The 60,948-nt window shown below is 39.0% G+C and overlaps 1 protein-coding gene across 1 annotated transcript; it reads left to right on the forward strand.

The window, feature by feature from the left end:
- Positions 1-28,088: 28,088 nt before the first annotated feature.
- LOC150078553 (uncharacterized) lies at positions 28,089-59,344 on the forward strand. The gene is made up of 3 exons (XM_090384608.1): positions 28,089-28,608; positions 51,183-51,248; positions 58,764-59,344. Exons 1-3 carry the CDS (start codon positions 28,089-28,091, stop codon positions 59,342-59,344), a joined length of 1,167 nt encoding a protein of 388 aa, XP_090240734.1.
- Positions 59,345-60,948: the final 1,604 nt, after the last annotated feature.

Below are 60,948 nucleotides of genomic sequence, written 5' to 3' on the forward strand. Positions count from 1 at the left end.
TTATTTCGATGATTGTGGAAGAAGATGGCGTGTTATATGCGGAAGAAGGACTTTTTCCAGTAGCTTTAGGAGCGTGGATGCAGTGGAAATCGGTCTATAGTGCTTCGGCTGGCTTGGTAGTTGAACTTTAGGAAGTGGGGCAAGACTGTATTTGCTCCAGGATGCCGGAAACACTCTATGAGAGAGGATGGAGTTGAACAAGTAGAGCTGTTTTCCATTCAAATCGATCGACAGCAGCTTCGTCAAGCCATCAACTCGCTGCGTCCGTCATGCACCGCTGGCATCGATAATGTTGGTAGGCCACCCTCTAACTATCCCCAGATCGATCCTATAAGCAAATCTGGGCACCTCTCCCTGGAGACATATCATTATGACAAAAAATGTCCTCACGCTTGCACGGCTTATAACGGGGCGAATTGATGCTCCATCGGTATCCACATTAATTACTGGCCCGAGGAGGGCAAGAGGGGAGCACCCCGACACCTGTCTCCCTCTGCGTCTTACGTTGTCCAGCATTGATTCCCTGTGGAATATGTTTCCGGCCAATTGTCTCCCGATCTTCAATAAATTTAGTTTCCACCCTGATAGGTTCTGTGAAGACAAGCTCTACAGGAAGGAAATCCTCAAGAACTGCTACCAGATAATGAATCTATGAGACACACCTGCTCTTGGACATGACTGGCTGTTTTTTTTTTTTTAACTTGCCTATTTGTATTTGACAAAGACTTTTTGTCTTAATTCAATTATATATTTTGTATATTACTGTATTTTTTGTATATTTTGTATATTTAATCCTGTAAATGTCTCGGGTCGAGAACGCATGTACTCTTGTTTATTGTACATGTGTTCTTCGTACCTTAGTCTGTAAATATTCACACCCTTCTGGCACAGAGCCGTCCCGGGGTGACCCAAGGTTTTTTGGGAAATAAACTGATTTTAATAATAATAACTTGAACAGCCGTCCTAAGGACAATTCCAAACACGACCTATTACTGGGCTCAACGTAAGCCCGATCTAATCACTATGATTAGACAGCTCGAAAATGCTAAGTAAGGAAGTGGCACCATCTTGTAACTTAAATAAGAATTAGCAATCCTAATTTTGTAATGTATAAATACAAATTCAGCTAAAATTATCGCGGTATTGTGTTGATTGCATTAATAATTGTTGCACAAAGGTGAAAACATTTACATGTATTTCATAAAATGGTTCATTTTGGAATAGCAAAGAAAAGTACAATACGCAGTGCTAATATTAAAATTAAATGACGTCATAATATTAAGATTTTTCGATCTCTTGACCTTTCAATCTCTTTGCATTGAAAAATCGCTACAACATTAAATGATCTTCGGCAAACACGTGGCTGTCTGTTGTAGCTTCGATTAGACGCAGTAATCGTAATTTCTTATTGCACACCTTTGAATCGGAACAAAAAGCAAGAAGTAGCACAATACATATAAGCACCACCCTCCCCACATTAGGTGGAAATGAATCGAGTTCGAATCCGGTCAGGAATTCTTATGGGCCGATTTTACAACGTGGCTGAGTTAATATCAGGCTAGGGTATCATGTTTTTTTTCTCCTGGAAACTCAGGTCCAGTAAACGCAATCAGGCACATCATTAACGTCGTTATTAATGATAAATATTGTTAAGTTGAAGCGAACGATTGCATGGCGTTAAAAAAAGACAGAAAGAAAAAAGTAAAAGAAAACAAAAGAACTATCTCTCAATTTTTTTGAGTTTTCAATATGAAAATCATCGAACATTACATGAATTGATAACAGTTTCTTGACTGTCAAACCAAGGCTGCTGTATGCTCGGCATATACCGAACACTCATAAAGTCTGACAGTGTCACTTTTTACCAGAAATAAGGACAGATGTAAAATTTTTTGTTTTAAAAAATGTTTAACTACTTACACAGAAGAAGCCCACATCAACAAAATATATCGTCTCCCCATCTTCAACGAAATCAGCTGAATGAACCGCTTGATTTTCGAGCTCTCTATCTTCCAGAAAGTTCGTGATGAGACTGAGCTCGCTTTCTAAATCACTATCCCGAAAATGATAGTTTTTTTTTTTTTTTGGTAGTTGTTGGCGCATCGGCTTCTGTGGCCATAGTGCACCTCCCAAGGTTCTTGGAGTACTTTGATCCAAGCGCGAGGCGGGATTCGAACCCCCAACTTTTGGGGTGCCAGGCATTCACTTTACCCACCTGGCTAGCCCGGTCGGCCGAAAAAGAATAGAAACAATGGGATATTTCAGATAATGAAACTAAAAGTATTCAGAATGAAATATTATAAAACTCGGACTGCAAGACAGTACAAGAAAATTCGGATCGATATCTTCTGTTCTGGAAATCAGTCATTAAATTCACTGTCCCAGGAATCTGGAAAACATCGTAATGAGCATACACCGGTAATGTCTATAGTAAAATTGGGCAGGACCAAGCGCTACCACCGAACAGAAAAACACCCAATGAGATCAAACATAAGACCTCGTCAACAAGCGATCAGCGCCAACACTACAGCCTCAATTTGGAAGATAGGATTGGTTATTCCCTTCACAGTCCTGCCCCCTCTCATTATCGAATCATTGGCAGAAGTTCATCCACTACAGATCATCACGTGTGTGCAGATGGAATTATCATTTAGTGAAATATGAGCCCGTCAGCAGAAACCGCATAAAGCACGAAGACCTGAGAAAGAAAGAAAAGTTTTAAATTAAATCAAAATCATAATTAACATAACAATACAATTTCTAATAAATGATTCACTCGAATAACACATACTCCAGTTGCAAAATTTCGAGCTCTGTTTTAACTCCGCATTTTTCATTGACAAGAACTATGCCTTTTGTTTCTCGTTAAATCAGATAAGAAAAATGCACTTCATAATGAACACCGCTGTACAGGAATGGTCAAAGCGCGAGGATGCAGAAATACAAGCCCTTGAGTTTGTATTTCTGTAAGTTCAAGCCCACGTAACAACTAAATGTGATGATGTTCTTGTATCTTCTCTATCTTGTGAACTCCTTTGACCTATCTATCCTTTTTGTTCCGTCTTCCAGCCACTTGTCACATCAAGGGTTAATTCCTAACAGAAACCTGGCAAAGACGGTGGAATGAAACCACCAAAGGAGCACAAATTTCTTCCACTAATAACAAAAATGCACCCGAAAGACCCACCATGGATCTTCCCGAGCCTAAACGCTACGTATCTACTAACGGGCATTGGCCCATTTAAGGAAAAGCTAAACATGCTAGGCATAACAGAAGTTAGAAATTGTACTTGCGGAGAAGCTGAAACATGGACCCATTCATGCATAAATGGGAAAATTATGACAACATAAGAGCGAGCCTCATTACAAACATCCAATACAATCCAATTCACCAAGAGCCCCGACTCCTGAATACACAAAAAGAGTTTGTAGCATTTACCAACTTTGCAACTCAACTATTTACAAGAAGGAAAACAGTTATTGCACTACAACCTGTCCAGCAGGAAGACAACAACCCTCAATAGAAAAGCTAATCAAAGTCGCTCACAGGAAAAGAAGAAGAAAACTACCCCAGACAAGACAAATTCTCGTCACACTGACGGAATTTCTGAAAGAGGCGAACACTGAAATGTCTCAGAGCTAGATTAGAGCGCCATTTGGCTCTCAGATCCTGCACGTGCAGAATCCTCCTTAAACCCAATTTCCTGGCAGGGGGGACCTCTCCCCCTCCCTTTGCCACGCTTCCTTCCCTCTAGTGGGGCATGGGCATGCTCCACTGATAAACGGGGGAGTCATCTTCTCTATCGACCCCTTTGCTTCCTTCTTCCCCCTAGTCTTCTGCCTCCCCACCCAAAACTGTCATCTTGCATAGCGATCAGACCAACATCAAAATTTAAGACACACCAAAATTTATGCCCGACCTTTTAGGGCTTACAGACTTTCAGCATAAACCACAAACGATGTTTAAAAGAACCTTAACTAAGTAAACTACGCTCTCGAGTTCTCCATTTTTTTTTTTTTTAGGTCCTAGCCACTAAAATCTCAGGAAAGTAAGTGGCAGGACCTGGCAGAGTAAAATAGCCTCACTGGGTACACCCAGCCAGCTTCCCTGTGGCAGGGTGTGTGTCAGGTCAAACTAGGGGCCTGGCGGCTAATAGGCCGGATGAACAAAGGGCACAACACAACACACCACATAGCACATGAACCATACACTTTTTTTAAAAATCTCAGGTTTGCCCGAAACATAGAACATACGCGGAGATGGTGGAAACCCAAGGAGCAGTTAGACCCTCAACACACTTTACACCTTACACACCTAAACATCATTGCTGACTGGTTCGCGGAACATGAGGATGACTTCCAGGTAGAGTGTAGAGTGTGTTTAGTGTCAAACGCCACCAAGGGTTTCCCCCATTCCAGGTATTGGAGATGGGGAAACCCCAGGAGCCGTTAGACCCTCCACACACTTTACACCTTACACACCTAAACATCGTTGCTAACTGGTTCGCGGAACATGAGGAAGACTTCCAAGTATTGCCCTAGCCTCCAAATTCTTCAGACATCAATCCCATCGAGCATCTGTGGTTTGTGTTGGAACAGCTGATCTGCGGCGTCTCAACCACGGACCTTACAGGACTTAAAGGATCTGCTGGTTAGCTGTTGGTACCTTATCTGACCACAAGACACATTTAGAAATCTTGTAGCATCCATGCCTCGCCGGGTACGAGCTGTTTTGGCTGCACGTGGAGGACCAACATCATATCATGTAGCTGCCAAGGTGGTCATAATGTTCATTGGTGTAAGCTCGAATGTAATCAAGTCACACAGGAGGTTAAGCAAGCGAAGGCAGATTACGAGAAATCTTTGGCAGAGAATGCAAATAAAAAAAAAAACAGCAAAGACTTCTTTACTTTTGTAATCTTTAGAAGGAAGGGGATGAATCAGATTGGTCCACTTGATGTTGATGGTTCGACTGTTGATGATCCTGCTCAGATAACTGACAAACTGAATGAGTATTTTGTATCTATATTCAGACATGAGGAATTCTGTAGGTAAGTGGAGGACAGAATCTTATTAAACTCTAACAGGGAGCTGAACGATTTCTTAATAACTGAGAGCAAAGTAGAAGAGAAGTTGTTGAGAGAAATTGTATTAAACGAGGTAGCAAAGCAATTAAACAAACCTTTAGCCATAATTATGAGAGCATTCAAAGAATGCAGAGGGGAGGTCCCCACGGAACTGAAGATGTGCAAATGTATCCCCATTTCACAAAAGGGGGGAATCACACGGTGACACAACTAATTACAGACCTGTTAGTTTAACTTCTGTTCCGGATAAAAAATTCAGTCACTGGTCAGAGAGCATTGCAGGATCATCTAGACTGCAGTAATAATTCAGATAGAGCATGGGTTTGTTAAGGTGACACCTTATCTGACTAATTTGATTGGGTACTGTGATGTCGTCACAAAGGAACTGGATGCAAAAAATAATTTTGTTATCATATACTTGGATATGAGGAAAGCTTTTGATACTGATGCGCATGGAAGACTACTGAACAAATTGGAACAGTGTGGCATTGGGGGAAAACTGCTACTATCGACAAAGGGATGACCGAGTGGGAGAAGACTGAGAGTTGTAATCAATGGACACTGCTCTTCGTGGACTGATGTTATTAGTGGAGTTCCCCACGTTTTGGTGTTGTGCCCATTTTTTGATTTTTTTTGTTTGTAATTATCAATGATATCGTTGAAGGTATATCAGGTCTGGAGGTCTCATTTTAAGAAGGAAGTAGAGTTGCTATAACGAGTACAGAGAAGGACAACAAGACTGGGGAAGGGAACAAAGAGGTGCTCCTACCAAGAAAGGCTTAAATTCTGCCAATTGAAAGTTTACAGACTATAAGAAGGTTGGCAAGGTTGCTAACGACAGTACGCTACTGCAACAGGATCTAGAAAAATTGATCATATTGGTCTGAGAGGTGGCAACTGAAGTTTAACATTGACAAATACAAAATACTGCATATGGGTAGCAGTCACCCCAGAATAACATTCCAATTGTGAGGAACTAGACCCAGGCTAGTGGAGAATGAAAAAGACCTGGGGGTAATTGTGCAGTCAGATATGAAGTTTCTTGAGCAGTGCAGACTGGCTGCCAGAGCAGGTAATGGGATCTTGTCAATGATATACAGGAATTTTGCTAGCAGGGATGAGGTGATTATCTCTTTGTATAAAACAATGGTCAGACCACATTTTGAGTACTGCTTACAGGTCTGGAGGTCTCATTTTAGGAAGGACGTTGAGTTGCTAGAACGGATACAGAGAAGGGCAACAAGACGGGTGAGGGGAACAATGGGTGCTCTTACCAAGAAAGGTTTAAATTCTGCCAATTGCAGCGTCTGGAGGCTAGGCACCTGCGAAGTGATCTGATTGAGGTGTATAAGGCCTGATGGGATTCTTTCTCTTGTTCAGATAACGAACCTGAAGGAACATAACTCAAATTGAGGAAAGACAGTTGTAGAATAGATGTGCTGAAATTAGTCTTTAGCCAGCGGGCAATTGATTGCTGAAACAAACATCTATCTGTCGTTGTGAAAGTTGATAGCTTAAATAAATTCAAGAAAGAACTGAATAAATGTCTGGAGCGAATGGGTGAAATAAGAAGTTTTTATTTTTTTGGCTGCTGCTGTATTAGCTTGCTTTCTTGCACCATATATCTCCACTAATGCTAATGCTAATAACCAAGAGGCTAACGGAGGCACTTTCAAAGACTGAATCAAAGATGCCTGACAATAGCCATACATAATTACGTGTTTTTTGCAGAGTTGACCACCAACACCACTTTACATGTATCGCCCATTAATTTGCAAGTTTCCACCACATTGGAGCATTATAAAGTATATACACATCCAAGTAAAGCGTGCAGCGAAGAACTTACGTAGAAACACTCCATCATACTGTTCTTAAGAGGCCGCGTAAGTGAATTCAGATTGCTTGTGGTTTCTCAACTGAAGTCAAAAATGGACATTTAATCATAATCTGTGAAAGTCCTGACTGTTCGGTCAGTGGAATAATCCGGGGAACTGTTGAAGTTTCAGTTTATTGACCAGAAAGTAGACTCAATTCATCAACAGAATGCATTCTTCATAATAAAATAGATCTGTTTCGCTAATAGTAAACTAAGGTTAGTAAATATCCTGGAGTAGATGCAAGATGTACTGTATATTCAAATATTAAAAGTCGACCATTTTTCATTGATATAGACATAAAATTCATCGACGTATATAAATACTTCATAAGAACTGCTGCTGCTTTTGGAGTGGTCACAGACTGAAACTAGGTTAAAGTCACAGAAGAAAAAATCGCTGCTAAACTCGTATAAAACGTTTAGAGAGGTAGTCCGGATGGCTGCAGAATTAGATTCCTTTATGTCAAGGTATGCACAGCTAAGGACAACCTATTCTGTAAGTGGTTATTTTAACATTTATTAACATTGTAATTTGCATAATTTAATGAATACTGTTTGCAAAGCAGTGGTAAAATTAGATCTAAATATTAATTTGAAATTGTAAGAGTAGTACACTCATGAAAAAAAAAATACAAAATCACATTAAAATTTAAAACATATTATTTGAAAGCAACAATTCAAAAAAGCATTAGCATTTGTAAATTGTAATTAATAAATTTTAATATTATGGAATTAGAACTATTGTAACATACGGGTAAGCTTGAGAAGTGTACTATGTGCAGGAAGATATTCCCATACTATATGGGGAAAGATATTCCCATATGGGTAGTAAAATAAGTAGAAAAATTCGTTTGGTTTTGAAACAAAATATAGAAATGCATCTAGTACAAGCTCTCCGTGGAAACAGTAGAGTTGAGGAGATGTTATTATCACTTGATGCGTACGTTCAGAAATCGCATCTAGAATGCATACACTTAACCAATTTGATTGAGCGAGCGGCTGGGCCAGAAATAGACAGAAATTCAGCTGATGTGATCAATAATGATGAGAGCCTTTTCGATCAATTCGGCCCTGGAAAGATTGTGCAAGGCTCAAGGAGTAGAATTTTTTTCAGCCTGGTCTGTACTTGTTAACAGAAGAGACTGCTTCTACAGGGATGGGATACACTTAAATAGAAAGAGTGCAAGAATATTTGCTGAGGTTATCGAGGCAGAGTTAGGTGGGTCGGAAAACTGTTAGCCTGGGGGAATACAAAGACTAATAGATTAACAGTAGCCACTGGCAGAGGTGAAAGTGATTCTTGCACTGCTTCTATTGGAATGAGCAGAAGGCTGAAAAACAAGTTGCAGGATCTTTCAGAGACTGCTGGGTCATTGCGGTACAAGTAAACATATGGGTTGTGTTAGGGTAGCTAAGAATAGAAACAGGTGCATGTATACTTGCGTGTACACCAATGCTAGGAGTTTAGTAAATAAATTTGATAAATTTGAGGTATTGCTCAAAACATCAAAGGCAGATATTGTTCGGATATCAGAGACGTGGTGTCACACAGATATAAGGAATGCAGAACCGTAATTTTGGGAGTACAACGTCTACAGAAATGATAGACAGGATAGGAAGGGAGGAGGGGTTATGCTATTAGTTAAGAAACACTTTAAAATCCAAGGAAGTGAAGCCAGTCGACATCGCTGGCCAGTACAGTGTCGAGTCAGTTTGGTATGACATAAGCATTGGGAGATCAAAATTGAGAGTAGGAGTGTGCTATAGGCCTAATGACTCTGATGAGTATAATAAGAAACTGTACAGGGAAATAGAGTGGGCCAGTAAATCAAAGAGTCTTATAATGGGGGATTTTAATTTCACAGATATTGACTGGAATTTGTGGTTTGGTCACTCGCACACTAGCAAGGCTTTTGTGGATTTATTGGTTGATTGTTTTCAACATCAGCATGTTCGGGAGGCAACTAGAGGGAGTAATACTCTTGATTTGATTATCAGCAGTGATTCTTCATGCATTAAGAATCTGCAGATAGAGGAACCACTAGGTGGCAGTGATCACAGTGTGCTGAAGTGGGATTTACTCAAAGAGGAAACTACCATCAGGGGTAAAGGTTATTGCTTTCGTAAAGGCGACTACGGAATAGTCGCGATGGTCCGAGACAGTATTTAAATTCTATACAGTGGGACCAACTGATGATTTACCAACAGCAAATTCAAAATGGGAAGCATTCAAAGAACATATCTTGGAAGCTACTAGGCTTTACATACCAACTAAGAAATATTGTTCAACGGTTAGGCCTAAATGGATGTCAGATGAACTAATGAGACATATGGCAGAGAAGAAAAATGCATGGGATACATACAAATGAACAGGTGACACAGAAGCCTACGATAGATACAAGTTGATCTGTAACCAAGTTACAAAGGTGGTTAGGCAGGCGAAGGCATTTTACGAGAAATCTTTGGCAAGGAATGCAAAGAAAAACAGCAAAGAGTTCTTTACTTATGTAAACTCTAGAATGAAGGGGATGAATCAGATTGGTCCACTTGATATCGATGGGTCAACTGTTGATGATCCTGCTCAGGTAGCCAACAAACTAAATGAATATTTTGCATCGACATTCACACATGAGGAGTTATTCCGCGAGGGGAATGCCAGAGGTGTATTCAACTCTGGCAATAAGCTAGATAATCTTGTAATAACTGGGAGTAAAGTGGAGGAGAAATTGTTGAAGATAAACGCAAGAAAGGCACCTGGGGGTGGATGTGATATATCCAGTTATATTAAAGGAGGCAGCAAAGGAAGTAAAGAAACCCTTAGCCATGATTATGAGTGCTTCTTTGGCCTAAGAGGAGGTACCCATAGACTGGAGATTTGCAAATGTGACCCCAATTCACAAAGGATGATCAAAGGCTGACACAAGTAATTATAGACCTGTGAGTTTAACTTCTGTTCCAGGAAAATTAATGGAGGCACTGGTTAAAGAAGCACTGCAGTATCAACTAGACAAAATTTCAGTTATAGCTCAGACACAGCATGGTTTTCTTAAGGGGAAGTCTTGCCTGACCAATTTGATTGGATACTATGATGCAGTCACAAAAGAACTAGATGCAGGGATAACTTTGATATTATATACAGTACTTGAATCTTAGAAAGGCTTCTGATACTGTTGCACATGGAAGACTACTGCACAAATTGGAGCAGTGTGGCATTGGAGACAAATTGCTACTATGGATAAAGGGGTGGTTGAGGGGGAGAAGATAGAGAGTGGTAATCAATGGACACTGCTCATCATGGACTAATGTTATTAGTGGACTCCCTCAGGGTTCAGTGTTGGGTCCATTACTGTTTCTGTATTTATAAATAATATTGATGATGGTATATCAAGCTTAGTGTCCAAGTTTGCAGACGATACAAATGTTGGCAGGGTTGTTAAGGACACTACTGACTCTACGCTGCTGCAACAGGATCTGGAAAGGTTGAGCAGATGGGCTGAGAGGTGGCAAATGAAGTTTAACATTGACAAATGTAAAGTATTACATATGGGAAACAGCAACCCCAGAGCAACGTATCAACTCTGTGGCACTACACTGACAGTGGTAGAGAATGAAAAGGACCTGGGGTTAATTGTGCAGGCAGATATGAAGTTCTCTGAGCATTGTAGACGGACTGCAAGAGTAGCTCATGGTGTCTTGTCAATGATATATAGGAATTTTTCTAGCAGGGATAAGGAGGTGATTATTCCCTTTTATAAGGCAATGGTTAGGCCACACCTTGAGTACTGTATACTGGTCTTGAGGCCTCATTTCAAGAAGGATGTAGAGCTGCTGGAATGTGTGCAGAGAAGGGCAACAAGATTAGTGAATGGAACAAAGGGTTGCTCTTACGAAGAAAGGCTTAAGTTTTGCAAATTAAAGTGTCTGGAGACTAGGCACCTGCGAGGTGATCTGATAAAGGTGTATAAAGCCTTGAATGGTTTGAGCATGCTCAATGCTGATGGCATTCTGCCTCTCGCTCAGAATAATCACCTGAGATGGCATAAATTCAAATTGAGGAAAGACAGATGTAGGATAGATGTGCGGAAATTTCCTTTTAGCCAGCGGGTAGTTGGTTGGTGGAACAGACTTCCATCCCTTGTTTTGGAAGTTGATAGCCTAAATAAATTTAAGGCTCAGCTGGATAGGTATTTCGAACGAACGAAAAGTGGAAGTTTTTTTTTTTTTTTTTTGGCTTATGCTGCATAAGCTTGCTTATATGTCTCTACTATGCTAATTAATAGAATAGAGGCGGTCAGCTGATCCGACCCTGCTCAGGTGTGGATGTCGTTCCTTTTTTCGCGATGGAGACAACACGGACTATATTGCTGGGGGAAAATAAAATAGAAAGAAATGTCTGTACTATACATAGGTGTAATTTTGTGAAGATCAAAAAGCCGAAACAGTAGAAAAATGAAAGGGGCAGAATTGGCAGGACAGAGAAGCAGTGGAAGAAAAATTTTGGATGGGAAGTGCGAGTTACAAGGTCTAAAAATAGTGGGAAAGAAAATAATCCAGACTGGAAGACATGAATGTCTTCAGAGTCAAAGAAAAAAAAAAAACTGCTTTTAGATCAACTAATTTGAGTAATTAAGCTTAAGTGAGTGTTTCAATTTTATTTCACAAACCAGACAAGTTATGTCTAAGACATGAAGAACACTGGAACAGGAGGACTTAAAGTTATATTTCAAATGATACATGTAACTGTAAATCTGAAATTTTTGCATTCAAAAATTTGATTAAGAATTACGCCATTCTGCATGGTTAGCATTAGCGTTAGCATTAGCAGAGGCATACGATGCAAGAAAGCAAGCTAATGCAGCATCAGCCAAAATAAAAAATAAAAAAAACCCTCCCATTCGTTCCAAATGCCTGTCCAGCTCAGTCTTAAATTTATTTAGACTATCAAACTTCCACAACAAAAGATGGAAGTCTGTTCCACCAATCAACTACCCCCTCGCTAAAGGCAAATTTCCGCACATCTATTCTACAATTGTCTGTCTGGTTTCCGACGTTTGTAAATTAAAAGCTGTTTTTAACTCATTTTTTTAAGTTGATTTCAGAAATGTTGTTCGTTTTTTCTATCAAGTACCGCTTTTTCACAAATCACTTAAGTTGATGTCATGAGTTGTATTATCTTATATATTAAGTTAAGAGTAAATGCTGGGAATTAGTAAATAATCTTCACATGTTGGCAACGCTGCTTTCAGTCATTTGTTTCTTGACCTTGAGAGCTGCATGCAGCAGTGTTTATCGAAGAGAGCTAAGTTAATGTTTGAGAGATGAAAAGTGAGTAAATCTTTACGCAAGTGTTTGAACAATCCTAACTTATTTCGTTATATTGCGGAAATTTTGTAGTCCTCAAGCAAAGACAAGATATTACAGAATTTATAAAAAAAAAAACGTATTGTGCTTATTTTGGAGTGAAACTAAGTGGCCAACATAAACAATGGACTCCACACAAAGTTTGCCGAATCTCTGTTGAAGCATTGAGATTGTGGATATAAGGTGTAAAGAAAGCTTACGACATTTGCAATTCCCATGAGTTGGCGGGAGCCTACAAACCACTTTGATGACTTTTCTTTAGTTAATGTAGGGGGATACAATGCAAAGAGTAAGAAGGACATTGTGTATCCTAATATTCTTTCTGCCATTAAGCTAGGAGATAACCTGCCGATTCCATGCCCTCCACTTATATTGGAGAATATCGCAGCAAAGATTGCTAAAAGTGAAGCTTCTGAAGATGAAACTGAAGTCTGCATGCCTGGAAAAATTGAGCCCAGCCCTCAACTGTTTTCACAGCATCAACTCAATAATCTGTTAAGAGATTTAAATTTACCAAAGGAATCTGCAGAACTCCTTGGTAGATCCAAGGAGTCAAGTCAAAAATTCTTCTAAGCACATGGTACATTTTTCTTATGGTGCAGACGCAAAACGAGAACTTGTCTCCTACTTTTCTGAAAACGATTCCATGGTTTTTGTAGTAATATAATTAGATAGTATGAATCAGAGCTGTACAACTCAATATGTTCTACGTTGATAATAATATTAGTAAAAATAATAAGAGGAGTTTACCTCAATATAGTGCGTAGAACACTTCCGTATGATACCCTCCAGAAATTAAAACGGAAAAAACGAAAAAATCGACAACTTACCGATACATTAGAGTAAAATATAAATAATTAAATAATCAATTTAACACAATTCAAATCAATTTAAAACAATTAAAAATCAAATTAACGCAATTAAAAGAATCTAACGAAAATATTCAAAACGATTTTCCTTCCTGAAGCTGACAACACTTTTCGACCGTATGTCGTGATCACAGGAATGAACATTCTCATTGATTGAATTTTCATTCCTGTGATCACGACGGTCGAAAAGCGTTGTCAGCTTCAGGAAGGAAAATCGTTTTGAATATTTTCGTTAGATTCTTTTAATTGCGTTAATTTGATTTTTAATTGTTTTAAATTGATTTGAATTGTGTTAAATTGATTATTTAATTATTATTTATTATTTATAATGTAGCGGTAAGTTGTCGATTTTTTCGTTTTTTCCGTTTTAATTTCTGGAGGGTATCATACGGAAGTGTTCTACGCACTATATTGAGGTAAACTCCTCTTATTATTTTTACTAATGTAGTAATATAAATAACTTAATGAACTGTTTAGAAATTATTTACAGTACTGCACAGTGGAGAAGACGTTTTATTGACTCACCAAAGGGAATCTCAAAGGTGTGCTGCTTCACAATGGAAATGAACATGGGTTAATTCCAGTAGCTCACTGTGTACTTTTGAAAAAAAACATATAAGAACTTGAAGAAGTTATTGAGAAATATTAAGTGCGAAGAACATGGTTGGTTGGTCTGTGTTGTCTTTAAAGTGATAGGCATGTTACTTGGACACCAGCCTTGCTTTTTATGTGAGTGGAACAGTTTGGCAAGGAGTAAGCACCGAAATGTCAAGGTCTGGTCAAAGAGAGGCAGTTTGTTGCCTGGATCAAAGAACATAGTTCATAAACCACTGGTAGAACCCAAAACTGTCCTCCTTCCACCCTTGCACATCAAACTGATTTCACGGAACAGTTTGTGAAAGCTTTACCTCAGGAAGGTCCCTGCTTTAACTACCTTTGTACTAGGATCGATGGAAATTTTCTCATCGATCACCGAAGAGAAGCTAAAATAAGGTATTCTTATTGGCCTCAAATTAGCAAACTGCTGAGGAACCGAGATTTTGAGGGAACTATGAATAAAAGAGAAAAAAATTGGGGTGGGTTGTGTACGGGGACACAACCGCAATCATTTAAGGCGTGAATCCGTCTTTGTGTTATTAGAGGAAGGGTAAGATGTAAATGAATAAAGTCTTGGTGGTTATAAGTGAAGTATAATTTTATTTATAAAAGGCCGATGATAGGAGAAGTAAGATACATATGGTATAATATTTACATCGGCGTTTCTTACAAAGGTTAAGTGTTGCCCAGAGTAATGGGCGATGTCGAAATGTACTTCAAGTTGAACTCACGTTGAACTTTTGAATTTTTCTTTCCAATGATATACGTTTCTTACATTTCTGTTCATATTTCCTTTGCGATTTTTTCGACATTATAAAAATTTTCTTCAACTCAGCACACTTATCGACTTATAACTTTACAAATTTTATTTTATCGGTTAATATTATATAATAATGTTGTAGATCCTGTTATTCTCTACAAATCGACATCAATTTTAACGTCCTATCTCTTCGCAATCCAAAGTTACACTGCCCAAACGTCGCGCAGCGTCGCCATTTTCGGTGTTCACGCACAAGCGTTTTCCCTCCCCTTCACCGCTGCACCCCTCACTACCAGCCATTTTAGATACAGACATAAACCCTCTATCCAACAAAATTTAAATCGTTAGATTATCATTTATAGTTTACGAGATATAAGCGTGACAAATCTTGCCATTTTTTGGTCGCTAGAGTTTTCGGACCGAATTTAAAGACGTATTCACGTCAAAACAGACATGGGATTAGCTTCAAGTCTGTTGTTCAGAACTTCTTAGAGATCTAGACTACAAGAATATAGTTGAAAATATGTTGGCAAACTTGAAGAAGCTAGGCACCAATATGGGTGTCAAGGTACATTTTTTGCACTGCCACATCGACCACTTCCCAAAAAATCTAAGAAGTGTTAGTGAAGAAGATTGTTTCACCAGGTCATTAAAGACATGATGATGAGGCTCCGAGTGCCAAGAGATATTTTGTGCGATACATAGAGTTCTTTCTCAGCAGATTAGTTATATTTATTTTCTAGTGTCTCTGTTCCTCTTGTTTCTCATAAGTGATTCTTTACTTAAAAGCTTTGAAGTAGAATCCAGAAAGGAAATACACCTTTCTTTCCTTGTATATATATTTATATAATCCGTACTAACTAACTTTCTAAACCGCTTGGTCACTGCTGGTACCGCTCCTGCCTCCACGTGGCGGGGCTGGTAACCTGGGAGAAGAAAAACACTCTCCCGGGGAAAAAAGGAGCAAAGATGGACATAAATAGACATGCCACTTACGGATCTCATGATCCAGATCTCTCAAACAGAGATGACTTAAATGCAGGTAATGCTAAACGGGCAGAAAAAAGAAGGAACAGAAACCCCTGCTCCTCTTTTTCTGATACTGCATTCTTTAACTGATAATCCTTTGAGTAAGCTCTCCCCATTCTTAATGCAGAAATGTCTTGAAAATACGGCGGGCCCACCAAAAATGGTTCGAAGATTAAAATCTGGAGACCTTCTAGTGGAGATGAATGAGAATAAGCACTTGGAAAAACTATTTAAAATATCGACTTTTGGTGGAATTCCCACAAAGGTAACCCCGCATGTCACCATAAACTCCTCTAAAGGGGTAATAGCCGAGTGGGATCTCCTTAATGTATCTGAGGAGGAGATCGTTCAGTAATTAGGCGATCAAAATGTAATAAATGCCAAAAGGATAGACATTAAGAAAGATGGGGTTCTTACTCCTACCTTAACGGTCATTCTTACACTTAAAACACCAATTTTACCAACAACTGTTAAAGCTGGATATTTAAGGTGCAAAATTCGACCTTATATTCCAAACCCAGTCCGGTGTTTTAAATGCCAAAAATTTGGACACTCACAAGCAGTCTGCAGGGGTTTACATCCCTGTGCCTCCTGTGGTTCAAAAGAGCATGTTCACACAGACTGCCCCACTGAAATACAAAGCTGCCAAACTGTAAGGGAAATCATTCAGCATTTTCAAAGGAGTGCATACAGTGGCAGACTGAAAAGAATATACAAAAGTACAAAGTGGAACACAAGGTACCATACCAAGAAGCAAAAAGACATTTTTCAATTTCAAATAAATTGCCATCTTATTCATCAGTTGTAAAAAAGCAACGATCCATAACAGTACAAACAGATTGTTCAGTTCCGCCATGCATCACAATTTCTGATTGGGCAAGGTCAGTCCTCTCTACACTAAAAGAACAGCCTACCAAACAGCAATCAACTCATTCGGTAAATACATCATTGACAATACCGCCAGATAAAAATTCTGTACAACGGTCAGTTAATCAAACAAGCTCTGAAAGAAATAATCAAAAATGCAGTACTGATACCATGGACATAGAGAGAAATTCACACCGAGATGAACCACTTCTTGAACTTCATGTAGAAGAGGAGGACATGGACGTCAGTAGACCAAATTTCCCAAAAAGGGGAAAAAGACTAGACAGGCGCAAACAAACCACATCCCGTAAGCAAGCAGACACACCCGATAACCCTCAATAATGCATAGAATCATTTCATGGAATTGTCGCGGACTCCGAGCTAACTTAGACGATGTTTTTGGCTTAATTACCGAATATAAGCCGCTGTTCTTTGTCTACAGGAAACAAACCTGACCCCTAAAATATCTATGAGCAAAAACAACCATATAATGCTTAGAAAGGATAGGAACGACTCTAATACAACACATGGAGGTGTAGCATTGCTAGTAAACTCCAGAATTCCTTTCAGACCTGTCGCACTGCAAACAACTTTAGAAGCAATCGCTGCTAGAGTTATGGTTGAGATAGCGGTAACAGTTGTTTCCGCCAAATTATTTCGCCAAATTACCTTTCGCCAAATTATTCATACTATTTAGCAGATTTGGATGATTTAGTTACCCAGCTGCCACCACCTTTCTGTATCTTAGGTGACTGGAATGGGCATCACTCCTTATGGGGGTTCCTCGCACCTTGATAAGAGAGGTCAGTTAATTGAAAAATTTTTTGAAAGGCACAACTTAACATTATTAAACAATGGGACTCACACGTACGTGCATCTTTCCTCAAGGTCAACTTCTGCAATTGATCTTTCAATATGCTCGCCAAACCTCTTTCCGCTTATTGATTTGACGGTCACTGATAATCTTCGTAATAGTCACCACTTTACAGTAATATGCACGCTGTCGACTAACTTTCCTCCTCAAGCTGAAATAAAAATTGTTTGGAAATTCGACAAAGCTAACTGGAAGAAATATCAAACACTGGCACATTTAGATATTCAGACCATTGAGACTCTTACCATTGACTCTGCCGTAACTTACATAACTCAGCAAATGATAGCAGCTGCAGAAACCAGTATACCCAGATCACCCATGAAAACCTGCTCCCATCCAAAAATATGGTGGAATGAAGCCTGTAGCAATGCCAAAAAAGAGAAGAATAGATACTGGAACTTATTTCGTAAATACCTGACCACAGCTAATCTCATACAATTCAAGAAAGCTAGAGATAAATCTCGTCATATACAACGAATAAGCAAAAAAGAGACATGGTCCAAATATGCCTCCTCTATAAACAGAACCACAAATATCAGAACCGTTTGGACTAAAGTTCGAAGAATTAATGGGAAAATCCTATAGCCACTCCGATAATACTTCTAAAAGGCAAAGAAATCTGCAATCATCTTGATATTCCTAATACATTAGGTGAAACCTTTGAAACTATCTCAGCTGTAACTGCATTTGAGCCAAATTTACAGGCACATAAAGTACAAGCAGAAAAATATAATCTCAATTTCAGTGCTTCACGAATTTCAGTGCTTACTCTCAATTTCAGTGCTTACTCTGCCATAGTAAGGGGTACATTATATGGACCCCTTACTATGGCAGAGTTACGTAGTGCACTTGCAAGGTCCAAAAATAGTTCTGCTGGCTCTGATGGAGTGTACTATGCCATAATATATCATTTGAGTGAAGGATCCCATTCTGCTCTGCTAAAACTGTATAATAGAATCTTTGACGAAGACTACTACCCTACCAGTTGGCGTTATTCTATTGTATTATCTTTCCCAAAACCAGGAAAGGACCAATCAGATCCAGCAAATTACCGAACGATAACTTTAACTAGTTGTATAGGAAAAATATTAGTAAAATAATTAATGCCAGATTGACATGGTTCCTAGAGACTGAATGCATTCTAAGTCAAAATCAATACGGATTTCGAAGAACTAGATCAACACTTGACCTTATGGTCAAAGCTGAAGGAAACATCCGAAATGCATTTCTCAGGAACGAACGCCTAGTGATGATATGTCTTGATATCGAGAAAGCTTTCGATACAACCTGGCGATATGGAATTCTTCACGATTTCTATGAATCTGGTCTTCGTGGCCATCTTACAAAATTTATCCAGAACTTGTGAGCAATAGGACCTTTCAGGTACGATTTCACTCTGCTCTCTCACAAACATTTGTACAAGAAGAGGAATGGGTCCCTCAGGGTTCTGTGTTTAGAGCCACGCTCTTCTCCCTCAGGATTAATTCGATTACCAAATGTATTCCCGACACAGTTTAAACATACCTGTATGCCGACGATCTGGCAATCTCAATGCCACTCACAAAACATGAGTTTTATTGAAAGGCAGCTTCAAGGTACAATTAACAAACTTGTTCAGTGGGCAAAAAAAAAAAAAAAATAATGGACATAGACTTTCAAAACAAAAAACAACAGCGATTCATTTTTTCCGTAAACGGAATTTACATCTTGACTCTCATCCAATTACTTTTCAATAGAGTATCAGCTTTCTTGGACTAATTCTGAATAAAAAACTAGTTTTTTAGGGCATATTAAGCATATTCGTACAACCTGTCTAAAGAAGCTGAATCTCCTCAGAGAAATTTCTGCTATGTCATGGGGTGCAGATCGGTACATGCTGCTGCGCTTATACCGGTCGCTCATAAGATCCAAACTAGGCTATGGGTCTCCTGCATATGCCTCAGCTAGAGAAAGTGTATTAAAATGGCTCGACCCAGTACATCACAATGCTCTCCGAATTTCACTGGGAGCTTTTTGTACATCGCCAGTTCAGAATCCCTATACGGAAGCACACGAACCACCTCTATTTCTTCGTCGGCATGCTCTGCTATTAAGTTATGCAGCTAAAATCAGACGTTTCCCACATCATCCTATAAAGCAGTATCTATTCACCCCAAAATGGCATAATTTGTACCAAAATAAACCTTTGCAGAATAAACCAAAATATCTATGGGCATTAGAATACAAAGCATAACTATGTGCTATGAACTAAATATGAATAACATAATTCTAGATATTAGCACGTAACCGTGCTAATATCTAGAATTACATATTATTCATAGCATGGCAAATACTCTTGGCCAATATTGACGAACATTTCCAACAATGGGGAAAGAGTGCACTTCCAAATTTCAGTATTCAACAGATCCATGCAACTCACTCTTTTCAGTTCTCTAGTTTTACCTAAATTTAAACTGATGGTTCCAAGATAGATAGTAACGTTGGCGCAGCTGCAGTTCTACCAAACATTACAATATCCCAGCAGCTCAATTTGGAATACAGTATTTACACCGCAGAACTGTATGCTATCCTGATGGCTCCAGACAATGTAAAACAGTCATTATATCCTCAAACTATTATCTACACCGATTCCTTAAGCACTGTATCTGCTCTTCAGCGTAAATTTCCTTCCAGTCATCCGTTACTACAACAAATTCAAATCAAGTTAGTGCAGCTTCTTGCAATCAGGCAAAAATTTATTTTCTGTTGGACACCTATGCATTCTGGAATCATTGGAAACGAACAAGGGGATCTTGCTGCCAAGAACGCCAGTCACATAACATCAGGCATGCAGATACCTTACACATATTTAAAACGCATCATACGTAGCACTGTGAGAAAAAATGGCTATCCATTTGGCAGGGAGAAAAAAGCAATAAGCTCTTTCAGATTAAAAACGATCAGACGCAGTGGCTATCAAGCCTAAGAGTCAATAGAAAGGAAGAAGTAGTACTTGCCAGAATGCGAATAGGACATACCCACCTAACTCATAGTTATTTACTCACTCAGATGACCCTCCATTATGCAGCAACTGTCAAACTCAACTCACAATAAACCACTTGATCATTGAATGCCCATTATATCTGAGAGAACGACAAACAGCTTTCTCTTCACATCTATATTCCTCTAATAAACTTACCTTACAGCAGATTCTCGGAGACCGACAAGATATTAATGATGTTTTTACCTTCCTCAAATTGATAAACAATTATCATCTGATCTGAATCCTTTTATTTAATATAACAATCATGTACCAAATAAGATTGTAATAGGTGCATTATGGCCTTAGTAACCCTTCCACCAATAAATCCAACAAACAACAACAACAACAACATGATGATGAGGTATCAGGAGAGGTTGAATGTCAACATGATGGCTGAATATTGCTGGATGCTGAAGAGGGACGGTAAAGTACCAAAAAAGTAGAAAAGTAGCAAGTAGCTACTTTGCAAATAAAGTAGCAAAGTAACAAGTGTAATGTAGCAAAACAAAGAACCTGCAAGAAAATCAAAGAAACGAAAATTTGACCCATCGTAAATCAGTTTTTAAAATGAGAGGTGAGTTTTTAGCAGACTTTTTACCACACTTCCCTTTTTAATAGTGTTTTCCAAATATATTTAAATATGAAATTCAGAGAAAAATAGCATTTTGTTATAAGTTCAGTGCATAAATTCTTCCAAAATCAATACAAATTTGTGAAAAATCAAAATTTATTTCGTGATTTTTGAAGAAACCGAACACGATAGAAATAAACGGAAGTCATTTTTGAAATCAGCGTTATAAAACTATTCAGAAACACCCTTTTCTGAGAAAAGGGTCCAGACTACAAGAATATAGTTGAAAATATGTTGACAAACTTCAAGAAGCTAGGTTCCAGTATGAGTGTCAAGGTACATTTTTTACACTCACACATCGAGGTGGTTTTGAGTCCGGGCGAAAACCATGCTGGGGAGAGTGCATAAACTTGTCCGACATCCAGAATAAACTCCTTAGTAATGGAGCCTTTGTTAGTAAGGTTCCAGCGATTTTGCCATAGTGATTTCACGTGTTGTAAAATCCGTCTGTGCTCCACGGTTTTGGAGTTTGCTGGGTCTGTGGTGAATCCTATATGGAAGACTATTTTTCCTTTGGAATGTTGGTACAGCAACCCCCAGAACGCAATCTCCAAGTCCAGGGGAAGGCTTCCCGCCAAGACCTGGAGCGCGTGGGTCCTCACAGTGCAGCAAGCTCTTGTCGTTATGAGTAATATCGATATCGATCGGTGTGTCATCCCAGCACTAGCCTATGCTAGTGCTGGGATAAAGAATGCCTTATAGAGGACGCCAAGGGCCCTTTTCTTCAGGCCCCAGTCTTTCCTAGTGACTCTGGCCAGTAGGCTAGCATATCTTCTTATTTTTGTTCTCAGGTAGCAGAAATGTTGCGTGAAGCTAAGGTTTCTGTTAAGTATCACTCCGAGGTATTTTATTTTTGTTAGCAACTTTATGGTTTCCCCGTTTATCTTAATCTGCGGAGGTCTTCTAGGGTCAAAGAATCCTTTGAGAAGTATTGAACTTGTTTTATCTGAGGAGATAGTAAGGAGTTTTGCCCTAACCCAATTTTGCAAGTCGCTAGTGGCCCGATTTGCTATGGTCTCCAGTCGTGCCCGGCTCTCAGCCTGCAGCATCAGAACCAGGTCATCCGCATATGCCCGGGTTTTAACATTTGGAATATCCAAATTAAGGAACTCGTCAAGGCCCAGGTTCCACAAGAGCGGCCCCAGGACAGAACCCTGAGGGCAGCCCCTGTGGACCGGTCTAGAAACAGCCGTATGAAGTGGTAACAATGATTCGCCTGTTTTCAAGATGGGATTTGAGGCAGCGACATGTCTCCTGTGATATGAGCCTTCCGGAGCCTGGCCAGAACAGCTGGCCACCAGAGAGAATCAAAGGCTCCTGCGAAGTCAATCGATATTAGGAGGAAGTATTTTGTTTTGCAGTTTTTATCTGCTTCAATAATATTTTCCAGAGCCTCTATAGCCGAGCGTCCCTTCTTAAAGCCATATTGATTAGGTGTCATGAGGTTTGATTCTTGGAAGTGGTTCTCGATTCTTTGGTAGAGAAGGCGCTCGAAGAGCTTGCTGAAGATTGACAGCAAGGCGATTGGCCTATACCACCCTGGCATTCCTTGTGGTTTTGTCGGATTTTTTAAGATGAGTTTTATTCGTGCCGTTTTCCACGAGGCCGGGAAGTGGCCCACCGAGAGAGAGAGAGAGAGAGAGAGAGAGAGAGAGAGAGACATCGGTTGAGGAGTCCCAATATTGTGTTCGGTATAGTTTCTACCACCATCTTGAGCATCTCGGGCTCAATTTGATCTATACCAGGGGTCTTTCTGGTTTTTATCCTCGCTGCCGCTATGCTGAGCTCCATTGGTGAGAAGGCAGGTTCAACAGCTGTGATTGTATATGAATTATTGTCCTCACATAGTTTTCTTTGTTCCTGGGTTTGAGGCTCGGTTGCAAGAAGGAAGATATGATCCAAGATATTGTCTATAGAGGATTTCCATGTTCTGCTATAGGTTCCCTAAGCTGTCTCGGTTGCCGGTACGACTTCCCCTCTGGGGAGTTTGTTTGTGGTGATCCGATACACCACTCCCCAGGGGTTAGCATTTCCTTCTGTATTTACTAGGTTTTCCCATGAGGCTTTCTTTCTGTTCTTTATTTTAGCTGTGTAGTCATTTCTGACCTCACGGTAATGTTGACGTAGTACATCAACCTCTGCCTGTGGCCAGGATCTACGCGCCCTCTGAAATGCCTTGCGGGCACTAATAACCCTTTTCCAGAGATCTGTGAGCTCTGGCGCCCACCAAGGAATGGCTTTGAGTGAAAGTATCTTCTTCTTGATGAAAACTTCCACCCCAATGAATTCAACCTAGACCGGCATCAGCCGGTCTAGGTTGAATTAATTGGGGTGGAAGTTTTCTGCCTTCTCCGTCAGCAACTGCTTAAAAAGTTTCCAGTCCGCCTTTGATATGGCGTATCTTGGTAATAGAAGTCGTGCGACATGTTGCGTTTGAAGTGATCGGTGGAGGTTGTAAGTTAACACTCCGTGAACTGAAGTGGTCCACTGTTGTTGCACCTCCCAAGGAGAGAGGTGTCCTGCTATGGAATGACTTACAAGGGTTAGGTCGATATTCGCTTCCCGCATAGTGTTCGAGAAGGTGTAGGGCTGGTTTGATCTGTTTAGAATGGATAGGTCGCTGCTTGATACTCCTCTAGGCGCTGGCCTTTGTTTGTTCCTCTCTGTTCTGGTGTCTCACTGTGCCAGGCAGGTGATCTGCAGTTTGTATCAAGGCCTAATATAAGTTTGGCGTTTGGTAGTTGTTGCTGCACATTCGAGATAACGATACATTGAGATCGGTTGTTTACATACAGCGCAGATGTTCCGCAGTGCCGAAAAAAAAAGAAAACAAAACGGCAAACTACGCGATTACTTTTTTGAAAGTGAATTGTGTACTAATATCACCGATTATAGAGCTCTTTTACATTTATTTTAAATTAAAAACCCCTCACTATGGCTCCTAAAGTTAATAAACCTTATACAAAGAAGAATAATTAAGAACGTTAAGGCTTAGTGACAAACTTGATATATTAATAAAAAAAAATAGAACGGGCGTAAGTAGGAGTGTATTAATGCCAAAATATAACATAACATTGGATCTTAAACATGTTTATGTTTTTTATGTGCAATTAATAAAATTGCATCTCTCTTAATCTCTCTTTCTTATTTAGCCTCATTATTTCTGCATTAAATATATTAAAAATAAAACTTTCTAGATAACGGAAAAATCGAAATAACGGCATATTTTATCCCCGAAGGTGCCATTATTCTGAAAGTCCACTGTAATACTTTCCAAATTTCAATTAATAAGGATCTCAGTTCTGCAAGACTATGAAGATTGGCCGACTCCATCTTTGTGTTGAGTTCACCGCATGTTTAACTATCTTTAATAATAAGTTAACATATTTGATATTTTCCTCCTATCTTAAAAGAGCGAACAGCCCTTCTCCTTGAGAAAAAAGTTATCAAACGTCTTGAATAACTTCATTCAAATGTTCTGATAAGTTTAGCGATCCGTTGCACCTGTTGTGAACTTTTTCGGAACTTAATGGGCTTCAGCCATCTGTAGGTTGAAGATAAACTGCATAGCATCTGAATTAAATAAAAAATAAAAAAAAATATCAGCTTAAGTGTATTCCTCGGTCTGTTTCGCTTCTTCGCTAATGTTATTTACTGTTTGTCTGGAAATGGACATGAGATTTTAAGAATGCACGAATCACCGTCCTCCCAAAGCTGAGCGTAAAACACCTGACGTTTTACAGTCAGGTGTAAAAATTCTTTCGTATCCCATCAATTACGGGATTTTTGTGAACCATTTTTGTAACCTGGCTGATTTGGTCGGTCATATGCTACTCTCGCCTACTCTGGCTGCTCTGGCTCTTTCTCCCGAAAACTGGGATTTTTAATTCAGAAAACAAAAAATCGACCACAGAATATACGACGCGATATGGCCTAAGTTTCTTGTACACCTAAAAACTGCGCCTGGGGTTACGTTGGGGCCAAGTTCGGATAGTTTTTCTTGCTGATTGTAAGTGCCTATTACTGTGCGAATCACAGGAGTTTTTTGCTTCCGTTTGCCCGAGGCTGACAGCCAAGCGTCTGAAGCTCACACCTCCTCGCGGTCCGGGGTGGCAGGTAGGGGTGAATCCCCTGCCTGGCTAAGCCGAGCTTGACGTAGGAGACGAGGCTTTTGTTAATTCGTTCAAACTCAAGAGGGGGTTATATATTTTCTCCTCTTGAGGTTTATTTGAGCATTTCCGTGCCCTCAGCAATTGCTGAGTTGCTGAATTCAGCCGTTTATATTGTGAGCCGTTTATATTGAGAGCATTTCCGTGCACTCCAAATTTATTGGATTGAGAGCATTTTCGTGCCCTCCAAATTATAGTTGTTCAGTTAACAAAAGTTACTCCTGAGACTTCACCCGTTAAACTTGGGTGAGGAGTTTTTAATCACGAAGGATAGATTTCCTCGTGTTTTTAGTAATTCCATTAAGTTGAGTCTAGATTCAAGGCTCCCTGCTTCCTACAGTATTGTAAATATTGTAGATAGTTGATTGTTCATCTGTTTTGAAGTTCAATTTTTAAATTGTATATAGTTCTATTTTATTTATACAATGTCTTCCTCTAGTGATGAAGATGTATTAAGTAATAAGGAGTTGTTGATAGTTACGAGCGGGGTCACGGAAGATGAACGTGAAGAGCCCACTCAAGGAATCTTGGCACAGGCAAAGGAATTTACTGAGACAGATGTTTTCTCTGGAAGGGCGTTACAAAGGACACCAATTAAAACCAGGTTGTCTTCAATGTTAGATCCCTCACAGTCTCAAAAGGTATCGAAGAAGAAGAAAAGAAATCAGGGTGATACATCAGATTGTGGATTGAGCGACAAAGAAAAGAGCAAGAAAAAGAAAAAGAAAGATGGAGTTAAAGACATTAAAGATGAAAGTTTTGATTATATCTTTGAAACAAGAGAAAGACTTAAAACATTTTTGTGGGATGCCAATAGTAAAGTTCCCGCAGTAGCAATAAGGATGATTTTAGATATGTGGAATGTAGTGGAAAGAAGAGCCCACGAAGTGCACGTTGAAAATGTTTTGTTGAAAGATAGACTCAAAAGGAAGGAAAGACAAGAAAAGGAAAGTTTTTCATCTATTGTCGCCAAGAATGTGAAAAAAAGAACAATTGTCCCGAAGGTTATGATTGTGAAAGCAGCAACGGATAGACATAAGTCAAGTGATGATGTGAAGATGGATATCTTAAAAGAAGTAAGACCTATGCTATCCACAGTAAAGGTTCGAAATATAAGACGAATTAGAGATCGTGGGGTTCTTATTGAGGCAGAGACGGTTGATGACCTGGAAAAAATTAAGTCCTGTCCAAAGATGCAAGAATTAGGATTGAAGTACAGTGTTCCTAGGCCTATCTATCCAAGAATTGTTTTGTTTGATGTTGAATCGGACATAGAACGTGAAGAATTAAAGAATCAAATTTGGCAAGCCAATTTTAAGGATATCTTTAGTGAAAAGAAGTTTAATGACAGTGTTGAGATTTTGACTGTAAATAAGAACAATGGGACACAGTTAAATAATTGGATACTACAAATAAATGCAGAACTATGGAAAGTGTTGAGTGATAAAACACACCTTTTCATTAGATGGTCTTCTTGCAAATTTAAGGAAATATATTCTGTTACTCAATATTTTAAATGTTTAACCTTTGGTCATATCGCTAAACATGGTAAGAGGGAAATGCTGTGTGGTCACTGTGCAAAAACAGGACATACTTTCAGGGACTGTACAAATCGAAATGAGGAGCCTGTATGTGGAAACTGTTTAAAGAAGGAAATAACAGCTGTCCATGCTGCGGTGAGTAGAGATTGTCCTGAACATGTTAAAGCGATTGAAAATTATAAAAAGAAAATTATTTATGGATAAAAATCTTAAAATATTACAGTTGAATGCTCAACGTGCTAAGGCAGTGGCAGCCCAGTTGCATCAAGCAATGGAGTTGGGGGATGTGGACGTCGCCTTGCTGTAGGAGCCGTACTCTGTACAGGGACAAGTGAGGAGTTATCCCATGAGGTACACAATGGTTTCAGAGGGTGAGAAACCTATGACAGCGATAATTGTAAGAAATAAAGAACTAGTAGTTACTAAGGTTGCTTCTATGTGCAATGAAAATCATATATGCTGTGAAATAATATGTGGTTTTGTATTTTATAACAATTTATTGTCCTCCTTCTGAGGAGATTGAGTATTATGTTAATTATTTAGATAAGGTGTGCAGAGTATTAGGTTCTTGTGGTGTAGTGATTGCCATAGACTGCAACTGAAACTCTCCCCTGTGGGGTGGTAGTGTTTCTGATGATAGAGGCTCAATACTTGAAGAGTTCATTGCTACCTCTGGGATTGAGGTTTTAAATGTTGCTGGGCACGGGCCAACGTACTCATCTACGCATGGGCAGTTATATATTGATATGACTATGGTAACTCATTCGATTGTCCGAAAAATAAAAGATTGGAAAGTTATAGATAATCAAACTACTAGTGACCACAACAGTATTTCCTTTATTATTAATAATATAGATGATGTTAGAGTCTATTATGATTTAGAATTATGGTTAAAAATGCGGCATGGCCTAGATTTGATGTTGAGTTTGAACGAAATATTTTGCAAGAAGACTGGGTTAAGTTGTCATCTAATGACATGGTAATTAAATTAACCGAAATACTGCAAGATAGTTGTAGGAAGAGTATGAGATTAAAGAAATGTGTTAATCGACCAGTTTTTTGGTGGACTGATGAACTGACTCAGAAGAAAAGTGTGGTATTCAAGAAGAGGCGAGACTTTCAACGAGTAAGAAGAAGTGGTGATCCAGAATTATGTGGGATTATAAAAGAGCAATATAGAGTTCTCAGACAATATAGAGTTCTCAGCAATATAGAGTACTGTTGATGGTACGAACGTACCATCAACAGAACTAAGATTTTAAAGTGGAGGGAGTATGAAGGTAAGCAGGGATCCAAGGACCCTTGGAGTTCCGTTTTTAAATTAATAAATAATAAAAGGCAAATTTCGGATGTCTCTTATACTATTGGTGTTGGTGAAGATGAGACTTTAACATGGGAGAAGCCCATGGGTGTGATCTTGGATGATCTCTTTCCTGATGATCCTGAGGAGGAATATGGTCTGTATGGACAGGTAATTGAGGAAAATTCCAGGTATAAGCCAGATGATGGGGAGGAACCTTTTACCTTAGTGGAGGTAGAAAATGCCGTGTCCCTTGCTAGGGTAGGCAAATCGCCGGGCCTCGACAAGATTGAAGTGGAAGTGGTAAAAAGAACTTATCAGAAATTTCCATTGTATGTTGCTATTTTTAATAAATGTTTAGATGAGGGTGCTTTCCCACCTGGTTGGAGAAGGGCACAAATTAAATCATTAGTGAAAGGAATGGATAGGATGTTAAACGAGACTGGTGCATACCGTCCCATTGCGCTTCTTCCAGTCTTGGCAAAGATATATGAACGATTGTGTATCAATCGAATAATGATTATGAATAATAATAAAGGTTTAGCATCGAATAAGCAATTTGGATTTAAGAAAGGCGAATCAACCGAAGATGCTGCTTATAAATTAGTCCAGACGGTGGAGTATAGTAGGTCGAGATATGTGCTTGGTCTATTCATTGATTTTAAGGGTGCCTTCTATAGACTATGGTGGGAGGGCATTCTTTATAGAATAAGAAAAACTGAATGTTCTTATAAGTTGTATTCTGTCTTTAGAAATTATTTCAGGGACAGAGAAGTAGTAATTAAGACTAAATATTGTGAGTTAAACAAGAAAATTTATAGAGGTTGTCCACAGGGCTCGGTGATAGGCCCCTTCGCTTGGAACATGGTATTTGATGAATAACCCCACGTAGGCATCTGTTTTTGAGCCTAGTTGTATAAACCTCTATAACAGACGCAAGACTGCCAAACGTTCCTTTGGTATACCTATCCAAGATCAGCTGAAGAATTGAACATGACATTAGACAATGTGGCTGAGTCGTCCACCGCCTTGGCATACCCGAATACCATCCTCCATTCATAATGGGAGAAAGGCTGTCTGTTTTGTTATTTGGTTTTTAGGAGCATTAGCAACTAAGGCCATATTGCTCCGGGGATATGCGGTTGTCATTCCCTGACCTTTCCGTATCCTCCGTATTTGGTGGTCACAGGCTCGAACCCCGGTCTAATCAAGAGGCGTGTGCTACGCACAGCTGCTCCTGCCCACCTGGCTTCGGAGGCGCCGGGGGTAAGGCCACCATTCCCAATTCTGTCTACGAATGAGTCTATGCTGCCTACCGAGGTGAGTACTTTGAATTCCTGCCTGTCTTCACTGATGGCTCAAAGTCAGAATCATCTGTCGGGTCTGCAGCCATCTGCCCAGATATCACTATATCTGAGAAGATTCCCGACGAATGCAGCATATATTGCGCACATTAAAATCCACAATTACCAAAGATGTATGGTGCATACAGACTCGTTAAGTATACTACAGGCTTTATCGGATGAGATATAATCCTCATCCATACCTGACCCGGGTCCAGTATATGCTGCACTCCCTTTCTGAGAGAGCTTTAGACATCCACTTCTGCTGGTTCCCAAGCCACATTGGGATAAACGGCAACGAACCAGCTGATGCCGCAGCCAGGTCACAACAAGCCCAGAGCAACCGTAACTTAGGTTAGTCCCCTATACCGACTACAGGCAAATAATACGCAAGAGATTACTCTTCCAGTGGCAACAATCTTGGCATGGGCAGGTTACAAACAAACTATATCCGATAAAGCCTGTAATCCAACGTTGGCAGTTGCGCAGGAGCCGCAGAGAGGAAGTTGTTCTAGCTCGCTTCCGTATAGGACACAATCTTCTTACTCATGCATTCCTGCTGACGGCAGATAACTCCCCTATGTGTAAGAACTGGTTGTTTGGTTGTTATTTGTTTTTTAGGAGCATTAGCAACTAAGGCCATATTGCTCCGTGGATATACGGTGGTCATTCCCTGACCTTTCCGCAGCCTCCGTATTTGGCGGTCACGGGCTCGAACTCCGGTCTAATCAAGAAGCGTGCACTACTCACTGCAGCTCCTGCCCACCTGGCTACTGAGGCGCCTCTAAGAACTGTGACACCTTTTTTAATTATTCGACATGTTTTAACCGAGTGTCCACGATATAGTCACCAACGTTTAATATTTTTTACCTCTTTTAGTGATCTGACTGAGCCTTATACACTCAGCCTTTAACTGACAATGACCATCGGTCAGCCGTTTTTAGTTATTTAAAATCAATAACCCTTTTAAGTCGTATTTAAACGTTACCATTTATACTCTTTTACATATGCTTATTATTATACATTTGGACATAGTGACCTAATTTCGTTAGGTCACTGAAATCTTAACTGATATATTTTATATAACCTGGTTTTGGCGCATTATAGCCTAGTTGCTGATGCGACAAAAAAAAAAAAAAAAAAAAAAACCTCCACAAGCGCAGTATTCCACGAGTTGCGCGTAAAGTTTATTAAGTATTAAACATGATGTCATGCATTCTTCTGGCTGAGGTAATGATTCGTATTCAAATAATTCGGATCATATTAATCCTCCTTAGATTAATGTGCACCGAATTCAAAAAAATATATTAGACCTAAAACGTTTTTTTTTTTTTTTTAATCATCGTTACATAAATCGATATTTATATAAATACCCCGGAACGATGGTCACTATGTTGGTAAACATGTAATTTGTAAACTAAATATTCGCTGAACATTAAAAATATTCATGTTTATGAAATATGAAGGTCACCATGTCAGTCTTGCAAGTTCGCACCCGAATTTTACCTGTTGTGTCTAAATAGTTACTTCGCGCAATCTTGCAGCCAGTCTCGTGTTGTTGAAGCAAGCGCATTATAGTACATTATGTAGATGTGAGTAAAGCCGTAAATTTCTGACTAATGAGAAGTTAGAAATTCTTGTTAATGCGTCTGACAGTGAAGAAATGTCGGAACAAGACCGGGCAAGTAATAAAAATGATTATGAATCCGCATAACTGGACAAAGTTTCATCAGACAACAATATAGTGCATGAAGATCTGTGTTCAACAGGTGCAATCTGATCTCATAACTTTAGATGGGATGTTGGAGTTTCATCCTCAGCATAGACGGATACCTAGTTCAAAGAGAACGATATCTACTCGCGATTCGACCAGGTATGTCATTTCTCTGCTAAACGCTATAAAATCAGCATTTCAGCTTTAGATAACACCTACAGTTGAGAATATTATTTTGAAACTGAGTAACTGAAGACAAAAAACGATCTGTTATACTCGGCAATTTTTGTGATAAACTGTTCAAAATGCATCTTTATATTAACATTAATGATCAGCTAGTGTACACATTGTACGTTAGCTGATCATTAATTCGCAGATAACCGCACCATTGTACCACCAAAGTTGCAGCGAGCAGTACATGGTAGCAGAATGCATATCCAACGATACTCTGAACAAGTAAATTGCATTGCAGAAGCATAACAGAATTTTTAGCACCTATATCGGAAATGCACTTTTCCTTTGATTTTCTTTCATTTTTATTAAATCATTTAATAACTAAATTTATTTAATTATTAAATAATGATTTAATAAAATTAATATTATAAGTATAATTCAATATTGTTTTAATTAATTATAATGTTAATTAAACTGCTACGCTTAATATTTTTCTGGTGCAAGAAAGCTGCATCAGCCCAAAAAAATAAATAAATAAAATAAATAAATAAATAAAATAAAATAAAAAAATCAAAAAAATAAACCTGACCTTGTGTTTCTTTAAGTACAGATACAGAAACGTAATATACCTCATTCCCCTTATGTCTCTTGCTTCCAGCATCATTAATACGTAAAATTTTCGCCTTCATTTATTTTACTGTCCCTACTAAAGGCCTTATAAACTTCAGTTAGATCTCTGTGGTATCCAATTACCAAATTCTATATCCGACATACTTTTAGTCTCGCTTAGCGAACTTGTGCCACCTTGTGCGACCTTGTGTCAGCCTCACCAGATGCACTACTCCTGTTTTTATTTTTTTCCCTTTTTCTTTTTTATGGGCGTGGCCTTCATGTCTGTATTATTATTATTATTGTTATTGCTCTTATATTATTTCTCCCTGATTGAGGAATTCCACTCCGTGACGGGTATTGCTACCAAGTACACAGGGTAGTTGTAAAGTCTGGGGTTACTGTTGGTCGAGGAAATCTCTGACTATCGTACAGCTGTTCAGAATTGCGACTTTCTGGAGTTCCTTGTAGATGTTCTCTGGGAGACCTATTGCTGCTAGGCTGCTATGCAGGGTCTTTGGCACCATACCGGTGGTTGACACGATGACCGTTGTTGAACGGTGGTTACTTCTTGCATATGCCATATCTCATGTCTCAGGTTCGTGTACTTCCTAATTTTTTCCTCATGGGTTTTCTGAATTTTGCTATTGTTGGGCACCGCTATGTCAATCAGGTAGGTAGCCTTTTCCATCTTTTCCACAAGGGTTATGTCTGGTCTGTTGTGCGGGATGGTCTTATCCGTTATTATGGCGCGGTCCCAGTACAGCTTGTGGGTTTGGGTCTATAGTACTGCCTGGGGTTCGTACTTGTAGTATGGTACACTTTCTTTGGTCAACTGGTGTTTCCTCGCTAGCTTCTGATGTATTTTATATAATCCTGGCTATCTGGTCGTGTCCATGAGTGTACTCAGTCTTAGTGATCACCTTGCACCCCGCCGTGATGTGTTTGATCGTTTCTGAGGCCACGTGGCATCGTCGACATGTGTCATCTGACATTCCGGGCTCCTTTGCGATGTGTTTTCTATAGTTTCTGATGTTGATTACCTGGTCTTGGATGGCCAGCATGAATCCTTCAGTCTCGGGGAAGAGCGTCCTGCTTATGAGCCATGTATTGCAAGCAATGTTATCGATGTGATCTTGATGGAGGTCATTGTGGTGTCTGCCATGGAGTGTCTTCTTTGGGGTATACCACTTATCTATCTTTCTTATGGCCTGGTGGAGTGGTGCTGTGTTGTTCTCAAAGTAATCCTTCAGGTTAACTATCGCTGTTTTCTGTTATTATTATTATTATTATTATTAGCCATATGGTGCAAGGAAGCTGGAGGCTCACACCAGCCAAAAAAAATTTCTGAGTTACCCTGAGAGAGAGAGAGAGAGAGAGAGAGAGAGAGAGAGAGAGAGAGAGAGAGAGAGAGAGAGAGAGAGAGAGAGAGAGAAGTAGAAGGGAATCACCAAGAAAGTGAAGAAAAATTATGATATCCAGCTCAGTATTTAGTGTTTTGGAAGCTGTCTCATATTTGCCGAATATAATGGAATTAAGAGACGCCTACGAAGCACTTTTGTGCAAAGGCGTCCTCCTACTAAAAAAATAAATAATTATATGATTTTAATACATTTCGTAATGAATAATGAACACGAAACAAAAGACATTTTGAAATTGAAAAACCATAACATGGTTCAACACTTTACAACAACAACAACAAAATCTTCTATCACAATGTTTGCCATTCGATTTCTTATGGCAGAAAACCAATTTTAGTTGATAATGGGCCAGTAACTTTCTAGTAATGCTTTTTAATTTTTAATTTTGATCACCCAAGCGTAGACTTCTGATGTATTTTCCAGAAGGCCAGGAAAATACATCAGAAGCTAGCGAGGAAATAACAGTTGATCAAAGAAAGTGTACCGTGTTATAATTACGAATCCCATGCCTTGGGAGACCTCCAACTCCCAAGCTGTACTGCGATCGCGCCATAATAACGGACTAGAAAATTCTGCACAACAGACTGGACATAACCCTTGTCGACAAGAAGGAAAAGGCTACCAATCTGACAGACATAGCGGTGCCCAACACTGGCAACCTTCAAAAAACCCACGAGGAAAAGATCAGGAAGTACACGGAATTAAGGACAAAGAGATGTGGCGGGGCATATGCAACAAGTAACGATTACCCGATCATCGTGTCAACCACCAGTATGGTGCCAAAGACGCTACATAACAGCCTAGCCGCAATAGCTTTCCCACAGAACACACACAAGGAACTCTAGAAAGTCACAATCCTAAACAGTTGCAGATAGTGTAAAGTGTAAAGTGTGTTTAGTGTCAAACGGCACCATGGGTTCCCCCATCTCCGCGCTGCTTTCATTGTATGTGTACTAGTTCACTGGGAAGGTCAGAGATTTAAAACTGTATGGATTTTGTATATGTGTAGTGTTGTGTATTGTTATTCATGTAACTCTTTAGCCGCTGGACCCCTGCTGAGGCCCAACATTGCCCATACTTGGCCCCGTGGAGGCAGACCAGGTACCCAGTAGTTTGAATTTTTTTTACTCTGGCAGGCCCTGCCACTTAGTTTCCTGAGATTTCAGTGGCTAGGGCCTATGCTAAAAAAAAAAAAAAAAAAAAAAAAACAGAGAGATAACGCTAGAATTGGAAAGGCCAAATATGGTGAGTGCGGTTGAATTTTGTCATAATTAAATTTTGACGTGCAGGGCTTACGCTAGTGTACAGACGGAGTAGGGGAAGGGAGACTGAAGACTGGGGGAAAGATAGAAAAACGGGGACGATAGAGAAGGCGACCTTGCTATCTATGCCTCAGACCGATTAACTCATCGACGGAGTGAAAAAACCCACTAAAGTTCCTCCCGTCATCGAAGGGATTCGAACCCGGGCCTTTTCCACCTGGTGTGGGAAAGACGGTAACGATACTACTGTGCTACCGCGCAGATACCCCCCCTCGACGTAGTCATTGGGGCATTCCCATGCCCCACCAGAAAGAAAAGATGGGTGGCAAGGAGATTCATTTTTTTTTCATTCATTTATTAATTACACACAATATAGTCTCAACATTATGTACATAAAAGTATATACATGATTTATATACAAGATATATTTACATATAATTATATGCTCTGACAAACATTAAACTCTCATGTGTGTGTGCAAGTGTGTTCTTATTCAGGGTAGCTCCCAGGCATAAGCCCAAATCTACCTTGAGAACTTGGGAATATATAGTCTTTACAAAGCAGTCCTTAAAAAGTATGTTAAATTACTTGAGTCTGATTTTACTGTAGCGCTATTCGCACTTGAAATCCCGCACCCACTGGAGGTAGTGCAATACCAGTGAGTGCCAGCAATCCCGCGCCCCGGGTTGGCCATACCTGGGAGCCAGCAGGGAAAAAAAAAATAATAATAATAATAAAAAAAAATATATATATATATATATATAATAAAACAACAATAATATTCAATAGTCTGGATGGCACAACTATAAACTTCAAAAATCACAGTTCAATTGAATATTTCCTCAGCTGCTGTTTCACATGCACTGGAACCTCCAAAACCAATAACGGTACTATCCAGCAATCTCCAACTGTACGCCATGGATAATAGACGCTTTAGACCACCAGACCCGACGCAATGAATCTGATCCAGCACGGCAGAATCCAGAATGGAGTATTCATGATTGCAGCACAAAAGACAACCAACCAGAGCACCAGACCCAACGCCATGAATCAGGTCCAGCACCCCAGCCGCCAGCCAGATGCAGAAACCAATAGTGAAACTCCATGAAGACAATTAAGACACTAGGTTTGCCTCTGAAGAAAGGCTCTGAGAACAGTTCTTCTTGCAAAAACAGCAGCTGAAAACTCCTGAAATAAATTAAAACAGTCACGATTTGCAAATGCACTGTATCAAATGATAAGTCAGGAATATGCGCCATCAAAATCCTCCTTTGGTCTTTATACTCCCGACATAAAAAAATTACATGCATCCAAGTCTCCTGCTCGCCACATGTACAGAAAGGATCTGTCTCCAACCCTCTCTCATATAATTTGGCCCTAAGTGAGCCGTGTCCTGTTAACAAATAAGAAGTGTACATAGAAGGCGTAAACCAAGATGCCACGGTTTTTGCCAATGCATAGTTCACCTGGGGAATATATTTCCTCGTCACAGCTCCAACATCACCACTTTCCCATCTGGTCTGCCATAAATCCATTAATTTGTTCCATATTCGTTGTTTTTCTTCTTTAATATTATTCTCCAAATCAATTGTAATATCCAAAAACGTTACTGATGTACCCTTTTTCAATTTGTACAAAAACCCTCTGTAGACAATAAATAAATCCAATGGCATGGTACCAGCAATTACCTGTAGGGCGTTTGTAGACGCTGTTCTAGGTACTTTCAATAAAGTTAATAACATAGAGCGCTGAAGCGATAAAAGTTTCGATCGAATCCTAGTTTTAGTTACCACAGAAAACCAAACAACAGCCGCATATGCCACTATCTGGGGTGGGTGGCAAGGAGAGGAAGAGGAAGAGACAGGAGAGCCGTCACCTCCCCCCACACCGAGAAATTTGGAATAAAAGGGGACCGTGCAAGAGCGTCGGCCCAGATCGCCAGTGAGCCATATGTGCAGCATGGAGCTGCTTTGTGAGGCCAGTAGTCATTCCTGGGACCGTATCCCGTTCTTCACATCTACATGTCCAATTCTAGTGGTTTCGTTCCTATGACAACTAAGTTCCGTCCAAGAGGTGTAGTTGTACCAGTCGTGTGTCAGACTGGTACAACTACACCTCTTGGACGGGACTTAGTTTTACCAGTCGTGTGTCACACATGGTTGGTTTGGAGCCTAGTCCACATTGCATAGTGGCATAGTGGCATAGTGTTTTGTGGAAGGCGCCACCGGTGGTTTCCCACATCTGCACCATAGTACTCTGTGAAGAATTTACAGAATCTCTGTAAAAGCCAGAAAAAGTGTGGTGTCTGGTTTGTGACAGAGTTGTGCTGTGGTCTGTTGTTCTGTCTCTGGCTGCTTAGCCACAAGGCCCCTAAGGGAACCCCACGTTGCCCGCCACCACCACTGGGAGGTGAGCCAGGCTGCCCATTATACTCTGGCTGGCCTCCGCCAGGGTTGCCTGAGCTTCCTGACGGAGACCAAAAATAAAAATATATATATATATATATATAATAATAAAATAAAAAAAAATTATATAAAATAAAAAAAAAAAAAAAAGGGAGAGAGAGAGGGGCATACAATAATAGAGAATTTGAGGGGGAATGAATTTGGGTGGGTTGACAGTGGAGAATAAATCCACCCTAATTGGGCGAAGTATAGGAAAGAGTGTGGGTTTAAAAAGTCACAGGGGACAGGTGCCCCTGTGTAATTGTCGATGGCATAGTGCCTGTAGATCCCGCACTGAGGTCAGTGCCAGCAATCCCGCACCTAGATCGGTGCCAGCAGTATATCCTACCCATTTCGGGTTTGCGATGACTTAAATCCCGCACTCCAAGGAGCGCCAGCATCCCGCACCTTGGATGGTGCCTGCAATAGATCCTACCCTATTAGGGTTTGCATGATTATGTCTGCGTTTTCCGGGGGAATAGAGAGTTATCCCACGCCGGTCCGGTTTAGTTCTTGGGCTCTGAGTTCTGCAATCTTAGCTCGCCTAAGAGCAAATGTTTCCTGCGCGTAGGTGGTTAATGCCTTATAGGTATGTTCCTCGAGTAGCAGAGTGGATTCTTGATTACGAGGGTTTCTCTGTATTGTGGTGAGGAATTTAAGCCTAATGTTGTCGTAGCTGGGGCATTCATACATGAGGTGCCTCCAGGACTCCTCTTCGCCGCAGTGGCAACGTGGATCATTCTCGATTCCCATGGCGGTCAGTTTTTGTTGGAAGGATCCATGGCCGGTGATGATAAAGGTCACATGGAGGCCAGGCGAAAACCAGGGTGGAGGTTCTGGGTGAGTTGAGCTTATGGATGGAAGGAATCGTTTTGTGATGGCCCCTTTTGTTGTAGTGTCCCAGTCATGTTGCCATATCTCTTGTAGATGTTGGGTTATCCGTTGTCTTTCCTGCCTGGTGCCGTTTGTGGTGTCAAGTTGAACATTTAGCAGTTGGGTTGGAACTCCCTTCCTTAAGTGATAAAAAAGCCCTCTTTTAACCACTTCTAAGTATAGTGGCTGACATCCAGTTAATACCTGCAGAGCAGGGGTGCTGACGGTGCGGCACGCCCTGCAAATTGAGGTTTGGTAGGGAAATTGAGTTTGAAGTTTGTCCATGGTAGAAATAGTATCGATTCCCGTCCGGTGAAATAGTATCGAGTCAGGTTGTCGCTGATGTTTAGTCGTCCATCCCGTTCAATTTTGGGTAGGGAAATTCAGGTGAGATTTTGTCCATAGGAAGAATCCTATCCAGTGAATTAGTTTTCAAGTCAGGTCGAGTCATTTGTCAATGATATTTAGTCCTGCATCTAGTGGGAGCTCTATCGTATGGAGTGAGTCCAATCGGAAGAGTTCAGCAAAGTCCACTTAGGTCACTGGGTCTAAAGCCATCGCCCTGTGCTTCCATCCTACCCATCAGCACAGTAATGCAGGATAGTCAGAAAGTTCCTCGATCAACAGTAACACCAGACATAACAAATATTATGTGCACTTGGTACCAGTATCAGTCACGGGATGGAATCTCCAACAGGGAGAAATCACATAACAACAACATTATTAATAATAAGGGGTGCGATTAACCCACTGCTTACGACGCCGGACAGCCAATATCAACGACCTGGGCTCGAGTCCCATTGCGATGGTAAAAAAAAAAAAAAAAAAAAAAATATATATATATATATATATGTAATAAAATCGCGAAAGTCGCTTCATTGGACCTACAGATTACTTCATTGGACTACTGAAGAGATTGTAGCCATTACAGAGGGAGAGACTTATAAATATCTGGGTATGATGAAGGCCCATCAGTTAGAACACCTACATAGTCCACCCAAACGTGCACTCCAAGAATTTGTCTAGTTCTCCCTTGAATTTATTCAACCTATTCACCTCCACAACAACAGACGGAAGCCTGTTTCAATAATCAACCATCTGCTGGCTAAAGGCAAATTTTCACACATCTATCCTGCAACTATCTTTCCTCAACTTGAATTTATGCCCCCTCATTGTGTACACTCTCTCAGCAAGTGAAAGAATGCCATTAACAGTCAGCTTACTCAATCCATTCAAGGCTTTAAACGTCGCAATTGTAGTGGCATGGTGTTTGGGTAAGGCGCCATTTGGGTAAGGATTGAAGGGAATAGTATGAGAAGCGGAATCAAAGTGGAAACAAGGAGGAGGACGAGGAAGGAAGGTATCTTCCAGCTGAGTAAAGAGGTGAGAAGGAGAAGGTAAGGTGTAAAGTGTATTTAGTGTCAGACGGCACCGCGTAGTTTTCATTGTGAGTGTACCAGTTTGCTAGAAATGCCAGAGGCTTAAAAGTGTATGGATATTGTATATGTGTAGCGTCATGTACCGCTGTTCATCTGGTCATTTAGCCGCTAGAACTCTGCTGAGGCCCAACGTTGTCCCACCTTCGTCCCGTGGAGGAAGGAACCCAGTAACCCAGTAGTTTTAGTTTCACTCTGGCAGGTCCTGCTACCTAATTTCCTGAGATTTCAGTGGCTATAACCTTAAAAAAAAAAAAAAAAAAACGCGCGCGCTCTTTTATATGCACGTACGTACAGACAGATCCATATATATGCGATACATATATCCATCATCGTCGGTTTGATGATCGTTACGTGAGAGGGATACCGCTTGCATAATAAAGGCCGAGAAAATGGACAAACGGTAATGTTGACATAATTAAGTTTTTGTGTGTGGGGCATTCGCTGGTATAAAGATAAAGTGGGTGGGAGACTGAAGGCTGGGGGGGTAAGGTAGAAATGTGGGGATGATAGTGTAGGCAACCGCAGAAGTCAGTGAGGCAGGCCCATGCCTCACCAGGAGAAAGTAAGGGGCGCCGGGGGGACTGTCCCACCACCGGCGCATTGGAAGGGGGTGGAAAGGTACCAGTCAAGGGAGCCCGGTGCGATCGCCAACAGGCATCTGCAGGAAAACTATACAATGACCCTGTTGGTGGTGTCCAATCTGGTGTCATGTCCAAATTGTCATCCGTGTCATCCGTCTAACATGGACGGAACCTGGGTCCCGTCCATGTTAGTTTATTTTGGTATAGTTTGTTTCCTGGGTGTTCTAATTGTTGGGGGGTGGGTCATTTCTGGTGTCCCAGTCCAAGCGAGCTGAAGAACAGATGTTCTTTGGTTATAATGGTAGTGGGTTGTGGGCTGCGGCCATTTGGTTTCTCCTCCTCGCGAACAGTACTGTTAGTAATCCGAGAAGGCTTGATACTCCTCCTTCGTGTCTAGAAGGGGATGTTCTTGTCCCTGTGATAAGTAGTGAATTCTGCTGAGTAAAAGACCACGTAAGTCTTCATAGACCTGGCAGTCATACATGAGGTGCTGCCAGCTCTCCAGCCTTCCGCAAGTGCAATTTGGATCATCCTGGATCCCAAGTAGACACAGTTTGGCAATAATCGCTCCGTGTCCAGTTAAGAGGTAAGTTACTTGTAGACCTGGGGAGAACCAGTTGGGTGAGATTGGGTTGTTTAGTTCAATATTGGGTAGAAACTTCTTTGTGATCTCTCCCCTTTGAGAGTTGCTCCACCTTTCCTGCCATGCCTGCTGAAGGTGAGTTTGTATCCTCTTATTTTCCACATTTCTGTTGCTGGTTAGGTCAATAGTGAACCCTAGAAAAGTCTGTGGGGTCCTTTGGCCGCGTCATACAGTAGGCCGCGTTGTATGATTTCTAAGTCCAGCGGGAGAGTTCCGGCGAGCACCTAGATAGCATTTGGTGCTCACTGTGCGGCAAGCACGAGTAATGGTTAGGAGGATGGATCTGTGAATTTTGTCTATGATACATAGACAGTGTTTACTGCTGTTGTAGTTTTTTGAAACCATGCGCCGGATGCGTAGGTGACGATTGGAGTAAAGATAGTTTTGTAGAACAGTTGGAGGACTCGCTTTTTCAAGCCCCATTCTTTACGCGTGACACTGGCAACCATGGCTGCGTAGCGTCGTATTTTTTCACAGAGATATTTCAGATGGTCCCGAAATGACTGCTTTTGGTCCAATATCATGCCTAGGTATTTCAATTGGTTGGAGAATTTGATTGTTTCCTGTCCAATTTTTATTTGCGGAGGTCGCCTAAGATCAAGGCGTCCCTTTAGTAAGATGGAGTTTGTTTTTGTGGGGGATATTTTGAGTTGATTTCGGTTTGCACATTCTTGGAGGGTGGTCAGGGCCCAATTTGCTGGGACCTCTAACGCGGCTCTTGAGTTAGCCTGTATCGTCAGAATAAGATCGTCCGCGAATGCCTGAGATTGTACTTCATTGAGATCGATGTTAAGAAAGGTGTCCAATACAATATTCCACAGTAGTGGGCCAAGGAACGAACCTTAAGGGCAGCCCCAATGGACATGCCTGGAGAGTGTGCCATAGGGGGCTGTGACTTTGATGGTTCTGTTGCTTAGGTAACTTTTGATGTTGTTATAGAGGTTTTCCGGCATGTTGGCTTCGCGCAGCCTCTCCAGGACTCTCGGCCACCAAAGTGAGTCGAACGCCCCCAGCGAAGTCCACGACTATCACTAGGAAGTACTTTTTATTACATCAGTTTACCTTGGTCAGGAGGTGAGTTAAGGCGTCCACAGCAGAGGTTCCCCGCCTGAAACCGAATTGGTTTGTTGAGGCCAGGCCTGCCTCATCATAGTAATGTTGGATCCGTGTGTAGAGTAGTCGTTCAAATAGCTTACTGATAACTGTAAAAAGTGCAATGGGTCGGTAAGAGCCGGAAGTTGTGGTGGCTTTGTTGGATTCTTTAGGATGAGTTTAACGTTCGCCATCTTCCAGGAAGTGGGGAAGGTACCTTCTCTGAGACAGAGGTTATATAGGTTTAATAGTAAGTTCGGAGCGTATGGAGAAGTGGGAATCACCCCTGGCATTGGGAGCCCACCCATTGCCAGGGAAGTAGACAGTTTGCAGAACAAGGGAGGTCTGCAAAGGAGAGCGCAATGTTGTCATACCACATCTGGCAAGCCAGATTTTAGCTGCACCCGTCAAACCCAAAGGTATTCAGGTGCAAAAAAAAAAAAAAAAAAAAAAAAGAGAAAAATAAAAAAAAGAAAAGTGCGAAGAGTTAGTGTCATCAGTTGGGTTGTCCTAGAATTGGTGTGCCTCAAGTGGGTAGAACGCCTTCTCTGTAACACATCTTGAGCGAATTCAATGAGAGCGATATAAAAGTTTTCTTCCGTGAAAAAAAGGTGCTCAGAATTTCGAGGATTTTCCTGTATCTTCGTGAATAGTCTAGTCCGGTAGTCGTCATACTGTAGACAGAGGTACATGACATGATCCCAGTTTTCTTCATGGTCACGAACACAGAATGGGTTTTCTTCAATTCCAAGCGCGGTTAATTTATGTCTAAATGGGCCATGCCCTGTAAGTAGGAAGGTGACTTGGAGACCTGGAACAAACCAGGGAGGAAGCTTTGGGTATGTCAGTGATAGAGTTTGGATAAATGTTTTTGGTAACAGCACCTTTCGCTTTCGAATCCCAGTGATCTTGCCATATTTCAAGCAGTTTTTCTGCTATCCTTTTCTTTTCGTGTTTTGGGTCATTTGCCATATCAAGCTGAATGCCAGCGACTGTGCAAGGGATCCCTTTTCTGAGTTTATGATGTAGCCTGCTCTTGATGACTTCAAGGTGGAGGGGCAAACAGCCAGCCAGGACCTGGAGAGCGGGGGTGCTTATAGTGCAACAAGCTCTTGTGATGGTTAAAAGCATAGAGCGTTGAATTGAATCCAGTTTTCTACGATTTCTGTTAAGGATAACTCTTTGTCACCACACAGCTGCACCTTAACAAATTATGTGAAGGAAGATAACTTTATAGATGAGAGAGAGAGGGCCCTCCGTTTAAGCCCCCATTCTGCCCGGCTGATGCGTGTAATCATAGCTGTGTACTTCCTTATCTTAGAAGCTAGGTACTGCAAGTGGGAAAAAAATGTTAGCTTTGCGTCTATCAAGATTCCGAGGTACTTAATCTCAGAGTAGAGCCTGATTGGTCTGTTTGCGATCTTGATTGTTGGAGGTCTTGAAATCTGCAAGGTTCCCTCCAACAGGATTGACTTGGTCTTTTCTCCGGAAATAGAGAGTCGATGTAAGGCAGCCCAGTCCTGTAGTTTTCTGATTGCATGGTTGGATCTGGATTTCAGCTGTGCCCTAGTCTCAGCATGGACTATCAGCTTGCTCAATCGCAATCAGTTCTCCCCGCAGGCGCCCACTCTTGAGCGCTGAAATTTGCAGAACCGAACCCTTTCTAGGTAAAAGAACCCTTTTGTTCCCTCCGCTAGTCTGGTTGCCCTTCTCTGCACCCTTTCCAGCAGTTCTACATCCTTCCTGAGGTGAGCCCTCCTGACCTGTATGCAGTACTCAAGATAACCATACAGAGGGATAATCACCTCCTTATCGCTGCTTGAAAAGTTTCTGCATATCATTGACAAAATCCCATGAGCTGTCCTGGCAGCATGTCTGCACTGCTGGGGGAATTTCATGTCTGACTGCACAATTACTCCCAGGTCTCTTTTCATTCTCTACTATTCTGGGTGTAGTACCACACAGTTGATAAGTTACTGTCGGGGTTACTGCTACCCATATGCAGTACTTTGCACTCAGACCTAAGACAGGAAGTCAAAGACATGTGGCATATGGAAAAGTAATGACCATCCCGATCACCGTGTCAACCACAGGCATGGTGCCAAAAGAGCCTCCATAAGAATCTAGCAACAATAGGTCTCCCAGCAAACGCTTACATGGAACTCCAGAAATCCGCGATCCTCAATACCTGTAAGAGAGTTTCTCGACCAACAGAAATAATAACAATAATAATAGTAATCGGGCACAAGCAATCACCTTATGCACTTGGTACCAGAGAAGGAGCGGAAAAAACCACATAAAGGAGAAAAAGTTTTTTATAATAATAATAATTAGGCTGTCTAGTTTGTAAAATATGTTACACCAAATTTTGTAAAGAGAAATGATGAAAGAGAAAAATGTTTCTAAAGAATGGGAAGTTTGTTCTGGAGAGCCATCAGGAATTAACAAAACAGTTGAAAACCCGTCATTAAGCGAAAAAAATTAATATGCATTTTACTTCTAGAACATACCAAGAATTGGAACAAAAGCTGGCTGATTTCTTTGAAGCAATATTAATAAAACAATTGAAAACGCTTCATGTAACCTACTAAGTTCTTAATACAGTAGACAGTATACTAAAATAATAGGGTAGACCTCGACTATTAATGAAATAGAATAACACATAAAAAAATGAACTATCATTAGTGTTCATTCCTAATTTTTTGTGATCAGAATCGAAGAATACGTTTTTAAACCAATGAGAAAAAAAAAGTTGTTGTGAGAAAATAATTAAAATGATTAATAATTCAAAAAATTTGGAAACGAATCTGAAAATGTCTTTTGTTGACCTCATAGAATTAGACTCAGCCATCTATGGTTATATTCCATACTTTCGCCTCGAGAAAATGGAGCTTTGATGAGAATTATTTAAATAAAAACTTAAAAATCAGATTTTCTTCTGACGGGGCAAGTGTAATGCTTGTCTAGAGATCAGGAATTGCTATCTGGTTAATTAAAGGCGTTCCTTTTTCCCAAAATTATTATATGGCACTGTTTGAACCTTCGCCTTCAGCTGTTACTGCTAGATTCAATTAGCGATAGAATTGGTTTCTAATTAATTTGGTATTAATCATTTAAAATATTCGTGCGTGCTTGTGTGTGTGTGTGTGTGTGTGTGTGTGTGTGTGTGTGTGTGTGTGTGTGTGTGTTCCTGCAAAATCAGCTAACCCAATAATCACAAATTAGCAGCTCATCACTAAACTGATCGACCAAAAGAGGAGAGAAAATGACAAATTAGTGCTTATAAGAGTTAGGAAAAATGAGCATAAATTTTATTTTACACTGTCACAAGGAATGCAAATTTTGAAAAGTAAAAAAGTAAATTTTAAAATTCTGAAAAGTAAAGCGTATAAGAGAAGGGCGCGAGGCTAAGGTACAAAAACCCAATGAATACGAGTTTTAGATACTCGCATGCGGAATAGAGGTACAGAATGTTGATGGGCTTTTACTTCAAACTAAGTATGTCATTTTACTTACTTTGTTTGAAGTGAAGCTCCTCAAGAGAAATCTTTCTATGCTAGAAAAAGTGGGAAAAATAAACTAGCAACCCCTGTGATAAAAACAAACAATGAAGTTCCCGTTTTTAGTCAGAGGGTACCGACATTGCTTGCTGTATACTGCACGTTCCTAAAAAAATTACACATCAAAATGAAAAAAAAAAAAAAAAAACCTTTAAAAAGGTTTGTTGCCTTTGTTGCTAACCGCTTTATTATTACATTATTATACATATACATATATATTTTAGGAACGAGCAATGTCGGTAATCTCTAAATAAAAAGGAACCGTAAACTTCATTGTTTGTTCTGAAGTACGTTAGATGCTCCCCAAAAGAAATCTTACTGTTCTAGAAAAAGTTAGAAAAATAAAATAAACTGCCGCTCCCTGTTATAACAACAAATAATTTTGTAATATATTAGACACCAGTGCTTACAATGGGGTTTTATTGTGGACAGAAATAAATGCGGAATGAACAAAAATCACTGTAACACCTCCAACAAACTGCAAATCGTATTGTAGATATGCGCCTTTTTGATGACAAAACTTAAACAAATACAGGATTGCGGGAGATATTAACGACGCAGAAACAGACAGATTTAAAGCGAATAACTGTGTTAGATAAATCACTGGAAATGTTCTCTTACCTCCAAAGATTGATTAAGTTTAGTTGTATGACAACTTAGAGATAAATGCCGTCAGCTACGATGATATGTATCAGCCCCTTTTGCTAATACAGTATCTTTATCGCTTAGAATCACCCAACTATGCATTTAAAAAACTGATTCACCGCCAGAAAAGCTCTTTTGAAGCTTACTGTTTTCTCATCAGCCGGCAGCTACCCTCTATTAGAGAACATATATCGGTTATTTGCACGCATAACGGTTGTCGTGTGGATAAATGGAAGTTTTTCTTTCATACTCCGCGTGTCTCTTTAATTTTTAATTTTTATTTTAGCAGCACCACTACATTATTTTTATTTATTTATTTTTCTTTTATTTATTTATTCTTTTCATCTTATTTTTATTATACATATTTTATTTTCTTCTACTTCGTTTATTATTTCATTTTTATTCATTTCTTTTGCACCATGGGTAGGTTTTTCCTCCCTCTGGAATGGGCCCGCAGAGGATCCTGGCTTACCTTCTGGCAACACCAGGTGGGTCACAGTCTCTTTTGAGACCGTACGTGCTTTACATGGACTGGCCCACCTTCCCAGAATCATCTCTCCAGGGGATTGATGCTTCTGGGTAGCCAAGCGGCCAGAACAGAACAACGGAACACATGCATAATACAATACAATTTAGGGTAGGTTTTAGGGTAGGTTTTTCCCCCCTCTGGAATGGGCCCGCAGAGGATCCTGGCTTACCTTCTGGCAACACCAGGTGGTCACAGTCTCTTTTGAGACCGTACGTGCTTTACATGGACTGGCCCAACTTCCCAGAATCATCTCTCCAGGGGATTGATGCTTCTGGGTAGCCAAGCGGCCAGAACAGAACAACGGAACACATGCATAATACAATACAATACAATACACACAAATCACTTTTCTGTCCCTTTTATAGTGCTACTATTCTTCACAGAGATACGAGGCGGAGTTGAACTGACTCTCTAGGAGCCACCCTTTACCTATACACATGTCCACATGTCCGCTTGTCTCTTCACCTTGGACTAAAGGCAAATTGTTCACTTGTTCGGCATAGGCATTCCATCGAATTCTGAGATTGGGGTTAATCAAGTGTTGATATCGAATTCACCCCTCATATTTATTCAAGAATAATTGAGAAAGCTGAGACGGAAAGATGGAATAAAAGTCAGCATAAGCTTCCATTCGATGATATTTCTTCAGAAAACACAGAAAACACCACTGTGACACACAGGAAAACAGCACGACTAAGTGACCGCTAAATACGGTTAAGGATAATATTCTTCAGAAATAACTACTGTATTTGCAAATTCCTGTGGAATATGTCGTTGTGTTAGAGAACAGGACATTTTTAATTATTTTTTTCTTTTTCAAAAAATGTTACCGAAAATTTAAAACTAGCTTTTGGAAAATGCACAGTCCCATCAAAACGAACTGTGTTTTATGAACAGCAAATAAACAAAAATATGCTGTTTTCCGGATAATATGAACTTTACCTCGTTTACATAGGCATAAAGGAACGGTGGGAAACGAACATCTTTTTTCCCAAGTGTTATCATATTCTTTTTTATCAACTGCTTCTGGTATACAAGATGGTGGTGGATATAAATATAAGAAGAAAAAAGCCACGAAGTTCTCTCTTCGTACTTTTGATACAGGTAAGGTGCTTCTTTTAAGATAAAATCATTTAATGCGATGAGAGATTACGCTGTTGTTCATAAATTAATCTGAATTATTAATAGTACTAATTTTATTTTGTATAAAGTATTACAATAAGTAACTTAAACTCCAACATCATACAACTGCTTAATAATTGGCGACATTTATGAATTCCGTGTTGAATCCTGTCATCAGACCTAATCTTGAATAACTCAAACCTAGGACTAAGTGCAGTTTGTACCAGAAGACTGTTTTATGTACAGTTAGTCCCAGATTTCGATCTTTCCCGATTAGGGACGATGATGGAATTCAAAAAGGAATTCGGAAACGTCGCGAATTATTTAGAATTGGGTAGGATTTTAACTCACTTGTTCTAATAATGTATTGCGCACATTTATAATTATTCTAATAATACATATGCACAATAAAATTAATTTGATAACAGTTCAAGTGGCTCAATTAGTGTTATTCATATTTCACGTTAATTCACTGAATCATTTAATTTTAAAAATAATAAAAAATAATTTAAACCAACTAAAATTAATTTTCTCTTCATATCTCGAGAGTAGTTGTAAACCAATATTATATTATTGTGCTAAGCGCTCGGTTAAGTTCGGTGGTTTTTATTTCCATGATCTCAAAGTTTTAAGAAAGAATTCTATTTTAAATCAGTCGAAGTGCACGATATTTTCAGTAAGCATTTTTTGGGAAATTATTTATCATAAAATAACGAAAGAAATGAAATTATTTATTTTTGGTAGGGAGTACTCTGCCATTATTTCTACGAACAATCTTTACAAATTCAGCTTGTACTTTTATCACTAAAGTAGTTAAAGGGGAAAATTAAAATCGAGTGGGGAGATTATAAGTTTTAATGTTTTAAAGAAGACCTAAAAATCCGTTGATTTTACTACACGTTAACTCGTGCTTTTCAACAGGCATTTTTATGAAATGAAAATGCTTCTTAATTTGTGCAAATTCACCGTAATGTAATGTGCATTACTTTTATATAATTTTACTTTAGGAAAATTCATACTGCATAACGTTTATTGGAAGGAGAATGAATCAGAGATTTTGTGGTTTTTGGCTAAAAAGGTGTGGGTGAGGATTAGAAAAATGCGACGCCTTAGTTTCAATTGAAAATTCACAAATATAAAAATATACAGCACTCCTAATTTTATCGGGGAGGAGAATGAAAATTTTAAATGTATTTCATTTTTCATCACCAATTTTTTGTATCGTGGTGACAAATTAAAAAAGAGTTGCTTTGTTGAAAACAAATTGGACGATATGGAGCAGATCGATCAGTCCAAGACTCATTTAATAATTCAGATCCCAATGTGTAATCTACAATAATAAAACGTGTATATCAGAACTCGAATACTACGAAATATTATTATTATTTATTGATGTAAGGAGAAAGTTACATTCTCCCTTAGATAGCATCCGTATGCTCTTATTCTTATTCTAAACTCATTCTAAAAGTAAAGTTTGTTTTGGTGCTGGCATTAAAACTATTGCATTAACTAGCCATTTTAGTTCAAATCTTGCTTTTTACAAATCATAAGAGTGAATGAAGAAGACCTCCTACTTTTAATGATTTTGAAAATACCAAAATATAATTAGCATTTTTTAATTTCGTGGAACAGGATCACTGTGCTAAGACGTAGTCGAAAAGTCAAGTGCGGTGCTACATCTAACCCTCTTGACTCATAAATACAGTAATGTATTTATTATTCTTGTTAAAAATGTTTAGTTGAAAACTTTCCTACTTGTGAAATGGGAAAGATAATAAAAATAATATTAATAAATAAATTTTCAGTGAACTTAACAACGATTACATCGTTGGCTCAGATAATATTATCTCACAAATTTATTTAGCTTTGGCTCTGATTAGTCTGCCCTCCTAATTATATTCAATCGTTAATTATATAGTGGAACTAAACCACTTTTGTTCCTCCGGTCCATCTTCAAAAAGGACAAAAATATAACATAAGCAATTATTAATTATAGATCAAGCATTTGTATCGCCAAGATAATGCTGTACTTTGACATGGTCGTACATGGCAGACTTGTTACGTGCATTAAACCTCAAATAGTCTAATTTTTGCTTTTCAGAAGCCCATTCTAAAGAACAGCTCGGCCTTCTAAAAAACAAATCAATAGTAACCAAGCTTTTCCAAGTTCTTGTAGTTGGCCACATTAACAAAAGCCACTTAGTAGCCTTTGTCAATGTGACTAAACAAAATAAGTGACTAAGGAAAAAATGCTGACATTACCCTTGCATTTAATAAAGTGCAGTCCTGCTAGCCAAATTTCTAAGCTATGGCTTCAGTGACACACTACCTAAGGGGATTTACGTCTGTCTTTCTCAGATTCATTGGAATTTATGACAATGCATTTTCAAATGCATATTCTCCCAGCAGCGTTGTCATCTTGGCTCCTCTCTTGGACCTCTTCTCTTCACTATATTCACAAATGGTCTGCCTCTTATAACCAGTGGACAGCCTGTTAAATTGCCATGCGTCATGATATCAAACTGGATTCTGCCGTACAAAACCTCTTAAGCTGCAACACTCCCAAGATATTGTCAGGTATTGTGATGTTCCTGATTTAATTCAATTCTTTAACGTCCACGTTCCTTCCAGAGCAACCAGGAGTACAGTTTTTCGCTTCAAGCGTTGTAATAGTGACATTGGCCAATGGAATCCAGTAAACAGGCTATCCTCAGTCGCCAGTACCCAAAATTATAACATCTTCCCTGACAAACGACGACTTTACGCAGCACTGTTTGCCTTGGTTGAATCCCTCCGTAGTCTCTTCAGATGAGTATATATTCCTCAGAAATATTTTCTCTTTTCTGATTTCATTTTTAGTTCTAATCATATGGTATTATTTTATGAAATTTATAAATAATTTTAAAATTTATATTTTTTATTATTATATATTTTTATCCTTTTTTATGTAATCCAGATATTTAAAAATATTAAATTGTGCATAATGGCTTTATTTGTTACATTCTTTTTTTAATAAATACAAAATGCAATAAAGATTGCATAAGACGGAAGACAATAAAATGCAGGTCACATTGGGGGGGAAAAATGTTAATCTCCTGTTCTCACTATAAATAACACTTATATGAGAATTTCCTGTATAAATCCCGCTCTGACAGCTTTCCATTAGCTATGAGACCAGGTTAATGAACAGAATTGCATTAGATAGGAAATAATTTTTGTAAAAATTTGTTTGTGATGAAAGTTCACTGAAGCGATTGAAAATAATTTGGGAGCCAACAAAGCTCAGTGCTCAGTACAAAAATTTCAGAATATCGTTGTTTTTTTTTTTTTTTTTATACATAATTAATTTATTAGACCACAGAAATATAATAACCGTAGTGGCAAAATTACAAGCTCTCTCAAGAGAAGGAAGTACTTTGGTAATTCAAACATCAATTTGCGACATCAATCATGTCGCAAATTCATGCGACATTTTAACTTGAAATGCTCAAAAATAATAAAATAAATAACATAAAAAATTTAATTAAAATAGAAATAAAAGTAAATAAAATAAGAGAAATGTTTGTAACGGTAATAATTGTTCGTCGAAACAAAACGCAAGAATATTGTTCTGAAACGTAAAACTGACGATTTCTAATTTTTTTTTTTTTTTACTTTAAACTGAGATAATCCTTTTACAGAACAAAAACATCTACAGCTTTCCTACAAACAAATCCATATTAATAAAAATACTTTTTTTTTTTTCTAGATTCTGCGAAGATGTCCCCATTGATAATTCTTGCAGTGTTTCTTCCTGCACTGGTAGTGTCCAATGGTAAGAAATTGCTCAGTTATGCTCAGTTATGCATAATCAAGATTTATAAAGTTTGGCATCGCTTTTGTAATAACCGGGTAACATGCTAATGTTATAAAAATGGGCCTGTTCTTTTTTCCGGATTTTTCCACTTATTCAATATCTCTTCTTATTGTCTAGTTTTAAATTCTCTTATCCACCGTTTGTCTGCGCGATAGCACAGTGAATAGATAGCACATAATGGATGGAGATGAGGGAGACAATAAGAGTAGAAAGAAAAGTATATTTATAATGATATATGAATAAATACAATACAACCTTATTTCGGCATCATTTCAGAGATATGCAGTATTTATACAAAATTTGAGAAACATTACAATCGAGCTTAATGATTCTCTCAAGCTAACTAGAATCTGCATCTAAGTTCCCCGAACAATCTCGATATTCGTGATAGTTGTGATTAATAGTTACCACAGATCGGACTGACATAGGAGATGGGTCCTTTACGTCATCAAGAATCGGTACTGGAACCACTGTTGTTTTTGATTTTCTTAGCTGGCATCAAAGAAGGGATACAGGACGCGATGCCAGGATTGAGAGAGTATTTAATGATCAGCGCTTCTTCAACACCAATTAGATATACTTCTGAAAGGTCAGAGAAGTGGCACCTCTGTTTTAACGTAACAGAATGTAAGGTCTGTCTTACATTTGGGAAATAACAAACGCAAAAAAATAACTTATACGCTTGATGCGGTTGAAGTAAAAGAAGTAAAAGATGAAAGGGATTTAGTGGTTACAAAACGGGCGGACACAAAGTTTTTAGTGCAGCGTTCTGTGTCCGCTCGTATTGTAACAAATCCTATCCAAAGTTTTTTTCCGATGATGACACGTACATATCACCTTCCAGTTTGTGAAACTCTGATGTTCACAAACATCTTCAACTACTCGAATATCCAATGGCAATCTCTTAAATGCCGATCACTATGTAATTCTGAAATGAAGTGAAAAAAATAATAAAATAAACAAACAAATGAATCAGAGATACTTCATTCATTGTTTTATTCTGTTTCAAAGATACTTCATTCATTGTTTTATTCTGTTTCATTTCTATATTTCCGACTTCAACTTTCCACCCGTTCAATTCATAAAATTACACTCTGAAGAATATCATCCGAAAATCCCTTTAAATTTACAGAAAGACGCGGGTTTTAAAGTGACTCACCAAAAGTAGTCACTTTAGACAGAAACAATTTTCAGGAATTTTTTCACGCACTGTTGTTCCAGAGTTTAATAATAGGTAAAGATTTAGACACATCATAGTCCAGATAATAGTCACTATAGTCAACTGAGAAGCCATTATATTAAAATTACTTTTAATTATTTTTGGTAGAGATCAATAAACATATTTTTCTTTGTCATGATTACCTTTCTTCATAAATGAAGTTACAATACAAAGATATGAAGCTTTGTATTGTAAGTATTAATTGAGTTATGAAGTTTCATAGCTCAAATTTTCATGCAGCGTAGGACAGCCTTTGGCCTATAATAAAGCACGTAGTGGAATGCTTTCAGCCAATATATAGATATGTGTAGTAGGAAATATCTCTCGATTTCTCCAATAGAACAATTTTTCAACTGGACAAGTGTTGACTGCTCTCATAGACGAATAGTTTTGTAAAAGTAATGTTGGCCCGCAGAAACTTCCAGTTCGTTTCATTGCAATGGACTCAAATCTTCTGCCGATGCTTCAACGTTCCGGTGCTTCTGAGAAACTCTGAGCGGCCAGCCATCAGGTCTCACATTCCTCTCCTGAAATCAAGCCATGACACAATGAACTTTATGCCGATGGGTGGGGAGCTGGTTAGCCTTTTTAACTCAAATGTTGTGAGGCAACATAACAAAAAGGCATTGTGAGAATTTCACAATGTTATTCCTTTTTAAGGCGCCACTAAAAAGAAAAAAAGAAAAAAAAAAACATCGTCTAACACCACGAAAAGCAAGCCAAACCATCGGGTTTTCCACGCGTCACGATTTTACTGTCTCTTTCAAAATGTTCTTCGTGTTGGCGACAGATCCAAATTCTTCCACCTGAAATCAGTACAGTAGACTTCAGAATAACAGCACCTTCAGGGATTCAAGGTGCCGTTATTTTGATTTTTCAGTTATCTATAATGTTTTATTTAAAATATATTTAATGCAGAAATAATGAGGCTAAATAAGAAAAAGAGAGATTAAGAATGCACTTTTATTAACTGCACACAAAAAACATAAATATGTTGACGATCTAATGTTATATTCTGCCATTAATACACCCCTGCTTATGATCCGTTCTATTTTCTTTATTATATCAAGTTTAGTCTGCGCAGTAGCACAGTAGTATCGCCACCGTCCTTCTCACATTGGCTGGAAAAGGCCCTGGTTCCAATTCCGTCGATGACGCAAGGAACTTTTATAGGCGCTTTTCACCCCGTGGCTGCGTTGGCCGGTCTCGGGCGTAGATAGCATGGTGTTTTTCCCCAGAAAAACTGGGGTTTTCGTCCAGCAAAACAGCAAATCGACCAAAGAACACACGCAATTTAACACAATACACATGGGTGTATGAATTAACTTTCCGGGTGACCCTGATTTAATAGTTTGGATTACATCAAGTTTGTCACGAGGCTTTAACGTTGTTCTTCATTTCTTCTCTGAATGAGGTTTGTTAACTTTAAGAGCCATAGCGAGGGAGTTTTAATGTAAAATAAATGTAAAACAGTGGTACAAAGGGTACTAGGAAAGTTTTGCAATATGACGCAACAATGAATCACAGGAAGCTGCTTGTTGCTGCATATTGAGACATGTTCATACGTGCATAGTAGCCGCCGCGCCAAGTCGATGGGCTCAGTTATTCATTAGTAGTGAGAATGTAAAGTGCTTGCGATGGCATCGTAGTCACGAAATGAGATAAGGACAGTTTGCGGTATAATTTCGTGCGTGGTTTAACCATAGACCAGTGCTTAGAAGAAATGACTCTTGCACTAGATGATGATTGTCCACATCGTACAACGATATTCAGGTGGTATAGAGAATTCCAAAGGGGAAATTTCACTCTGGAGGATTCTGAGAGGCCGGGAAGGCCACGAACGTCAGTTACGGAGGAAAACGTTACTGCTATGAGGAAAATGCTTGACGAAAACAGGCGAGTGACCTACCAACAGATAGAGGATACTTTGGGCCTAAATGCACCAGCAATTCGTTCGATTCTGCAAGATCATTTGCACGTGAAGAAACTTTGTTCTCTCTGGGTGCCGCATCAACTGACTGAAGAGCAGATGACACGACGTGTGACTTGGTGCCGGGAGATGTTAAAAAAGTTTCATAAGGGACAATCTCGGTATGTGAACAACATCGTGACAGGTGACGAGACTTGGCTGTACTATTACGATCTGCCGACCAAGGCTCAAAACAAAGTTTGGGTCTTTGATGATGACGACACACCCGTAATTGTCAGAAAATCCCGATCTGTAAAGAAGAAAATGATAGCTGTATTTTTCAAATCGAGTGGAATTGTGGAACGTGTCGTTTTGGACACGCAGAAGACAGTCACAGCTAAGTGGTATACTGAACAATGCCTGCCTAAAGTCATTGGATCTATGAAGAACCTGCGGCCAAAGTCAAGAATGGACACCTGGTACCTCCATCACGATAATGCTGCAGCTCACAGCGCCAAAGCCTGCACCGAATATTTGACCACGACAGGACTGAAACTTCTCGAGCACCCTCCCTACAGTTCAGACCTTGCTCCCTGCGACTTTGCACTGTTCCCGCATGTGAAAATGAAGCTAAAAGGGAGGCGGTTTTCCAGTGATGAGGACCTTCTACGGGCTTGGGACAACGAGTGTGCTTTACTCCCTAGTGAAACTTGGCAGAACTGGTTTAAAGATTGGTTTCGGAGGATGGAGAGGTGCATTGAATGTAGAGGAAATTACTTTGAAAAAATTAAATAAACAAAGCTGTATTGCAAAACTTTCCTAGTACCCTTTGTATGATCCGTGATATCAGTACAGAATTCACTTTCAAAATGGCGAACTTAAACAAATACAGTAAACACGTGACTTGCCGTTTTCTTTTTTTCAGCACTGCAAGACATGCTGTATGTAAACATCCGATTCCAATGTGCCGTTAGCTGTACTGTTCCGTAATTTGGGGTGCCGTTATTTCAACAGTCTGTTGTATACAGGTGTGGCCAACTTAATTTGTGACGCGATCTACTTTTTTTCCTTCAAAATGTGCCGCGATCTACCATCTCAAAATTTTCATTGCACAAGATTAAAAAGTTAATCAACACATATTGAAAAATGTTGTTTATAAATTTTAAAATTAAATACAATTCAGAATTCTTATTTTAAATTCATACGTATTTAATTTTTTAATTTATGTGAAGTTCGTGTCTTCATGTCATCTGCCAAGCTTTCAAAATCGGGGATATACTGTGTAAGGCCAAACGTCAAGAATTTTCTGTATGCAAGTCCGTAAGAGCACAGCGATTCTTCATCTTTGTTTGTTTCCAATACGAAAAGGCCGATTCACATAGATATGTGGAACAAAAACAGGAATTTAAAAGTTCACTGCATTTTTTAACATTTGGCTACTTTTCTCGGCAAACATATTTCCAAAACTCTTTTTCTGATGATGATAGGAAGATATCGTTTCTTTTAGGAAGATATCGTTTCGCAATGTAATAATTTTCAAGTAATATTTTCTCCATGTGAAAAATCTCAGCGATTTTTTCTGCAATTTGTTTCGTATCTAAGTCGACATTAAATGGATAAGAAATATATTGAACAACGTCTTTAATTTTTTTAAAAATTACTGAATCCGGTTTAAAAATCATCCACAACATTCTCAATTTCAGAAACATATTTTGCACTATTAAATTCAAAAACAGGAAAAGTTTTGCAAATGACCTTGCATATTTGCAAAATGGTCGATTTTTTTTTCTTTGAGATCCTTAGTCATTGCCAAAAATTGATATTTATATGCAGAAATACTACTAATCATGTCACCCACATTTTTATTTTTTCCTTGTAATTCCAAATTCAGATCACTTAATTTACTGATAAAATCTACCAAAAATGCCAGAACACAATCATTCCGTATCTTGTACTGCTGATAATCATCTCTCCTTTGATCTTTTTTTTTTTTTTATTTCATTCAGCAAATTTCGAAATTTCTGTAGAAACTTGCTTCGACTTAGCCACCTCATCTGTGTGTAATATCATCGAGTTTTTATCACTTTCATCGAGTTGCATTTTGAAAAGTCTTCTTTGAAGAGATTATCCTCTGATGGAATTCACGATTTTGAAAGCGATGTCCATAACACATTTAGTATTTAATCTTTTGCTGGCTAACACTTTTTGGTGAATGATACAGTCGTAACTCAAAAAATCTGGGAATTCATCATCCTTTTGGCACAATGCGATGAATCCGTTAAGTCATTGCTTTAGCGCCATCTGTTGTTACTGATATGAGCTTAAATAGTGGTAATTTAATATTTTCAATACAATGTTTGAATGAGTTAAATATATCAAGACCTATAGTTCTTTATTTTAACGAAACCATACCCAACAGTTCATCTCTAGTGGCAGAATCATCGAAAACCATACGAATAAAAACGAGCAACTGAGCTGTATCACTGACGTCTGTAGATTCATCCAGTTGTAAAGAAAAGGACACAATTAGCAATATCAGCACACAGTTGTTCGCTCACATTTTTACTCATTTTTTTCGATGCGTGGATCACAGTATTTCGAGATAATTGCAGATCTTGAAGAGCACTTTTAATTTCATTTTTTGTTCTTAACATTTTCGAAAAGAGAATCTGTTATTCCTAAAAATGTGTCTTTGTTGAACTGATCATTAGAAAATGGTTTGCATTTTTTTGCAAGATGATTCACTTTATGATGCTACTGTTGTTGCTTTAGATTGTAAATTAGGTGTTATGAAGAAATTTTGTCGTGCGAATAATCTGGATTTAAGTCTTAAATTATTTTTTCTGAGGTCACTATTCGGCGGAAAATCCGATTGGTATTTATCATGGAGTGCGTTGAAGTGCCTTTTTAAATTTACTTTTTTGGTATAGCCACGGAAGCATTGCAAATCAAGCAGCAACATTTTTCTTTCACCATTACAAAAAAGTATTCTAGTTCCCACTCTTGATATGTTTGACTCTTTTTCATAGTATTCATTTTAAATGAAAAGGTATTTAATTAACATATAAGTACTGTCCGGTTATTAAATCAGCGAAAGCAATGTTTACCGATTAAAACACTTTAAGTTGCGCGAACCGGAAAAATATTCTGTCTGAACAGCTAACGTATAATAATAATTGATGAACAAGATTCCCGAATGAGGAAGTTGTTTCCAAAATAACCGGACAAACACACTACCGTTTATTGCTCTGTTTGGTTATATTCTTATAAGAATCAGTTTTGAACGCCTTTGTGATATTTCTCTAAACTATTTTTGGGGGTCACGACCATAAAACAATAAAAACAATTTCCGTGTTATTTGGGCTTTCCTGTTAGTGCAATCTAATTATAAACGGGTAGTAAACTCAATCTTATTGCAATAATACCGACAGCTGGAATTCTGTGAGATTTTACTTTATTATGGTGAAATGTGTTTCTCCTTCAATGAAATCTTCAATCATTCAAAATCTGATCTTCATTCCTCTTCGTAAAAAAAAAAAAAAAAAAAAAATTAAAAAAAATAACGCGCAGGTAGCGAAACCCGCTGCGCAATATAAAATGTTGGTAATATACCTACTGGTATATTACCAACATTTTATTACCAACAAATGGAGGGATGACTACATATTTAAAATTCGTCGTGATCGACCGAAATTAAAGCCGCGATCGACTCGTTGGCTATCCCTAGTATATAGATGCAGTTCCCCAGAGAATCTGTTCCCCTTCTCCAGACGACAGTTCCTCAGAGTGTGGTATCACCTATGCGACAGCTTCCGTTACACATTTTATGTGACCAAAATTGTCCTCAAAACTCCTGATGATGCAGTATGTTCAGGTAACTGCTCCTCTGCCTCCTGGGTGATTCTTTAAGAATTTTCCGTCCTTTTTTTTTTGGACAACCCGATCAAAAGTTTGGAGCGCTTTTTTTCTTAAACATTGGTCTCTCTGGAGAATGTTCAACTTTGTCAATCCAACTGCTTCAGATAGTCCAAACAGAGGTTTTGAATGCTGAGAAGTTCCGAAACCCGCCTTAGGCTTCAATCCTGCCCTCTGACAAGTCATCTCCTGTCGCCATATGAGTTTCTATCCGCAAGGCTTGTGGACTGCAAATGATACCCGTATCTTTTGCAGCTTCATTTATATCTCTGTACCAGTGCACCATTCTCTACAACATTTGCGTAAAATGTGCTTATTCATTAGTGTTGCATTATTCTTGGTATAATAAAAATGTTTCGTTTTGCTAAATAATTAGACATTATGTACAATAACATCTGTCCAAAGTAACATTTTTATGTCCCCCCCACAGAAAGAGGGAATGCATACATCGATCAAGTAATATTTGATGCGAAGAAGGACGGCAGATCGTTTCCCGATGAAGTAGCACTTCCGGAATTGAAATTTACTTTCAACAGAACTGTTTTTGGAATACCGTTCCATGGAATTGTCGGAATAACTGATGGAGCTATCAAAGGACTTTCTAGTCTCGAAAGAATTAATGACACCACTGTCGATATTGCTGATGATCGGGCAAAGATATCATCCATGCTGTCGTTTCTCCATCTGAATTTTACATATAGCGGGAGGGTACAGTTCATGGGCCTTGGCAAAGTTATCACCATTTCAGGAAAAATGTCGAATATTCTCATGCAGTTAGACGTCGACGCTCCCTCTGAGGGTGGAGATGCGAAGCTTGAGAAGTTTGATGTGAAAAAGGTCGGAAACGTGGGACTCACCATCAGCGGCCTCGGACTGCAGGCGTGGTTGTACACTAAAATCACGCAATTTATTCTGAATATATTCAAGATCATCCCCAAACAAATTATTGAATTAATTCTAAAGAAGCCCATTCGAAAAGAAATAGAGAAAACGCCTTTTACTTTTTTTTAATGTATGAGAATTTTTGTATCTGAAGAATAAAGATATTCTCTCTCTCTCTCTCTCTCTCTCTCTCTCTCTCTCTCTCTCTCTCTCTCTCTCTCTCTCTCAACGATTCTACCGATTGTCTAACAGTTTACGGATTACTTGTGGTTTCATAAATCAATAAAATGAAAAGCACGGAAAACGAAATTGTCTGTGAGATATAATACTAAGTTCAGCAGTATTTATAAACCTTTATTTGAATTGTATGTAGGAAACATAGCCGAATGATAGCCGATATGTTTGTTTCATGAGAAAGAACTTTAAACTTATATGCAGTTTCTAATCTAAATTTTAAATGAGACAATTACAGTTCAGATACGTACCGAACAACGTCACCTCTCCTCCCATTATATACAAGCAAACAAGCAGAGCTTTTCTTTAAGTTCCCAGAAATGCAAGTTTATATTATTATTAAGTTATGTTATTTGTTATTACTTTTATTTAGATTAGAAACTGCATATAAGATTAAAAGGTATTTGTTTCATAACAGCTATCGTTAGGCTGTTTTTAGAATAATTAGTTTATTTTATAATTAAGCAATTGCTTTCTGATTTGAACAGCAATCAATTCTCAAACGTTTGGTAATATATTTGAAAAAAATTCTTAAAAAATTATTTTTAAGAAATTTCGGAGTGCTTGTCACCAGAAAGAACCAAAGAACTTTTCTTAAATAATTCATTTTTAATTAGCAGGCAGTGAGCAAACATTTAATCTTGGACTTTTTCCCTGGTGGATATCCAGGTACTTCCAAGAAGTGTTAGGTACTTCCGAATATCAAATTAAACAAGTCAAGTAGTAAGGTCAGCTGGATTACAAACAAATTTAACTGACTGATTGAGTCATGAATTTGAGAGAAAGAGAGAGAGAGAGAGAAAGAGAGCATGTATTGCAACATAGCTGGATAAATGATATACACGTAGCAAACCCCATGTTGCAATATGTCATCAACCTACCTTAACATCAAAATATGGGAATATCCTTTAACTGAGAAAATTAAAAATATATTAATAAAGAAAGGAAGAAAAAGGTAAAATGAAAACTGACTCGATGCTTACAGGAGTTTAGCACTTATCCCTATATATCGGGTCCACATTTAGCAGCAGGACTAGGAGACCGGAGTCAGATCCGAGGTGCAGTGCTAGGTGGTTTCTTCAACCAGACTGCGTACAGAGACAATTCGTGCATGAGCTATCAACACACTGGTTGGGATACAGTTCATTTGGTCACAGTCAATGACTGATGGTGTCGGCCGACGATCGCGGTGTAGTCTTCTTATGAGGTTAAAACAAAAAAAAAAAACATTCGGTCATGTGCTTGAAGAAAGAACAAGCTGTGGAGTCCAGAGATCCTTCTGGCACAGCAGTCCTAAAAGGAGACAAAAGAAAACAAGGAAAATTACCGCAGTTATCACTCCAACTACTGTAAGTTCTGTGTGGCACACTTGTGTTTTTTTCCTCAAAGCTATAAGATTAAAAAATAATCAAGCAATTTATAAGTCATAAATGTATTTATATTTTATTGTAAGTTATAAACGTATATTTTTATATTTTATTATAAATGTATTTATATTA

Source organism: Mastigoproctus giganteus, chromosome 11 (assembly GCF_048544385.1).
Source record: "Mastigoproctus giganteus isolate SK-2022 chromosome 11, ASM4854438v1, whole genome shotgun sequence".
Taxonomy (NCBI): Eukaryota; Metazoa; Arthropoda; class Arachnida; order Uropygi; family Thelyphonidae; genus Mastigoproctus; species Mastigoproctus giganteus.

Excerpts from the sequence above, each read along its gene's own strand:
- LOC150078553 (XM_090384608.1), top strand. The coding sequence starts at position 28,089 with ATGGGTGTGATCTTGGATGATCTCTTTCCTGATGATCCTGAGGAGGAA. Across the intron at positions 28,609-51,182 it reads AGTCCAGACGGTGGAGTATA|ATTCTGCGAAGATGTCCCCA; the intron begins GTAGGTCGAGAT and ends TTTTTTTTCTAG. Across the intron at positions 51,249-58,763 it reads TGCACTGGTAGTGTCCAATG|AAAGAGGGAATGCATACATC; the intron begins GTAAGAAATTGC and ends TCCCCCCCACAG.